Source organism: Megalops cyprinoides, chromosome 11 (genome assembly GCF_013368585.1).
Source record: "Megalops cyprinoides isolate fMegCyp1 chromosome 11, fMegCyp1.pri, whole genome shotgun sequence".
Lineage (NCBI taxonomy): Eukaryota > Metazoa > Chordata > Actinopteri > Elopiformes > Megalopidae > Megalops > Megalops cyprinoides.
The window spans coordinates 33,491,231-33,563,319 of NC_050593.1; the positions used below are offsets into that span (position 1 = coordinate 33,491,231).

Genomic DNA, 72,089 nt, shown 5'->3' on the forward strand with positions numbered 1-72,089 from the left:
ACTGAGGTAACCCAGCTCTCTAGTTATGTACATGGCTTAGGCAATGGGGCAAGCAGCATGGCAGGGCATCCATACAAAGAGAATTTCTACTGTCCTTTTAGCAGAACTGCTTCCTTATATCCAGCATGTACCGTGTGTGCCTTTGTAGTGAGACGCTCTTTTCATCTCTCTGTCGATGTGGTTAACAATTTCACTCCCCCAGTGTGAATAGACAATATACTGAATGGAGTGGCAAGGAAGCAGGCTAATTTCAAAGAAAACCACATCACTGATGTGACCAGGAAAGAAAAAAAAATATTCATTGCATTGACAGTGAGGATAAAAAGTAAATATATAAATAAAACAGACACAAATGAGACTCACTGCCTGCATTCTCAGTTCAAAAAGCATAATTCTATTAGCGCGAATGCGCTGAATGGGAAATGGTCAATGGAGTCCAAAATAGACATTTATTTTATTAGTATTACCTAATAATATTATTAATCCTGTTTCTGTTCATTTGAGCTGAGTCAGCCATGATAAAAAAAAAATGGAAAAAAGTTTGCTGATTGATCATCCTTCACATAAACTTCAGCTCCTCATTCAGTTTCACATTAAACAGCTCTGTTCATATGGAAGCTGCAGAAAGAAAGGTTACTCTCGAGCATTGCACTGTGCCACGGTACCTGATTAGAAGCACAGCTGACTGTGGACAGAGCCTCAATGATCAGCTTCCCAGCATGCCTTATAAAACAGCGTGTCTTCATCAAGCTGGCTTTGCTGCATGGTCACCCAACATTAGCTCTGCTTCCATGAAAAACTCACTGGATTGAAATGGGAAGCAGACGGACAAAAATGTACGCATATCCCAAAGAAACCAAGAACAGAGAACCAAGAACAAAGTCTGCTCTGAAACATTTACAGAATACTGCAATACAATATTTTTTTTTATTTTCTTCATACAGAGTGTTAAAAAATTATTCTACCCAGCTGATTAGAAAGAAATATTGTATGAGCCATTGTGTTCCTGGCTGAACAGCTAAAACACCTCATGCTGCTAGAATAACAATAGACGGAACACTGTGACCAGTTTTATGTAATTTGGCAGTTGTGCTGAAACTCAGTAACGGCCACAACTAAAACCCAGACACACTGGTGAATCAGCTCAACAGGTAGGTTCTATTGAGTATGTATGTCCAGATGCCACGTTACATTGTCCTATCCATTTTACTCACTGAAAAGCCAGGGCTTTTTGTACAGTACATCAGTGGAATCCACAGCTATCTGCCACGGCTCAAGGGTTCTAGGGCTATGAGCCAAAACGACTGTTTGTAGACATGAGTTAAAAGCATGGGCACGCAGACAGGCAAACTGGGTACAAGAGTAAAAGTTGCCCCTTTAATTGAAATAACTATCTGTTAACATGTTAATAAGAATTAAATACTTGTTTTTTTCCCTGTGTGGAGGATTATTCAAACATATCTGTGTCACCTCTGCTCAGTTAATTTGATATGCTAACACCAGTGACTTACCAGTGCCACCCTCCCCTTTTACAAACTCTTTGTACTCATCATCTCTACAGCCCCTAAAAGTTACAGAAAAGAAATAAAGTAAATCAAAAGAACCTCTACCACAGTAAAATGAACACATTTCTCCTTCATAGCATTCTATAATATTTGTTGTCCTGTTCAGACCTTAATTAATAAATAGCCTTGATCAACTGATATTTCATTTCTGTGTACAACTGAAAATAAATCATACATCTACTTGGACTGTTATATACATACATTTTAATTCTGGCCAGGATTCCAGCCAGAAGTCAATTAGCTACCATTAGCTGACAATCCAACTAAATTTTAATTATGCATTCATCCACTATATGGACAGGATTTCAATTTGTTTAACTAACAAATGAGCCCACAGAATGTTGAGCTATGGCAGCCAGAAGGATTGGAAAACAATGCAGGAAATGCACACCTTAATGGACACATGTTAAATGTTATCATGCATCTGCACCTCAAAAGCCAGCTTTAACATTTCCAATCATTTCATGTAGTTTGTCCATAAATATCTAATTTGTGCAAAGACTGTGGAAACTGATGCATTAAGTCACAAGCTGTGAGAGGACAGCAATGAGCATGAGCACCTTCCATAAAAATCATCCTTTTTCCTCAGTTTCTTCTATGATATACACAAGACTTACAGCTGCAGTGTAAAGTCGTGGTTAGGAAATATGACTTCTATCCAAGATTGTAAGTTTCATGCTAGGATGGCCCTCCACAATAGCACACTTGAATACAGTGCTTATCCCAGATTGTTTTACTTAATATCCAGCTGTTTAAATGTGGAATACGTAAAATATAAGAAGTGAAAGTTTTCAGGGTAAGGGTGTCTGCTAACCAAACAGGTAATTCAGTTTAACACACCACACAACATACCGCACAAGAAAGGATCACTGCAGCACGGTGCACTCACAGACTCTCAGAAGCAGCCTGGCTCTCTCTGTCACAATCTCTATGCTCAGAAGAGCGTTTTTAGCTGTAATGTAGAATTAACATGCAATTACGTAGCAAGAACTCACTTTGCAAGTCTATTGCGAAGCATCTGAATGGGCAGACAAAGAGGCAGGCAGAGTCTGTGAAGCGCAGGCTTCTTTGTGAGGACTCGGTAACGCTCAGCACTCGAGGTTTCATTTCGCCCACGTATTGTTGCAGCTAAATGGGCACGCTGATGCCTTCCTTATCAATTCTAAATATAAAGGTCTTATGGTGCATTTCAAAAGCGCATGGGTGTAATTTAAACGACCAAACTGCAACATTAAGGGCTAGCTTTGAAACTATGACTGTAGTTCCCGTGGTTTTCACTCTTGGTTTGTTTTTACTAACATCAAGCTTAAGTTCTAATCCTTTTTGCTTACTTACAGGAATATCTAGGGACCGCTGCAAGGCTACACCTAATTATTATGCTGGTCCGTTTGTATGTTCGATCACGTTAAGCAAACATAGGCAATCTCTCCTCCCTTGAAGGACTGGACTTAATCTGTTGCTGGCATTGGTTTACATCTCTCTCCATGGTGAGGGACATTTATCGCTGTGGCCAGTAGATGGCAGTAGAATTAGAAATGACTAAAAGGTGACGCTTGCCACGGTGTGCAAACTTGGCATTTGCATTTCTTTAAAATAACTGTCAGCTACGGAGCATTCGGTGTTGCACCCCCTTGTTAATGATGAGGTTAAACGATTTTACGGTTACACTTTGATTAACGATAAATGCCACACAACTCAAACAGACTAAAACATTTGATGACAGTTCATTATAATCGACCTTATTAAAAATAACTTTCGCTCCCAATAAATAATATTTGTACTAAACGAGAACAAATCCAGTTTAATTTGTGGCTTTTGGTACCTATCGATTTAGACCTTAAATAATGTGATATTCTAACGCAACGAATATTGACAAAACGGCGAATTGTGTTAGAAAAGTGTGACACATTCACCATACACTGGTCATGAATGTGGAAAACGTGAGCTAACACATGAACCAATAAAAAATGCTACCTTTCGTTTCGTTACTATGTAAAATTTTGCTAATTTTCTTCGAAGCAACTGAATATTTAAATTATGTCTATACGCTTTGTGTACCAGGAAGGTGGCTGGAAATATTGCTATAATCCTTCCAAGTTTTTCCTGAATTTTACTCAGATTACCACACTGCATTCTGTACGCGACAGCAACGCTCCGGCTCCATACCTCGCTCTCTCGCGCGCTCCCCAGCAGATGTTTCAGTGGCGCGTACCTCCCGCGCGGACAGGTGCTCCCGCGCCGTGTCACGCGCAACCTCGCTGTCGCTTTCATTAAACGCTGAGAGCGGAGACTCGCCAGCTTATTAATATGATAGACATGGCTGTTGACAGATAATGTATAATAAACCTATTTATGGACCTTAAAACAGTAATGCCATTTTATTATTCAGGGACAAACCTGCTTTATGCTTTCCAAATCTTGGAGTCCACAAAAGTAAGTTTGTACCTGTAAATACACAGATGTAAACATTATGAGATTCACTTTGTAGAAGCAAAAGTCAACTGCATGCCACCGAATTTGGAACTGTACACTTAATGCAGCGAATTTGCATAAAAACCTACATTTTTTATAATATGCAAGTAGCAACAATGACCATCTTTATATACAGAGGTCCCATTTAAAACTAAATAAATTAAACCTTAAATACTTAAGGGGGCATTGAATGGCAGGTGCCATCTTTAAAAAAACTGATTTATCATTTGCATTTATTTAAAAAAAAAAAAAGTAGTATGTTTTTGACTTCTACAAATCTGGACACTTTCAGGAGTGTGTGCTCTTTTATAGTATCGTATGGTTAAAATGTGCAATCTGTAAACTGTGGTAATGATAATAAAACGCAGTAAATGAGACACATGAGTTGTGTTCCGTTCCATGCAACAAGATGAACAAAATTGTACAGTACCAGTTAAAAGTTTGGACACGCCTGATTAAGATAATGGGAAACATGTATTCAAAGACATTTCAATCTAAAGACGTACTGTATGCTTAACTTGTTCAGATTTGTTTTTAGAGAAATATAAATAGTGAAGTCGATGCCTCTGTATGAATTTCTTTCCAAATACAGAGTAATTTAAAAAAAAAAAATTGCCTACTTTGAAGAATCTAAAATATAAGATAGTTTTGTTTTGTTTATAGCACTTTTTTGGTCACTGCATAATTTCATTTGTGTAATTTCATAGTGTTGACGTTTTTACTATTATTAGGGTTTTACTATAATGTAGAATATAGTGAAAATAAAGAACGAAAGGTTTGTCCAAACATGATTTTACAGAAACTCAATTACTAAAACTTTTCAGAATTTTGATAAATATTATTCACATCCATTATAACTGACTTTTTCTGCATGAAAACTATGACTAAATTTTAATACCAATAAATTAGTAACAGAGAACACACTGTCACAAGATAAGAGAGACTCTTTTAATCCCAGCTCATACATAATCCATATAACCATTGCAAACCAGGAACTGTTTGGACGCAGCAGTCTTATGAAGAAAAAACTTTTTCCAACAGACAAATCCCAATGAATGAAATTTCTTTTGGCTCCTTAATAATAGCTGATTAATGGCTTTCTGTTGTACAGACAGACAGATTGATCAGACACCTACAGTATGACAGCCTAACCAAAACTGAATGGATATCCAATGTCACCCATACATCAAGATAAAAGACACACAGACTATGTACTGCAAATTTTATCTACAAGGGGTATATTTCATGGCACAGCTATCTTCACAGGCAAGGCATAGGTTGAATCATTGTCTTCTATACATAAATAAGATGATGGTTAAAGCTATTACTTTCTTCTCTGTTTCCACTGGGCTTCAGCTACATAGTCCCTGTCTATTCAGCAGTTTCATCTATGTCCACTAGCTTCTGTGATGTCATCACAAGTGTCTGCTTAGTTTCTCCCAGGAGGGTCATGTGCAGTCATGTGACAGGAAGTGGATGTGTATCTCTAATCCACTTGTATTGGCTCCATCTCCAGTGAGCCATTCAGAGACAATGGCAGCAAAGTATCAGGCACCTGTGAGGGAGACATAAGAGCAACAGGAAGTTTCTGAGTATGGGCATCTGGGGCTGAAACTCAGCGACAAAGACCCCAGATCAATCCAATACGTTACATTACATTACATTACTGTCGTTTAGCAGACGCTCTTATCCGGAGCGACTTACATAGGTTACAATTGCATTCATTTATACATATGGATATTTACTGAGGCAATTGTGTGTTAAGTACCATGCCCAAGAATACAACAGCAGTGCCCCAGTAGGGAACCGAACGAGCAAGCTTTTGGAGCCCTGCTCTTTACCACCATGTCATATTGCTTCCCACCTCAAAGTCATTAACTTTAACAAATTTAAGCAGCATATTTTTATTACTTCTTGTAGTTTCTGAGATTAATTAAAACTGTCAGGAACAAGCCCAACAAAAACCAGCGTGACACTTTAATTTCTTACTGTGAGTTAAGGGCAAAGTACATTATGGTTATATTAAGTAGTCCGTTATTTACAACATCCTTGAATGTCCAAATGTATTACTCCCTGAAATGATGCTGGTCCTAACTTTAACAAAAAAACAAATTGCACTTAAAATGAAAGAGATATGTGAGTTTTGACTGTGGGAATTTGGCAGTATGTGAAGAGAGGGCCGTTGCATGCTGTGCAGAGTTTCTGTGTTTGTACTCACTGCTGGTGAATCAGTCCCTCCATCCCAGAACTGTTCAGAGTCTCTGCACGTCATGTGATCCTCTCCTTGTTCACTCAGGCCTGACTTCTGAGCGGGCGTGCCGCTGTCTGGACCGCAGCCGGCATGCTCCGCTCCCTCGAGCTCCAAAGCCTTGTCATCCTTTCTTTCCGGAGTCCCTCTCTCCTTTACAGAAGCAGAGAATGCACAAAGCGCACTGTCATTTGGGATTCAGCACTGTGTGTGCCACAGAGCGCAGAGAGGACAGCAGCCTCTGATTTGCCTGCTTTAGACAGACATGGAGGAATACCAAGAAACAAAGTGATGAAAAGTGATGCTTGTAGTTCAAACTGACAGCCTTATCAATGCCGTGTTGGTGAGCTTCACACAGCAGAGGGAAGGCACATTGTCAAAGGCCAAGGTGTCTCATAGGGGTAAATGAAAAGGGTGCTTTGGTGAGGCAGATGTCAACAAATGCAGTCAATCTCCAGAACAGAACAAGACTTCTGCTGGAGGATGTGGGACTGGGTCTGGCTCTAAAAACTGGCTTTGTCAAAGACTACTGCACAGTCTCACAGGACAAATGCCTGCTCCTTTCCTATGTTACATTTCGAGACGTGAGGGTCAGAGGAATCCAGGGAGTGCAGAATGTGATATGGGTTAAAAGTGTATTAATGTACATTTCATATTTAAAACGTACAGCCACTGCCATCTCATGCCATTTAACTGCTGTATCAGAGCGTCAGCTATTTCGGTTAAAAAGAGGGATCCATTTAACACTTTGCCTGTAAGTACCTCTGCAGCAAACTTGCTTTTTGAGTGATTTTAAGTTGCAGTAAAAGTTTGAATATTTACGGAATCAGAGAACCATGGAAATTTGCTTATCAGTTTTGCCTCGACTCATGCACATCATCCACCCACTCTCGCCGAAGCACGAAAACACCAGGAAACAAAGCTGCACTAAAACGTCGCTGTAAAAACTTCATTAATTTTACAGTTCTGTCCTTTAGGTTATGTTTGTTATGTTTCAAAACTGACTCTTTAATAAATGAGAAATGTTGACATAGTTTATACTTTGAGACAGCAGTCATATGAAGCTCAGTGAGATGAGCAGCACAGCATGTCTCTCAGTTCAGACTTTAATCATGCTTGCCTGACCTTTTTGCATTTGGCTTCACACCAGGTCATCTAGAGAGTGTTCTTCTCTGTCTGCTTTTGTATTCTTGAATAAAACAGACTTTTTTTTTTTGCACACAGCGTATTACTGTAAACATACTGACAAAAGGCCAACTCACCAAATTCGCGGAGCTGGGCTGTGTGCCAAAGTGGTGAGCGTGCAAGCTGGCCGGTCGGGTGAGGTCCTGGGATCTCCTCACGGCCGAGGACACGGCCAGGGAGAAGCGGGATGGGCCAGCAGGCACGTACGGTTTGGGGGCAGCCAAGCCGTTCAGCTTGTTCAGGCTTGGTTCCACCGCAGGTGTCTCCGAGGTAAATCTGGAGGTGGCGTCATCGGGAGAGATTGTTCCGCAGGACTCTGGCTCCACCTGTGGCTGCTCTCCGGCCTCCTGACTTTGCACAGGGGGAAGGGGAGGGGGAAAGGGGGGAGGAGGAGGGGGAGGAGGGAAGATGTTCTCCTCCACTGCTCCCAGAGGCATTCTCACATTCTCTGACCTCCCAGAAACCTCACTTTCGCCACAGTCAGAGACGGCACTCGAGTTCTTTAGAGCGGCAGAGTCTACATAATCCACAGATGGTCTTTTGTGCTGTAGAAAGTACAAAATGTCTGGTTTAGGCTTGATTTTGGGAGGAGTCTTCTTCCCCTTGGCTTCCTCTGCTGGTCCTTCCTGAATGCCTCCATCGGAAAGAGATGAGTGTTCACTGTTTTCTCCCTCTTCATCGGGAGATAGAGCAGGTGCAAGGGCAGGTTGAGGAGAAGCCATATGGCCATGGTCACCGTCGCCAACGGTATCAGCCCCATTAATCAGCCGATCATCCTCCCTGATCATCCCCTCTGGCTGCAGCGAAGAGACCTGGGGTCCATCTGTTTCTGGGTGACAGGTGTCAGGTTCAGCAGAGCCTGTACCTTCCTCTTCCTCCTCTGCAGCAACACCTGGAGTCTCAAGATACACCTCCACCTCAAAGTACCTCACCTTCTCCACAGACCTCTGCGGCACAATAGTAAAAGTAGTCAGACCAGGCTTGGGGATGTACTCCTTCCTGGCCTCGGTGAATACCTTTGTTTTGGCCTCCAATTCTTTGATATAAACAGGGGAGCTTTTTGAGTCAGGTGCACCATGCTGTGCTTCTGGTGCCTCAGGTGGACCCTCCCCAGAGCGACGCTCCTCCTCCAGTGTGGCTGTGTCTCTCCTGGGTCCTGCAGGGTCAGAGGAAGAGCGCTCAGGGGAAGAAAGACATTTCCTGGTGCTGTGGTGCGCACACAGGATGGGCCTGGATGTCATTATGGATCTGATTATCTCCCTCTGGAGAGGTGCTGTCGTCACCCGCAGGTGGTTCTGCTTCCTCTGACTCTCGGTCACAGATAACCCCCCTGCTTTTCAGCTGATCTGAGGTCAGTATTCCTGTGTCGAGGGAGTGTGGGGCTATTTGATGCGCACTACACACATGTACATGTGTTCCAGTGGTGCTGTTTACTGTATCCTCACCTTGTGCTTCTGCCTTCAGTTCGGACAGACATGGCTGCCCATTCCTTTCTTCTGCTGGACTAGAATCACTGTCTGCAGGGACTAAAATAAGCTTTGTTTCAAATTAGATGCCACAGAACCAGAAAAGTCCGTGCTCCGCTATATAATATCTAAACATGCTTTGAACAGACTGTTAATTGTTTACTTTTAGCCGTCCCTAGTGTTTAGATACTGCAGGGCTCGACCTGGTTTGGTCGTACTCATGTCTTATGTCTCTGTTATTCATCAACACGCTGCTATAAAAAATAATGCTTTTACTGTGTACATATGCTATGCAAAGAACATCAATTGCTCTGTTATTCAGTGAACTTGCAGACCTACCTCTGTGTTCCAGCCCAGGAGTACAAGTCTCTTCAGGGTTCACTGATTGTTCAGCATACTCTTTATTGCTTTCAGAGTCCTTTGCTTGGCTGCCAAAACCAGAATATGAAGGCTTGGAAAGTAATTTATACAACAGACAATTGCGAGCTTTTTAAACCTGAAAAATTATTTTCAAATAAAAAAAAAAAGATATGCTGTAAACACAATCCTTTTAGCATTAAAGATTAAACCATAGATCTATTGACTGGAACCGCTTCTCTTTCAAAGCACTTTAAAGTACTCGCTTCGAGAGTTCGTACTTGCCATCTGAGGACAGATCACTCAACTGATCCTCCGCTGTGCCCCGTGCCTGTGAGGGGACCTGCATCTCAACATCCACAGGGGGCGGCATAGATTCCATTTTCCCAGAATCCATTGAGACATCGGCAGACAGGTTGAGGGTTTTGTCATTTTCCTGGATGACACTCACAGCGCTGGAGTCAGGGCCTACTGTGGAGAGCATCTCTTCCTGCTCTCTGATCTCCTCCAGGTTATTCAAGGGCACCACTGTGCGCAATAAAACAAAAACTATAGGTGTGATAAGCCCACTTTCCCAATGCTACAAGTCAGTCAAACATTCATGCTGTGCCCATCTTGGCATGTATCATTGCCTCACTTAAGAAAATGAGACCCTCTGCCCACTGAATTGCAAAGGAAGAATTTCATTGTACAGGGAACTTGTTTCTTTACTGTGCATATGACAATAAAACTTTGATTCTTGATTCTTGATTCTTGACTGAGTACATGAGAACCTTATGCAGTGGAAGTTTCTAGAAGAAAAGTGTCTTCTTAGACCTGTATGTGCCTGTAGGTCTTCATTCAGTGCTTCAAAGAATGGCACAGAGGAATTAAGAAATAAGATTTAGGGGAAATTCAGTGTTGTGTTTACACAGAGCTGCAAACAGTTTAGCCAGTGAACTGTGCCTGAAGTATGAAACGGATCTACGCGTGGGAGGAGACATTAAGATCTGGGGAAGTCAGATTAGTGCAGTCAGTGGGGGTGGGGGTGTATGGGAAATATCTGCAAGCACAGAGTAGGCAAATATTTTTGCGAGAACGGTTTTATTTGTAAAACTGACAAACTGAAATGATGAGGGTGGAGATAAAATTCCTATGACAGGGAACAACTAACACAAGCTCTTTGAAAAAAATTAAATTTAAGACACAGCTTGGACCAAACAAAATGCTTCGGCCAAGCGATACCACACATAAAGGCAAGATGGAATGACAAAACACAACACAACAAGAGACAAAGACAAAACAAAGTTCCAGTAAAACCGTTAGAATATGCACAGAAAAGAACACAAAGGGAACTGCTTTACAATCTCAGGGGATCCGTATCTGTATCTGGGAGTATCTCTCTCAAGACTGAAACACCTGATAAGAACGCATTCCAATTTTAAGTTCTCCTTTATAAAAATCTTAAGCATGTTAATGCTGTAATAGTCTATCACGCATCAGCTGATTGTGTGGGTCTGTGGTTATCACCAGTATATTCCACAGCAAATGCATATCTTATGATAAGGCACAATCTAATTTCAAACTGTGAAAAAAACACAGCTCTAACTGTAAAAAAAGAGTGAAACCGAAGTATGCATGGGGCATTCCTGGAAACACTCCTTGTGCAATTACCTTGTGCAGTTCTGAATTTAAAACTGAAAGGGCACCCAAAGACTTTCTGTACTCTCCGTGTGGTTTGCTCACCAAATATTTGCATTGCTTCCCAGATAAACCACTGACCCAGTAAAAAAACTGTTGATATTGAATCAATTTGTGTATTTGTATATGCCTTACAAGTTAAAAGCCGGAAAGTAGAGCACAAATATAAGGACAAAGCCCTCAGCAGTCAGAGTAATTAGACTCATTGCAAAGCCAATACGCCATGGCAGCAAAGCAGTCTTTCTGGACTTAGAACGAGGGGGCCCCCTGTGGGTGATTTAGGGGAACTATTCCAAGAGTGCTTTAAGACATTAACAATGGGATATTCAGTAAACTAGATTCAGACTTGATAGGCTTGATATTCTGGATGTTATCTCAAGATCCCATTCTCAACCCTCCTCAGTTTCACTAGGGTGAGGTTTGACACAAGCTGTCTACCATGCCCTAGTGAATTTGACCATATCACAGATAACTCCATTAAAGTATTTTATTAATACCAGCATAGAACATTTTGGATTTGTGTGGAATAGCTTGACAGTGAACAGAATATTCATTGTAATTCATCACAAGTAATATCATGAAAATACAGATTTTGATAATGTTATATCTGTTTTCATCCTCGGGAGCAATGAAAGAAATTTTCTTTAAGATGATTTGACCTTGCCTCCTTCATTGTCTGTAAACCGTATAAACCCATCAAAACTGACAGCTTGCAGCTCAGTTTTCACCTATAAAATATTAAAATGATATCACAGGTCTGACGGCCAGGAACAGCACTGCTGACACCCTCTTGTGAGGGACACACCTAAACCCAGATATGGGACATGGTCAATGTGAGTGTTCTATGTTGCCCCGGGTAACAGGGCCTGGCAAGCAAATACATGACCCAAATAAAATCAGTACCCTTAACTGTGCTATTTACCACAGTGGTCTTCATAGGAACCATTAAAGGAATAAATAAATAAACACAATTCATGGTCAGATGACACTGACAGGGATCTGGAATTTCATAAGTACATGCACACAATGAAGATTCATAGGGGACGCAAAAAAATCTATACAATATATTGAACAGAATAAACACAAGAATGATTAACAACATCAATCATGACAGGCGGAGTAAATAGGACAATTACAATAACACAAGATGAACACACAAAACACAGAAACTGACACAAAAAACAGCATAAGAAAGAAGGAGGCCACCGCAAGAAGAGGTGAGATCAGCAGCACAGAGCAGGTGGAAGCAGCCGACACTCATGCACCTTCCTCTCACAGCTCCAGGTCTGCGGGATGGAAAAGAGCCATGGCCTCAGACACACACCAATCAAAGCACAGGAAAGGCAGAAGATGCAAGTCCCACTAAACCTATGCATGCTCTTCAGGGAAAAAAAAATCACTATGTCCTCACAGATAATTATGACCTCATTACTATTTAAAATACCTATCATCATTATTGTGGCAACAATAAACACTGTGAAACTCAGCATTTCCCATTCAAAACCAATCACTGAAATCAAAACTTTTTTTTTTCTTTCAGTTAAGTTACAAACCCTATAAAATTAGCAGTTTGTCCCGATTTGGTAGTCATTCAGTCACTAGCAAGATGCTAGGTTTGTTGCTTATGATCAGTAGCCGTGTTGGTAGAAGTATGTGCTTAATAAGACTCTCATCTAAGTCACTGTGCAACGTGTATGCACATTCTGAAAAATATCTTAGAGAAATACAATATTTTCCATCACAACATGAAGACCCCATTTGTGTCCAATGCAGATGTTCCAGTTTGGCCTGCTCTGTCTGAATGTAGAGGCTTCAGGTATTACAGACCTGCACTACGCATCAGATAAAAATGCAGGTAAGACAGTAGGCTTGTGTATTTGTGAAAGGATGCAGGCTATCAGGCTTCTCTGATTTTGTGCTCAATCCATTTATATGTAGTCACCATCTAAAACTGCACTCTGTCTGATCTCCACAGTTTGTCTGTGGCAATTGACCCACAACAGAGTACAGGTTTAACCCACAGATACAGATACCAATAACTGACATATATTTCAAAAAGCTAATTATATATGTTGGATGCTTATTTGTAAATGTAGTGCTTAGAGGCTAGAAGAGACTTAATAAATGCTTAATAGCATTTAATAACATTAATAAAATAGATGCTGCATTAATAAAATAGATGCTCCTTCATTTTCAGTATTTTTGTGTTCATTAAAAACCAAAGGGACAGCTTTTCTTGGAATAAATTGTATTTTTCCATTTTAGATATTCTACATTCTGCTCAGTGCTTTTATGTAGTGCTGATTTTCTTCCAACACTTTTGTAGAACATTCATAATGAATAGCTTTAAGTAAATACTATCGGCAATTGGCAGGGAGATGCACACAATTTCTCTAAATGGATCTCAATCTGAAGAAAAAAAATGCATAACATATATTTTATGACATTAGCCTATACTGTTTCCCTGAAATTATATATTTATTTTTTTTATAAACATGCACACCTGAAAAATTAATAAAATAAAAATGCTAGGCAGGATCGCAAATACCAGGAGTCTGGACTCTGCAAAACTAGGTGAAGGCTATTATAATTCAACCAGCAGGTGGCGATAATGCGCTACTTTTTTGTAGGATGTTCGACATCACACAGTCTCCTGAACTTTTTCTTCATCCACATTCACCTGTTGACTTTGGGATCAGAGTAGAGAAGGACAAGATCTAGGCTTTGCCAGCGTTGTGGAGAAAAGTCTGGGAGGTCACTGAAATTCAAACCTGCTGCCTAAAATAATCAAATATCAATGCAACTTAAGTGGAACAATTAGAACAGTTTCACTATGATATGCTTCCTACAAGGGCCACTGCTTGTAAACAAAAACTAAGGTGCATATTGCACATGCATTTCATTTGAAAACAACAAAGATTAGACAAACCTTTAATGCTCTTATCCCCTGCAGTTTTATCCGGTGTGATTACGGAGGGGGGCGACGGGGGAGGGGGGGCCTTCCTCTTCGAGCTTTTTAGGGATCCTCGAATGATCCCCGATTCCTCCTGAGCATCAGAGAAAAATACGGCTTTTCCTCAGGGGGTCTTGTAATCTATCAGCACAGTTGTTTGTCAATAAATGTTTGGGAACTCGTTCACAGGATACCTCAATTAATCCAGCAGCTGTGCATCTCTGAATATTAACTTTAATTAATTAACAAGGTAATCACAAAGCACAGCTCAGCACTTAATAGCTCTCTATAATAAGATAACAAACAAGCTGCTCCACAGGGCTTGTTTCTCACTATAAGGAGTATTCAAGTTATGATTTTGTCCTCAAGAATATTTAGCTAGAAAAAAGAAGCCTGCAAGCTTATGCACTGCATTACAGTATATTACATCTATTTAGCAGACACTCTTATCCAGAGCGACTTCCAATAGAACATAAGTGTGTCCATTCAGTTTAAATGAGCAACAGTGTCAGAGCAGGCTAACAACACTCCCAGACCAGTGAGTGTGAGCACAACACTATTCAGGCCCTACCACAAGTTAACTTGTGACAAAAGCCAGTGATACAACACAGTCCCTAGAACACAAATTCATAATTCATCATAATAATACACATAAAATTAGCATCAAATGCAAGAAGTAGCAGGTGTTTGGGGGTGGGGATAGAAGTGGAATCGAGATGCAGTCTGAAGAAGTGGGTCTTCAGTCTGCGTTGGGAGATCGCCTGTGATCCTGCTGTCCTAAACCCCGTGGGGAATTTGTTTACCAGATAGCCTTCTTAAGTGTGATAGCTTGTTTTATTTATTTATTTTTTACTTATTGTCCAATTATGCAGCTGCATACAGTATATTTATCAAAGCCATTCAGGTTAGGTGCCTTGTGCAAAAGTACAACAGCTGCCTCCCACCTGGAATTCAAACCTATTCATAACAATAACTATAACAATAACTACTCCTCAGCCCAGAAGCTACATCCTTTTTCCAGTTTCACACCTCACATGCCCATTTCAGGGGGCATCACATACCCCCATCAGGGGTATTAATTGTGCAGAAATATCTCCTTGGCCTTGTGCAGACGCACGAAGAAAGCTGATCACAGAGAGCTCACTCACCTGGGCAGGTAAGCTGGGTTCCGAGTTACTCTGATGATCGCGGAGGTTGGACGGGCAACTCGGAGACGCCGCCATGGGGGGCGGCGGAGCCCGTCTCTTCTTCGGCATGTCGGAGAGCGTGGCGTTCGACACGGGGCCGTTGGTATTCGGCGAGTTCACACCTCCAGGGGTCTGCTGTTCCCTCAGGACCGGAGAGCCAGGGGTGCTGCCAGTCACCACCTTTAAAGAGCAAGCGTTACAGAGACACGAGTGGCACCACTGTCTCCGCAGCCAAGAAGCGTCCCTTTCTGTCTGCTTCCAGTGGAAATGTTGTGGACAAAAAACTGAACTGGAAAGTAAATGTCACGAGTAAAAAAATAGAGTGGAAAAGTACAGTACAGACCTGGTCGGGCTTCTTCGTACTTCGTTTAAACATGCTGAACAAGCCTTTGTTTTCTTTCTCCTTCAGAGTTTTGTCTTTGCCCACTGGACTTTTCTCATCTAAAATTTAATTCATGAAAAGATCTCAGGAGACATTGCCAAAGAGGGATGATTTCTTTCCACTAAAGAACTTTCTTCCAACAAATTGAACACTGCAGAACAGGAGCTGCCACTATAATCCTACTGTATACCTTTCTGCATTTGCATTTTCTCATTACCTTGATGTGTTGGTGAAGCCAGCAAATCTATTGAATCAACACCTGTAAGAAAACACCACAAATCAAAACATGTCTGCATTTATTTATTAGTATAATTTACAAAAATGACACTTCCAGTCAGGAAAAAGCAGGAAAAATGTTAGAGGGAGGTTAACATCATTTCAAAATTCATTTCATATTGGCACTATGCAGAAAATAAGCACTAAACAGCATGTCAGTTAATTCATTACTGTGACTGCATGGTTTGTTACCATGACAGAAAGCATATTTCACCATGACAGAAAGCATATTTCAAGGGTATTGACAGTCTACCTTTTGTGTCTTTGGCATACACTTCCCTCAAGCCAAAGTCATTGAGGGATTGCGTCAAGTCCAGAGGCTCCTCTGAGCAGAAATCTCTCAATAACACTGTGGTCTTTTGGTCAAAGTCGCACTTTTGACAAACCGCAGGCATGAGTTCCTGAAGGGGTATCCGAGGGTTGACCCTCAGAACAGTCTTCTGTGTCTTTTTAAAGTTTATTACAAGGCGAACAGTGGCCTGGAGAAAATAAGAAATAAGACTCGTTACATGACAGTACCATTTTACATCATCATCAACATGAACTGAAGACACTTCAACATATCCAGCCATTTTTAAGCAAAATCCACATCAGTTCAAAATGACAGAAATGTTGCAGGCAACCTGTCTTAAAAAAAAACAAACAAAAAAAACAAGAGCAACACAACAACAAAAAAGCAACAGAAATCTTTGTTCTCCACCAAACGTGGCCTTGAACAGGATCATCTACTCTTCCATCTTTTCCTGGTTTATAACTGTGGAATATGAACTTCTGCGGTCAAAAACAATACATTAGGTTGTAAAGAGGCCTAGGGCAGGGTCAGTGAGCAGCATAATGGAAGGCATGTCAGAGTTCTGAGGCAGCATGTTCCCTAGTAATGTTCGCCTCACCTCTGGTACCCGAGGTCCAGGTTTCTTGTTCTTGTCATCCATTCCTTTGGGTCTGATGAGGACTTTGTCTGCCTGCAGGGCCCCGATCAAAGCATTGGGAATGAACTTGATGCGATCCCCATTTGCGGAGGTGAGCTCGATGGCGTGGCTGGAGGGGTTCAGGTGATACTTTGCGCACAGCGTAATCAACAGGTCCATCACAGGCTTGCTAAAAAAATACACAGCAATAGGGGAGAAGATCAGATCTATTTATATGCAGTCATTTAGACGTAACATCATGTCACACAACACTGAGACAATTTTAGAGTTAACAGAGAGAATTTTACAGTTTCAGTGTTTCCTAAACTGATAGTGAAAGGACTGCTCTTCAAATATTTTTCAACTATCTCAACTTTAAAAAACACTTAAACCTCAAGTTACAAGAATCTGAATGCATACCACTGAACGCCTACTGAAAAAAAAAAAACTTTGGCCCCAGACTGAAAACACCGGAGGATGACCGTAAAGCGATTTTTGTGTATGTCCTTCAAATGTGAAAAATACATTCATATGAACTAACTACTGTACATTTCAGAGCAAGTTTAGCAAGTATAGCAGAAGATGAGGGCCAATGTTTGTAAGGTCTTTATTTATAGTGCTCTTTGTGCTGTAAATCCTGAGTAACAGGAACAATCATGCATATAAAACAAATGAACCATGCCATAATCATGCCACACCTACTGTGTGCTTACAACCAACAGTATTACAGGAAAAGCTCCTACACACAAGTTACATCACATTATTATCATTTAGCAGCTGCTCTTACCCAGAGTAACATAGCTTACAATTTTCACATGTTGTCTATTTATACAGCTGGATATTTACTGAGGCATTACTTTGCCCAAGAGTACAGCAGCAGTGCTCCAGCAGGAAATCAAACCAGCAACCTCTTGGTTACAAGCCCTGCTGTGCTATAGTGCGCTGTCGCCTTCACTGTTAGCTTAGCATATGCCCTGTGCTTGCAAAGAGACAGGACAACAACTCCAACAAAACCTCAAAAATGTGAAGAATGTGGTTCTGGACCACAGGTATGGTTTATTTTGAATAAACTCCTCATGAAATGTTCACTGAGGTGTTCTCTTCTGAACTCCGTTAACACAAAACCTAGCCAGTGTGGTATGTATTTATTTATTATGTCTGTATTCTCACACTCACCACGTTGTCCCTGGTTTCTCCTCGTTCCAAACACCTTCACTCCTCCTAAACGAACCCGCCCATACCAAACTTTACCTCCACTCAGTATGTCCTACCTGCCGTGGACAGTGGCTGTCTTCTCCAGCCCGTCAGGCAGGACCACACCTAAGGTTAGGTCCTGGTCGAGCAGGTTCTCTTTCTGATCCATGTCCGAATGTCTCAGGGGGTGCTGTGGGTCGTCCAAGCCCTTCACTGTAGGGGGTGGAGGAGGGGCTTTGCCTTTTGTCGATCTGCTGACAGGAGGACAAAGCCAAAGAGGCCTGAGAAAGTGTAACAGTCATGCTCTGCCGTTCCTGCTATTTTCGATATCTATTTTCAAATCAGCAGTGTTGTGGGTTTCCCAAATTGTGCGCAAAGCACCATTGTACTTGTGTGAGATAAAGCCTCTCTGAGCTGTATCTGAGCTGACAGAACCGTATTTACTGCACTGAAAGAACTCAGAGTGATATATCATTACAAACAGAAGTAGGAGATGCTACTGTACTTCACCCAGAAATATCACTGGTAACTGTGATTATTGGTATGGTAGTACAATCCCATCAGTTTGAACCTACAATTCAGAAAGACACTTGAAATTAACATAGGCTTTATACTACATGTGCAACATTGTAGAAGATGAGTCATTCAAAAATGCAGGCTGACCTGCACATGGACTTATTTTCAAATTCAAACACTACTTAACAGAAAAGTTATTCGTCCACTCCCAAAACATTCCTTTCATTCTGACCTTGGCGATCAGAGCTCACACATGTACATATTTTTCCCTCCAGCAAACCATAATCTGTAAATTATTGACTGCCCTTTGTTAAAAAAGCTTTACTTTCAAACTTTTGAATGGTGACATAGCATACAATGTATACATGCAGAGAACAGAGGTTATGACTTGTCTACCTATGAATTTCCAGAGGGAAACAGTGTACCAACTCTGAAAATGGACATTTGGTCACAGCATAAAATGAAAGCCTTCTTTGATTTTTTTTTTCTCCTGCCAAATTAATTTGGGAATACCTGCACCAAAAATCTCCTATACTGTACATATTGTTACTTTAAAGGAATGACCACAAAACCATACATGTATATTCATATGCAGACATATGTTCCTGTGTGAGATCATAACAACATGAAAGAAATTGTTTCTCCTGAGTTTGAAGCAAACAGTGATTCAGAGAGCCAGCCTGGAGCAGCTTCTCCCAGAGTCACAACACGCGGCAGCGGAACTGATTCACTCGCTGACGCTGGGAAAAGAAGACTTCTCCTTACATGCCAGAGGCAGGGGAAAACAGTGCTAGTCTGCATGACTCCTCTGAGGACACGAGGCAGTGCTCATATCAGCTCTGTCGGATTTGAAGGTTCACTGGACAGCACTCCTGACCAGCACGTACGACCTTTACAGAGAGAGCCAGGGGCCATGTGACTCAGTCTGAGCCCGCAAACTCAGCTACTCTAAAAACCCCTATACACATCAATGTCCACAGCAATTAAACTGGCTTTTTTGTCAATAGGATATACTGCATACCTAGTGTCACTGCATCGTGTTACAATGCTAATGATGATTCCAACACCTAGTGTCACAGTAGCGGTGACTACATGGTTCTTTCTATATTACATGTTGTATCATTTGTATCATATACTAATGTACATCATATATTGGGTACCATTTACTATCGCACACATGTACTGTTGTCAGAGCTAAAAAAGGAAGAAGATATGGCTGACAGATTTCAGACCGTGAGTCCCAGCTCTTGCGAGTAGTGTTTGTCCCTAAGGTGCCTGTCCACAGGGTGCATGATTACTGTAAGAACCCTGTGACATACTGTAGACGGAGTAAGCACCAAGAGACCATCTGGCAGCTAAGAAAACAGAATCAAACAGTGATTTCCACTAATTGGGCTTTTTGTGTCTCATTGACTGTATGTCCCGGACAAGGAGCCAATATGTTTAAGAGGAAGGCTATTAGCATGGCTTATTTGTAATGAAATTAAGAACGTGAGCCGTGACGCAGGAAGCAGTGAACAGATAATAGCAAATAATAGTCATCATCCCCGGAAAAAATGTTCCACAAATACTTTTAAAACTCACTTCACATGAGGTCATTCAGACTAATCAAGAAGGCAAAAAAAATCTCAGTCATGTTCAAATTTGTTCTTGCACTTACACTAAGGGGAATATTCAATCCAACTGCAATGGTGTTTTGTCTTCTACTTTGAAACAAATATTAAATTTATAATAGTCATCCTTAATTGGAAACAAAAGTATTGTATAGTTTTATTACTGTAAGGTAAGGAAAAAAACACCATAGCAATAGATCAAATATCAACCCTTAGGGTGGAACTCACTTAGCGAGCTTTTGTTACAAAAAGTAACAAAGTAACACAACAAAAGTGACACAGAAACATGACGTGGATCCCATATACAGTAGAGCCAGGAATGCTTCTGAAAGACTGACTCCCTGCAAAAATGTCAAGAGGCCGCATGCAAGACACATACTGCAACTCACCTAAGGGTGTAAAGTCCAATTTTCACCACTGCACTTTCACCCTCTAAAATACCTTAGTAAGTACACACATCTTGTCAGTGATGGTGAGCACAGCTAAAGCACAATAAATGGGTCAATTTCAAGAACAGCTGAAGTAGGTTCAGTAATTTTCATTGTACAGTAGTAGCGCATTCAGTGAAAGAGCAGGGAATTTACATACTTGAATGAAAATATGATGCACGTGATATTAACTGTCACCAGTCATAACAGAAGCAGATCTAGAAGGTGGCTGCAGAGGGAACAGCCTATGGGAGTCCAGCCTGTACAGTCTGCATTTTGTGGTTTCAACAACCCGTCTCTCTCTTTGACACATAGAGACCATGCATTGGTTTTTTGTTGTCACTTTTGTGTCATATTGGTCTTCATCAGTCTGTGACCTGCTCTGGTGACACCAGGGGTGTGTTGCTGTCCCATCAATTTGCTGTATGCGGCTCCATTAACTTCACAATCACAGACCAGCCAGATTCTGGCATGCTTGCACATCAACTCCTGGGAGAAGTGATAACAGATACTATGCATGAAGCAGTGCTTGTCCCCAGTTTCTACAAGTATTGTAGCACCTGGCAGAGTATATAACCACATGACAATCTGCTTGTCTGAAACCAAATAATCAAAACTGATGATTCAAAATAATGCAAACGCTATAATGTACAGTACACCTATATTTGATGCATGGCCTTGGATATATGAGCAAATCATACTTTGCTTTGGACATACAAGTGAAATTGAAACATAAGGTTTCTAATGAAATACAGGAACTGAAACTAAAATAACTGACATGCATTACCAGCCAGGAAAGAGAAATCCTTTAACCCTCAGAATATACACTGTAGCAAGTGACAGTAATTCTCACGGTACTTCTTAATGTTTTGATGATTTTTTTTTCTCATGTTGAAGTTCTCCTCCGTTCAATTCTCTCTTAAAAGACCATTTGTAGAACATGTCTATAACATAACGTTTAAGGAGATGAACACAACGCAGCTATTACTTTCGTAGCCTCCCGAATATAAAAACTCCCGAAAAAAATCATTAACAGTAGACAGTTTAACCACTTTTTTAGCGTTACAACGGCCACTGCATAATTATTCTTTGTGGTCTGACATTAATATTTCTTTGAACAGATTGCCCCTTTCGAACAATCACTGCACGTTGCACTTGGAAGGCGCAAGGGCAGTAGATTCTCTACAAAATTATGCTTCTGTCAACACAGTTCTAAGACGCTAATAATAATAATAATAATAATAAAAACACTAAAGCACAGAAATCAGTGAACAAGATCTACTTACCTCAATAACTGATCGGCAAACTGAAATGTGTAGTAGTGTAGTGGTTTTAAGTTTTGGATGGAACTTCTCCCTTCTAGTTCTGCATGGAAAGGTGTGCTGGTATACAGTGTATGCAAAGCGAACTTTATGCCTCTGACTTACTCGGACAACACCCAGTGTATTTTAAGATCCGAGTTCAACAATGCATACCACCCTAACAGCTGCACGTTTATCAAGTCACATTAGGCCTTTTCGCAGCAATGTGCGAGTGGTCTCCGAGGTAACACTCCTTTTTAGAAAGACTGCATGTGGAATTTACCACCGACGTTTCATCCGTACGCAAATTTGAGAATAGATTTGACTTTTTGCAGCTGAGCGTTCACGTATGTCTCATATCGGTTGGCACTCAACCTGGAACAATTGCATAGATGTTGAAGTTGATCAAATTAACGACCAGCACAGTTAAAACAGTTTATTGTACTTTGGCAATGATTCAAGATGTCGTTATGCTTTACTCATACTACATACTTTTCTTAAATATTTTTACCACGCTCCAAAAATTAATGATTGATATACTCTGGTTTCTGTTGTGATTTACAACGACCGATGGCGCAAACATATCTAGTAATACTTCCAAATTCTTGACTAAGTGCAGAGCTGTTAATATAATCAAGGGTATTATTCAGTGTTTACCTAGTTTACATTTAGGTGACAATTTGAATTGAAATATTGTATTACAACCTCAGATGATCACATTAAACCCTGCTGATGTCTGTCAGACAAAAACTTTATTCATTTGATTTATAAATAAATCTAAAGAGAAAAAGCTATAGTTACCAATCAAACTGACCCAGCCCAGATGAAGCCCATGTTAGAGTTTTTACTATCATGCAGGCTTGATGTAGCATTGGAGCTGGTGAGAACTCCATCCAGAGAGCTTGGCCATATCCCAACATGTCTTAGAATTAAGAAGTATCTGACAAGAAGTCTGTTTTATATTTTCTGATTACCAGTCATCCCCAACCTTACCTGTCCTCTCGTCTGTGTGCTGTTATTTCTTTTCTTATTATTTTCAGTTCTCCCTAGCTTCAGAGAAAGAGTGTGTTATCCCTATGTTGCAGTGGGCCTGACCACTTGCTTCACCGAGCCCTGTGACTCCAGTAAGTCTGTGTCCCTTCTATATCCCTTTGACGCATCACGGAGGCTGTCTCGGAGAAAAAAAAAAAAAAAGCTCTTTAGCGTTACACTAGTCAAAGACCAGAGATCCTCTCCCTCAGCCAACTATGAGCAGACTGGTAATCCACTTTGTATCCCCACCCATTGTGACACCTGCAGTCTGGCTGTACAGCGTAGTGCTGGGGCATCATTTGCAACGTCTGCATCTGGCATTCCTCATCTGTCTGACTGCACTGCTCATATTATGCTATATTCACTCAATTTTTTTCCCCCCCCTCTGAAATTCAATTTTTCTATAGTTTTCTGCATGCATCTACAGTAAAAACCCTGTCGTCAGTGACCACTCCCACAAATATGACAGCGATTCATCAGAGTGTGTATGGATGTTTTATTTAATGTCAGAGTACAGTATGCCAAGAAACAAGCATGTCACAAAAGACACTTGCACATGAATGTCACACCAACGACTGGTAAAATCACATGCAATTTGTCCTAAACAAGAGTATGCTGTACACGGCCTGTTATTTTGTAATCTTGTAATCTTGCCATCAGAACAATGGTGTAATTTTTCTGTTTGGTTCTGACTGAAACAGGCTATCAGTAGCCATGCAACATTTTGTGTCTCCACGTACATGTGATGCTTATTTTGACATACTTACAATAATTTAAGGCTGTGTTTTCTGCTGATTTAACTGTCTATTTTTGTGACAATGATGCTCTATTGGGGAGAGGTCAGCAGAGGTCATCTTGTGACTGTGTTTCAACATCTGTACGCCTTCTGAAGAGCTCTCAGAGCTGTGACTAATGTGTGCAGAGTTCAGAGTTGCTGTAATCAAATAATTCCAGTCACAAATTTTTCCCAGTCTTCATGCAAACACAGTTCAGAGGAGTGAGATACATTTTTTCCACCAACAATTAAAATTTTGTTCATAATGTGAATTTAATTTGGCAATTTGAAAGCAGAAAAATATTATCTTAACCCATCACACAGAACAGCAGTCTTCTTATACTACTACTACTACTATTATTATTATATGCTAATCATTTATATCAGCATTACCCTATCAGGTGTTTCACATCTGAAGATGTTAAACTGGATTTGTACTTTGTCATTTGGATGTGCTGACTGTGTCTGTTATTATTCTCTAATACAAATCTCACTGTTGGCTGAAATGTGGGTGCATTTGTATTACATCTAATGTATTTGTTCCTTTTTATTATTGCATCTTACAGAAGTCATCTGCAGTTTGCTGGTGTCCTTCTAGGTAAGAGGACACCAAGGATAGCGAACTGGTCTACAGATTCAGTCCCACACAAACAACCATCGTTTGGAATCCACAAGAGAAAAGGCATGTACTGTTAGGGAAAAGGAAAATATGCTACCATGTTTGCTTAGATGTACACACACTGGGAGTGTATTCTGTAGGCTTAGAGAGCAAAATTAGACTGAGATTTTCATTCATTTTCTTTCATTCACTGACATGGAAGCCTTCACAGACGTCTCTTCATGATGCAAAACAGGAAGGGAAACACACACATTTAAACCTCTCCTACCACTGGCCAGTGAAATAGTGAAACAGCTCTTTAATTTGAGACCTCCAGGTTTCTGCTACTACATTAACCATATTTTCTCTCTCTCTCTCTCTCTCTCTCTGGTAGAACAGGGCATCCTTTTTATCCTTGAGAAAATTCTGAGGGCAAACAGCATGAATGCATAAATGGCCCGTTCTGTCAGAGCCCTGTATTCATGTTCTCCACGCTGTCCGTGAGCGTAAAGTCATTCCGAGATGGGAAAAGTGAACCCTGTTGAGATTATGCTTTCCTTTCATGTGCTCCTGTCTTTTGATTCTCGTATAATCACGCACAGAGCCTGCTCTTCCCTGATAATGCACTGTTCTGTGGCTCTCCGTGTTGGAGTTAAACTTTCGCTGCAGCTGCACTACGGGGCTGCTCTCTGTGGGTGCACAGCTGCCAGGACTCGCTGTTACAGTTCCTCAGTGTGATGTCACAGACAGCCACACCCAGGGGGTGGCCTGCCAGCCGACAGCAGAAAGCGGTCAGGCCAGTGTGTGTATGGTGGTGTCCCAGTACACAGAGGGGCGGCACATGAGACTGAAGTCACACACACATGAATACACACACACACGCACACGCACACACACACACATCTGAGAGGAAAGAGCAGCTGCAGATAAGAGAGGACATGTCCAAAGGATATCATGGGTAGAAATGAGAACATACTCTGCACCTCCTAACAAAAGTATTTGAACTGCAAACACAAATGTCTCCTTTTTAAAATAAAACTTTGTACGGACAGGTATGCATTGTCTTTTAATCTAGAAAGTTAACAGAAGTGCTGAAGTGGTAAAACTTTGCTTCTGAATTACACCGTGCTATATCTACACAGATATGAAGTCATGTGCAATTGCATTGCATCAGAAACCTTGCCTGCAGTGGATACTGTATCAAAACAGCTATCAAGTTCACCTTGCAGAGTGCAGCAGTTCTGGAACAGTAAGTGTACAGACATATTGCAGGGAAACAAACTGTAACCAAGCCGTCAAAATCTTCAAATTCACAAAGCCAAAGACATCTGTGTCAAAACAGTGAGTAGCTTCTCCAAGTGATATTACACAAACTGTCTGCTGAGCAATTCCCAAATATCAAGGAAAGGGAAAGTTCAATAACTTCAGATTCTAATTTCTCTAATTTCCTTCAGGATTAATAAAGTATTTCTTATTCTTATTCTTATTCTTATTCTTATTTCATATTACATATGAAGCATACTGAAACAAAGAAGTTGCCACCTCATGGTTTATTGTTGCCCCATGAAGAGCTTGCAATAAGCATGGATCCTGCACAGCTGATTCTATCTCAGTCAAGCAGTACAATTATCTCTGCTGAGACTTAACATGAGAGCCAAATGGCAACAAAATAAAAGGATGCTGTGAGGAAAATCCCTCAACATTTTTGTTAATGTTGACGACAAACCCACTCTATAACCAACTATAGTAACTATAACCTATAACCACCATTTTGTAACATCAGTACATCTTTGAAAGTACGTTGTCAATACATATATATACTGTACACAGACATCACTATGCAGGTGTATGTAGTTCCTGTTCTGTAAAATAACACATTGTTCATGATGGCTTGTATTTTTTCTATAGATATCCCACAATTCTCACAGATGGTCTTGCGGGATATGTGCATTCCTTCAACAGCTATAGAAATGGAAACAATGACTTTAGCAGCGACTTCCTCTGCACACAACGCTGCCAGTGAATAATACATACACTGTATGGAGAAACATATTTGGCCACACCTGTTTCTCAGGGTTTAGGCTAGGCCCCTTATCTCCAGTGAAGGGCAATCTTAATGCTTCAGCGTACCAAGACATTTTGGACAATGCTATGCTTGCAACTTTGTGGCAACAGTTTGGGGAAGGCCCTTTTCTATTCCAACATGACTGTGCCCCAGTGCGCAAAGTAAGGACTATAAAGACATGGTTTGATGTGTTCGGTGTGGAAGAACTTGACTTCATATATATATATATATATATATATAATGGAAATATCACATACAATTCAGTCTTGACCTGCTGCATTGAAAACAGCTATACTAATTACACCGAAAGCAAGAAATGTTATTTCATGGTGCATGTTGCTTTTGAAGAGTACAGTGAAATGTTTTTTTTTTCTTTTTCTGCAGATCCATGGAAATTAAATTAGTTACACCCTTTGACTCAGAATTGCAGCTATGTCATCATGTTGCCATTTCCTTGCAACACAGAATTTGTCAATTCAAATCTCTTTTTTTAATTCTTTGGAAGAGAGCGGCAGGGAAACAAGAAACCATTGCTAAGCAAGCAACAAAGTTAAAAAAAAACTAACACACAACAACCTATGGCACTTCTGACAAACTGTCGAGATATTTATGTAGATTATAGTTCTGCTGTAATTAAAGAAAATGCAATTGATGGTAAGAAACATTGACATTAACAAATGTCTTATTCATTGCATTTCTCATCAGTCATCAACAGGCACAGATTTGCATGCAGGTATTTTCAGGCTGTAATTTGCCTACAGTCTCAACCTTTGCTGGAAAAGGTGTTGCCACAAGGAGCTCCATGTAAAATAAGTCCACCAGCTTCTCGAGGAAAAAGAGCAACATACCTGGCACCAGAAGGCAGATGAAGTGATTTAACCTGAGATCCACTGATGTCCATTCCGATGGACTACGGCATAGACTTAACTGATCTGAGCTGCAAAAATAGCTTGCAAAAAAAGGCACAATTGGTCACATTCTGGAGAGGCCAGAATGCCACAGTCAAAGTTCCCTCACAACTTGTGAACCTTCATCAGAGTGCCTTGTGTCACTGGATGCGTCTGAAACATTTTGACAATTACTTCATAGTTCCATGACCTTCTCCTTCACTTCATAGGCGGGTTTAGCTCAGCAAATCACAGCCCCACACATACTCTGATCCTGTAGCTCATTGCTGTCTGTGTTGCTGTAGGACAATATGCTCATTCATCTGGTGCCATACCAAACATAACATCTGCACTGAAGCCTCCAGTCAACCTGCCTCCAGAGACTAATAAACCTTACATTCATCCAGGTTTGAGTTTGGTTAAACTGAGCACCTTGCCAGCTTCCGTGTCAGTTATATTTTGAAATTAGTTCTTTGTAACGGTTGCTGTTCTATAACCCACCCACCCCCACCCTTGTTATCCTCAGTCCAGTTGTACAAAGTATTTTTGATGTTACAGTTAAATGTTAATTTTCTGCGACATTCTGGGGACACCCTTGCCAAGTTATCAGGGTCCCTCGTTTAGCCTTTGCAGAAAATGCAATCTAAGGTGTCCAGGTAATTACAATTCATAAATCACTTAACACTTAAAGGTAACACTTTAAACAGACCAATAAACACCCGAGATATTATCACCACTAAACAACTGTAGGTGCAGCAACCAATCAACCTCTTGAAAATACTGATTTCAGAGGTTGATTGGGTATGTGTACCTGTGTATTGATCAGGTATTTTGTGTGCATACATGTGCATGGTTTCATATTATTTGTTTATAGTGCCCTCATGTGGCCAAAAGGCTTTGGTGCAACTTATTAAAATCAGACTCATAATGTTGCGTGTATAGTGCAAAGGAATTAAGCAGTTCCAGTACAGCCTATGAATGTCAATAAATCCATACTGCTACATGAATTCAAGAGGATCCTGGAAAAGATTCTGGAACTGATGAGTACTGATGACAGAGGGGTTAAACAGGAACAGGAGAGGACCTCTCTGTCATAACAGCTACCCTGGGAAGCGGATTGTAATGATTATACAGATAATCAAGGCAAATTCAATTCACTTTTTTAATAACACTGGTTCAGATTTCCCTTTTAAATTAGATAGCATTGACATTATTGTCTGAATTTGTATCATCCCATTAAGACTGAAATCTAACCAGGGCTCTATGTGGTTACCGAACACATGTTGAAGTGGATGGTGTCCAGCACATGCATTTGTTCTACTCTTCTATGATGTAATGTATTCAGTTCTGCTCGGTGTAGATGATCAGCTCAGGAGAGGCCATTCACCTGGTGCTTACATAAATATGCCTTCATCTGAATACAGTCTATCAGGGGCTGAGCATTTTGTCTTGTCCTAACAACTACCGAAAGCATAGTTCTCAGCTCAGCACAGGAGCTCACTCAAAGAAGTTTGTCAGTGTGGAAACTCACATACTGGCCAATTGGCTATATCAGCACAAATCAGAATTCTAGTGTGGGACACTCCTGCGAAGAGAAACCCTGTAAATGCCAAGCAGAAAATAATGGCACCTCTATCTTGATAATAATAATAAAAAAACCTTTAAGAGAACAACTACTAAGCACAAACATACTTAGTGCTTATTAAGTGCTTCTCTGTGGGCAGTCACATTTCATTACTGCATTTGTGTCTTGTGATTTATAATAAAAACTTAATGAGACATGAACAGATTAATTTCTGTAAAACTTCCCTAGTTCCATAGTCTATTCAATGGAACAAAATAATACCCTGAAGTTCCTGAAGTGATCCTACTACCCACTTTGGAGTCAAAATCCTCATTAGAGATGCACAGTGAAAGCACGCGTATGCACGCATGGAAGCAAATGAATCTGTGATCCAGCATAATGTTATTAGAGACTCTGTCTTGCTACCGAGCAAACACCATGCGACAAACAAATGGCCTCTGGTAAAGTCTCCTTAGAGATGCCTGTGTTCCCCCCCAGAGCCGGCGCTGTGGGGGTGTCTTACGAGAGTATCGCACGGACCTCAGTGCACCCCCAGTTGTCTTATTATATCCCGATGTAAGTATGCTCCTTTTCCGACTGACCCGTGTTCTCTTGGCTGGATCCTGCACTACTGCCCATAGCCACCAGATGACACCAGTACACTTACACGGAAGGCAGTGTACGCGCTCAAGCCCGAGTGGAGGGTCATGTGCACGAAGCAGCCGAACAGAGCTGTTAGGGTGAACAGCAAAAGGAACGCCTTAAATTTAGCGCAGTATTTATGAGCTGTATTTCAGAATATTACTCATATGTTTCTCGCAGTTTGCAGGTACTCAGTATTCAGCCTATTCTTCCCTATAATGACATGCTGTACTGAGGTTCTGTTAGTTCTCCAATAACTTAGAACTTAATGTTACTCTGTACATGCTGGTAAAGTGCGTCTGTACTTGTGTCTATGGCTTGTATGCTGGCGTCTAACGTGGTAAAGAAGATCGTTATTGTGATATATAAAACGGCAGAATCATTCTCAGAGGTGTGTTGCTCTCGTTTGCAACTAATTTATGTGCATTTATTGACTACACATAATAAAAGGTTTAATAAACACCATAGTTCGACAATTCGACATTGGAACATGGCTAAGTGTGAAAATTAAACAATACTCCATAGTATAATAATACTCCAACATTCTCATCCTTCGAGCTAAACTGTCAGACATAGCAATCCATCTCCAAGATAATGAATGCCAATATCGATCTTGTCAAAGTGGACACCATTTCCCACTTAGACAAGAAGTCAGGCAGTCGAAACCACTCCAGAACAAACGGCGTACGTCCCCTTTTAACATTCATTGCCTTGCGAAATACCTTAGATCACCACTGACATTCACCCTAGCGCAACATCGACTGCAACCAGTTGTCTTTTGCGAAGCTAGGAAAACACCCGGTCTTTTCTTAAACTGTCCAGTACAGTCGAGAAGCCTTCGGAGGAACGGGCGTCCCTCCTATCTAGCAACGGATGACCGGAAGCGCTGATCTGAATTTTTAAAGGCGAGACAGGCAGCGATGGAGTAGCGCTCGCCTCCGGCTGATAATGTATACCGCTACCTGGAAAGTCCGAAAGAGGGGAAGTTCTGTTTGATTCTTATTCACAGGTGTCGACATCATTATCAACAGAAACGACTGGGTCTGTGCGGCGTAAGATCCCTGCCTGCTTCTCATGGTCATGGTGAGTGCAAAGGGTCAGGTGGAGCTGAGGAACTGCTGTAGGTGATGAAAAATATGTAAATATACGATTTTTAGATGCATTATTGTTGGCAATGTAACTGTAAAATCTGTAATAATCTTGAAAGTCTTTGATCAAGCCTGAGAAAATTAAACATGGGGAAACAAGGCTGTTTTTCTTTATTTTCCCTCAAGATCGGCTTCATCACGTTTTAGAGTAACATAAATGCTACTCAAAGCCAAAAAGTATATAAATGTGATGTATGATGATCAGTCACATCACTCGTATTTGGAATATACATTTCTCTCTGGTTCTAATGTTGAAAATGTTCAATTTGATCTGAAAGACTTGCCTGTAATCACATATTAAATGTTGGCTATAATTCAATATTAGCCCCTTAAGTATATTATTACCTATAAATCAGGTTTTAGTACAAGTATTTTAAGAAAAACAAAAACTTATAAAGGCTACGCAATGATTGGCCCATGTTTATGCAAAGTTTATTCTACAAAGGATTTTACAAGTGACTTCCTTCGTTACGGTATATTATAATTATTGTCACTATAAAATATATGTTGCTTATGCAGTTTGACGTCCGAGCAGCATATGTGTTCATGCTTGAAGGCATTCAGGCTCAAATAAACATTTTAGGTTTAGAAAGGATACGCTGTTATTTCAGAGATTTGAAACAGTCATTGCCTCCAATTAACCTTCTGTTATTAACCACATACTGTTCGTACGGATTTTGTAATTTTAGAAACCTTATAATCACTTCGTGAGGATGAAACAAACTTTCTAAATCTATTTGCAACAATCATCTCATATGGCGTATAGCGACGGCTATATACACTGATAAAAAGTTTGAAAGGGGGAACGCGCACATGTAAAATTCAAATTATGATGATGTAAGAAGCTGCACCACAGTGCTCTTGTTATATAAAATATATATATACAAAACACTATTGTATTTTTCTCTTGCATTCTCTTGTGCTTACAATCTCTCAGGACGTAGGCCCAAGACTATCCCATTACTACAACTCTGAGTCCTTTTTGTTATATTGCAACAGGTTCGTGTATGCATTATCGTCTCGTCTACCATCCTAGTGGCTAATAAACACTGCATAATAATGTGTGTTAGGTCACAGCTAATAATTGATAATAATCTTGAAAAATATTTCACAATATCAATTGGCGTCCTTTCCCTCGTGAACTGGTTTTCAGGTCATTACAGGAGTGATCATATAGAACAGGGAAAATCCTTCAGTTTGTTCATTTGAGTAACTTTTGTGTTTTGTTTTCCTTCAACCATTTCTGAAATTGATGAAAAATAATATTGACATAATTTAAATAAGACATGGAGAAGGTATAGCTACCGCTTCCGTAGATATATTTTAACCGTTGCATGGGCGTGACGGTGTGGTATGGATGTAGCCTCCCAGACGCGCGTAAGGCAGGGCGGAGATGTTACTGTAAGGGAGGCGTTAGAGCGTTCTCTTTGGAAATAAATGAATATCTTCCAATATGGCGACAGCTGCTGCGCCCTCTTTCCGCTTTAGATGAACTATGGACAAGGTACCGTGTCTAATTTCACTTGCGCTATCATTTCATCAAATTTAATTTGACTTGTGAAGTAACCGTAAACAGCAGCAGCCTCGATTTTGGTTTACAGGGCTAGCACTAGCCTTTTTTGCACAGTTCATCTGCACGGGTTTCGAGCGCTTTTAATATGTAATGAGGGACAAGTTAAGTGAAATGCATGTGCGCTGTCAACTTTCCATTGTCAATCACATTTGATGTCGGATGTTTGGATGAACATTTATTCATGTTAATATCTTAACTCTGACGAGATAGGTGTGTCTGGAATATGCGTTTATTATTATTATTTTCAGTTCCGTTATCGTGTTTATTACCGTCAGCTAAAGTGTTTCCGTATTTTTAAATTAAGTTTCTGCAAGAAAACTGTTCACTTTGAGCGCTGCTGGTTCGTATTATGCGATTATCAGACATGTAGCTAGTGTTGTTAATAATCCCAAAGTATAACTCCGGCCATTACAACTAACAGATGATAACCAAGCAATTCCAGTATATTCCAATATTGACCAGTATGAGTGTTTTTACAAGATTTATGTTGTAGTTTTTTACGTCCGTGTCTGCTTAACAAACGAAAAATACTACGAGATTACCAGAAGCCAAAAGAATGCATTTTTTCCGGATTGTGATAGCTGCCCACCCCAGTGGTAATCTGATTAGAGTCACTTGCATCACTGTAGACTGCAGTGTGAGTAATAGCTGCTGGTTTTTGCTTTCCTCTCTAGTGGGCGTCTTTTATGAATTATCAGGAAATAACTCTTCTTTATTCTTACAATCGGCACCCATGCTGAGAAGATGTGGACGTTTCTAATACCTGCTCCTTAAACTACGTAACCTTTGCATACAGGAAATATTAAAATAGTTATAGTGAATCTAAATCATCCCGCGTATGTTTATTTTTGGTCCCCATTCCCATGTCAGTCAGAATTGACAATAAGAATTCCGCGGCCAAATCCCTGCTCCATGGAAACGAGAGAGCAGATACCATGGTAATTTAGATTTTGCATGTCTCATTCTCCAGGCATGTTTTAAAAGTTCAGACTGTTATTGACATAAATCGCTGAAACATCCACCATAGACCGTCTGTTTATGTAAACTGATAAAAGTTTTACAGTAGAGTTTTCACTGTAATGCTATGCACGTTACTGCTCTGATGCACGATGACCCCTTACACATGAACCACTGTAACACTGCATACAAAATCAAATCGACAGATAGGCTGCGCATAGACGGTCTGGAAAGTTAGCTCTCAGTCTGTCACAATCACACGCGCTCCTTGGTATCAGTCCGTGCTGGTCCGTTCCTATTCAGTTTTATAAAGAAGAAAGTCTATAACTAGACACAACCGCATCCTTTAGAAAGTTGATCTTGCAGAACCCTGGACAGCAGAAGTCGTCCACGCCCATAGACATCCGTTCAGTGCCTAATGAACAGCAGCCATGTCTCGGCTGTTGAGCTCGAGAGAATATTTAAAGAGAAAACGTGCTAATATTAAATTCAAATTAAATCTGTGGGTTTTAAAGAAGTTTTTGTATGTGTAATGGTTCATCCATCCAGGGGCAGATAGGGAGATATATTTGTGTTTATAAAAGAAGACAAAAGATGAAACTTTAAAACACACAATGCATCAAAGTGATAATAAACAGAAATGTGTTTTCAAAAATGTATAACAGTTTGCATTTAAATGCATGTACCAAAATATATTCACAGAGCAAATCACTTCTTTCTCCAAAATCACAATGATGCAGCTAATTACGTATTTTTGTTAGCCTACTTTTGCTCTTGAAACTAAATTTAAAAAAGTATTTTTCTTTTCCAAAGACATCTTCACAACAAACACCCTGCCTCTGGTGTAATGCTGTGAGTGAAAGATCCCTCAGATCTTACTGCCTGAAGATTGACAAGCTCTTAACGTTCCTCTGAGGGTGGAGGATCCCACAACTCAGAATCTACAGGGATTTATGTAGTTAGCAGCATGTGACGTCTTCAAGCTGCTGTTATCCATTAATATTTCATCAGCTTTTAATGACTTTTAAAGTAAGAAGCTTTCCCATCATTGCCAGATAGTAAGCAACCATTTCCTTTGTGTAACCTTTAGAAGCACTGGCAACATACTCATTTGTGTTATTACTTTATGCATGGGTCCAGCTATATTTTTTGAAATAATTCTATTTTCGTTATGTTTAGACATACAGGATACCGCGCTGATGTAGGTGCTAGGTGTTTTTGAGATTGTGCTGTTGTGACAGATGTGTGTCAGCTACGATGGTGCGTTTTAAATTGCAAATATGTGTAGTATGCAATTTGTGTCTAAAGTATTAAGTTACAGATCTGGGAATAATGGCGTAATGATGCTACAGCATGTTTTCAGAGGGCAGCGGCATTATGTTATCATTGAACTGTCCCCGGAGATGCACTGATAGGTCTAGGATGCAAGTATAGATGACCATGGCTGATGCAACAGCACTCTTGAGTGGTAGAGAAGCATCTAAGTCTAATCTCAGAGCAAACCGAGCATTGGGGAAGTGAGGCGGGGAAGCCCTTCTCTTAAAGAAACACATTTCACTCTCTCCTTATCTAAATGAGGTGTGTGTATATATCGACTGCAAGCGTTGATCTAGCCTACTGTATATTTCATTAGTACCGAGCAGACATGCCAGATTCCCTCTGTGTGATCTTTAAAAATGCTCCCACATGCTGGGCATCTGCCTGTGATCCGAAGATAGTTTGAAGAGTTACATTTCCTACTACAGTGCTGTGTAAGTTGGGGAAAGGTGTCATATATAAATAATGCTGTATGTTTATGGACTTGACTCCGGCATTTTCCACACTATAACGAGGGGTTGGATGTCTATTACACTGTGCATTTTGGAGGCAAATAATAAATAATAATAATAATAATAATAATTGGAATTGTGGCAGATGTTGTCTGTTCAGAAACACTAATGACTGCAAGTCCTACAGGAAGTCCTAAGAATTGGTCATGATTGCCAAGGTTAATGTAGTATAATGTAATACAAAGTTTCAGAAGTGTACGTACAGAGCAGTCCAATTCTGGAATAAGGAGAGTGACAGAAATGTGTTGGTGATTGTTTCTGGAGGGACTATTAAGGTCAGAGGTCATTAAGCTTGGTTTTGAGTACCGGGTGCTGAAGAATTTGTCACTGCATCAAAATGCTTTGCTTGTATTTGTGATTTTATGTTCTTTTATGTCCAGGAAGGCTGTGGCAAACAGAAGTAGAGAGAAAAGAGTTAAACCTTCAGAGACTTCAGATCTTTACAAGTATCTCTTTATTTTTGCTGTTTCAATATTGCCAGTCTGGTCTACTTTTTAACACTGTGTGCCAGGGTCCTTTTGTTTCGCTAAAACCTGCATTTCTGCTCAGTTAGGTCCATGTGTGGTATTCTGTCTAGAGCCTTTCTCGTGCATGCATTGCTTCTTTCTGTTCCACTACCTGTGGAATAGATTTTTTACAACTAGTTTTTGCAATAGTCTGCTCTATAAGTGTTCACCTAAGAGCAGAGGCTTTATCAAAATGGAAGCAGCATTTTTAGTTGAAAAAGAACAGCAGCCAAGAAGGAATTTGATGCCATGGTGGAAAGATCAAAAGATCAGTAATGCCATGGAAAAAGTAATGGCAAGATGGAAATCAGTTCTCAAGATGGACAACTTGCAACAATGAGTGGTGAAGGATTGTGAATGAATTTATGACATCTAGGGAGAGATGTTTTCATTGTAGTTCAGCTCAGAAGTGCTTATCATGCTATAATACTTATAATTTTGGAAATTCATTGTTGTTTGCTGTATAGGTTATTGCTGCTCTCTCACTTCTCTCTTTGTCTCCATCTTTTCTTAACTTTTGCCATGACCTTAACAGTTATGTAAAATGTCCCAGGATGTACACAGGATGTACTTTTGAAGAGTTTGGACTGAATATTTGTTTCCATTTCACTGTTTTGGAATATTGCTTATATATATATATATATGATGACTTACCTATCTAGTTTTTCACATTTCAGTTCCCTGATGGTCTCCTCCCCCCTCCGTTGTCGATTTGTCCCACTCTTATGCAGGAGGGTAACGGTTTGTTTTGAAGATGCAGGATGAAAATATGGCCCAGCTGACTCTTCCCCCCCCAGGACCAGACAGCTTCCGCCCGTTCACCCGTGAGTCTCTCACCGCCATCGAGAACCGGATCGCCAAAGAGAAGAGCGAGAAGCCCAAGGGCAAGAAACGCAGCGACGATGAGAACGGCCCCAAGCCGAACAGAGGCCTTGAGGCCGGCAAGCCGCTGCCCTTTATTTATGGGGACATCCCTGGCGGCATGGTCTCCACCCCCCTGGAGGATCTGGATACATTTTACAGCAATCAGAAAGTGAGTCATCTCAGTCCACTGCAAGGGCCTGAATTTGGATGCCACAAAGTGGGGAAAGTCAGGACTGGCGACATTTGGCGATGAAACTCGTGGTCTCATTCAGCCTCATTCAAGTCTGCTGAAAACATTGGCATTGGTGGCCCATAGTCTGATGGTGTCCTCTGTATTTCAATGGTATAAAACTTGTCTGCCACCATTTAGCCCAAGGCTACATGTGCTGGAGACAGCTGGGCAGCAGTTAGCTATAGTCGTGATCTATTCTGTGGATTTGGTGTTTATCCCACTGGTATTCTGGGATGGCTGTGCACTCAGGACTTCCAATACTTTCCAAAATCTTGATCATCCACAGCTGGTGTCATCACTCCATCTAAGAAGCGTAAGCTAATATCACTCTGGTGGTGTGAAATTGTGTGGATACTGACCGCCCTGGTTGTGCAGGCCTTAAGAGCAAGTAGGCCTGGTACTAGCATCCACGTACCTGCCTGGTGCCATGGTGTAGTTTGAATGTCAGCTCCAGGTCCAAGGGTCCTCCATGAGTGGCATGTTCACTTTGTGCACCTGCTCAGGTACTGGGGCGGACACAGTAGGTGACCCACGGTGGTTAATGGCAGTTAAAAAGTAACAGTTAAATCTGCATGTGTTCTTCTTCCCCTCCCTTCTCTGTCTCTCTCAGACCTTTGTTGTGTTGAACCGAAATAAGACCATCAACCGCTTTAACGCCACATCTGCCTTGTACATCCTAAGCCCCTTCAACCCAATCAGGAGAATAGCAATTAAGATTTTGGTTCATTCATATCCTTTTTCGACATTTGGGGAAAAACAAACAAAAAACAAAAAAAAAACGTGTTGTATTTTCAGATTGTTGTGCATTTCCTATGAGTGATGTTGTGGAATTCCTTAGGATCAGTACGCCAAAGCAATACTGTGCTCAGTTTGCAAGCGTGAGTGCCTTATAAGCAAAGATTCACTCTCTTACACTTTGGGCTGTGTGTGAGAAGCACTCCAGCTCTTTGCTGCTTGGTTTCCTTGACCGTTTCCTCCACGCTGTTCAACAGGTTAATAATGTTCACTATCCTCACAAACTGTGGGTTTATGGCCCAACATAAGCCACCAGATTGGGCAAAGAATGTGGAGTAAGTAATCCTCTTTAGTTGTACAGTGACATGCATATTTACTTCTGGTAATGCCAGTATGATGATTTTATAATTTTGCTGTTTGCTTCCAGTTTGCTGGTTGTGTTTACTCTGAAGTAATCTTTGTATTAAATGGCTCTTGTTCTGAACAGGTATACATTCACTGGAATTTACACCTTTGAATCGGTAGTAAAAATACTCGCTAGGGGCTTTTGTATAGGGAAGTTTACCTTCCTGCGAGATCCCTGGAACTGGCTGGATTTCAGTGTTATTGTCATGGCGTAAGTATTGCTGGATTTTCACCAGCTTCCATATTTTCAATAGCGTGATCAATAACAGCATTGAACAACATCACAATGGCACTGATACAAACAGCATTTTACTAACATCAATTCTACTGCCACATGTGCTATTACATTAAATTACATTACATGTATTTAGCAGATGCTCTTAACCAGAGTGACTTTCAGCACAATAGAACATAAGTGTATCCATTCAAGTTAAATGAGAAACAATGTCCGACCAGGCTAACAACACTCCAGCGATTGTGATCGTAATACCATTCAAGCCCTACCACAAGCTAAACTGTGCGATCTGACTAGGAATATTACAACTAAATGCTGCTTTTGCTGCTACTGCACTCATAATAATCATAATAATTAATAATAGCTACTATAATAATATGATTATACAGACTCAGACACAGGCCTGTAATAACTGCGATTTTTTTTCCCACAGGTATGTAACAGAGTTTGTAAAGCTGGGCAATGTTTCAGCTCTTCGCACTTTCAGAGTACTGAGAGTTCTGAAAACTATTTCGGTAATTCCAGGTAAGGAGTGACTGTTTTTAGCTGTCAGCCGGCCCATCTGTGATGTTTCCTCTGACTGCACGTTGGTATCCTGTCATTGCATCTGTGTGACCTTCCCTATTACAGATATGTGCTAATGTTTAAAGTGCTGTGCAGTGTCTGTCTCAGCACTGAGAGCATTAAGGGTCCTCTGAGTCGAGAAAACTATACCTGCTATTCCAGGTGAGAGCCAAAGGCCAACGGTGGAAGGCTAGTCTTAACTCCATCCATGCCGAGGGTCACTTCCCCTCACACTTTTCCTAAGAGATCTCATATTGCAAGCAAACAACTTTCCCTTCCATCTGACCTTAATGGCTCAGGCTTAATGAAGATGGATCATTGTGTTTGTCTGGTGAGGGCGTATCGCATTGGGAGACCAAACCTGGATACACACTCACAGGCACTGCGTGTTTTCATTCCAAAAACATGAATCCGTTTTTTAATTTAGAATGCCCTGTCCTTGTTTCCTCAGTTTTCTCCCAAATTTAGAACGCCCAGTTGTACTGTATACATGTCCTGCAGCTACAACATCAGTCGGGTGTCCTCTGAGAAATGTATCTTGCACCACTACCTGAACCAACCACCAGGAGTCACTATTTAGTTATGAGATTAGCCCCAGGCTGACCTACCCTACCCTGCATCCCCAGTGGAACAAACCAACATGTTCCACCACTATGGGCTCCCAGTCATTGTCGGCTGATGACATGGCTAGTATTGAACCCAGGCTGTAGTGCCCAACTATGCGATTGCAACAACAACCACTTTTACTGATTGAGCCACTCAGGACTCCACTAATATGAATCTTTTCTGCTCCAAGCATTTATGAATATTTATAACACATTGCAATTTCAGATGCACCCCAAAAAATTAAATATACTCATAGAACCCATATTGAATGTCTGAACCTAGACTGGGGAAAATTTACAGTCTGAAGCCATTACAAGTGTGTTATAAAGAAATGAGAGTGAAATCAGCTAGGAGACATTTGAAAAGATGTTTTTCTTATTATGGCTCATGCACTGCAAATTGTCAATAAAAGGTGTAAATTTCCATATATTTATTCATTATCTCTTTTATCCTGTAAAACAAGACCATCTCATTGAAAACTTGCGTGGGAAGAGCATTCCTTTCAAGAGTGAAGGAGCACTTGCTTGTTCCGAAAACAATATTTTCTACAGTCTTTCCAATAAGCACATGAATCAAGTCCATTGGCTTCCAGTTTTCAGTCAGTTTTTTTGTTAGGCATTCCTTGAAGCATAGTATTTATTTTCTGCTGATTGTACATATACAGTGGGATTTTTTTTGAAATTCTAATGCTGGTGTTTCTGGCAGGCCTGAAAACCATCGTTGGTGCCCTGATCCAGTCAGTGAAGAAACTCTCAGATGTCATGATCCTCACCTTATTTTGTCTAAGTGTCTTCGCACTAATAGGACTGCAGCTGTTTATGGGTAATTTAAAGCATAAATGTGTAAGGGAGCCAAATGACACAAGTAACGTCAACTGGACAGAGTACCTAAATGACCCACGTAAGTGCTTGTGTTGTCATTGTCATTTGGGGGGTTAATGAGGGCTGTGTTATTTGCCTTAGACTCTCTGGGTCATGCACACACTTTACAGTGGGAAAACAGAAACCCATCAGGACAGACTGTAATGTGAAATGACACTAAAGGCCACCAAGTCAAGGCTTTAGAATTGGGAAAACTGGACCTAGGTCAGCTGGGGTCGCCCATACAGAGGGAGGGGCCTTAATCTTTTATTAAAATAAAAGTGGACACAGACTTGGCCAGAGTATTCAGAGAGGCCTGAGACACAGGGAGCACAGGGCAGCTAGAAATGAGGGGTATGACCATCTCCTGACCATCACATGACCCTCTCAGGACCATGCTCCTGGCTTCTCAGTCATGACCACAGCAGGAGAGAGTCCCAGATGTTTGAATATTGTGCTGTAAATGAGGAATTTGCTTTTAGTTTCTCAAATCTGTGCCTATGTCTGGTGTATTTTGAAGAATTAATAGATTCCTCTTTTTTGATCTTTTCCAATAACTTTGGTAGCCTTGGGCCTTGCTTTCTCAGTGCTGTGTTATATTGATGCTTCTCTAAATCATTTCTGAATGAAACAAAATAAGTGGGGTTTTCTCTTTTAATTTTTGACTCTTTTTTTGTCTAGGTAATTATTACACAATATCAAATCAAAAAGATCCTCTCCTCTGTGGGCATGGCAGTGGTGCTGGGTAAGAAAAAAACGAAAGCAATAGTATTCTCTGGGTGATAAATCACCATTTATGTAATTTATTGAAATGTTTTAACTTTCAGAACTCTGTTTTAGGAGCTGTTTGTCTTGATGTGTCGTAGGCAGTGCCCAGAGGGCTTTGAGTGCAGGAAAGCGGGTAATAACCCAAACTATGGATACACCAGTTTCGATACCTTCGGCTGGGCCTTCCTCTCTCTGTTCCGACTGATGACTCAGGACTATTGGGAGAGGCTGTACCAGCAGGTCTGTCTTTTGCTGGTTTGGTTTCATGTTTGTGTTGCCACTTCAGTTGGCGATTCTTTTCATTCCATCTGCTCTGCTTTGAGTGGGCTTGGTGTCTTGCAGAGGAGTGAGTGAGTGAGTGAGTGAGTGAGTGAATGAGTAAGTGAGTGAGTGAGTGAATGAGTGAATGAGTGAATGAGTGAGTGAGTGAGTGAGCGAGTGAGTGAGTGAGTGAATGAGTGAATGAATGAGTGAGTGAGTGAGTGAGTGAATGAGTGAATGAATGAGTGAGTGAGCGAGTGAATGAGTGAGTGAGTGAGGGAGTGAATGAGTGAGTGAGCGAGCGAGCGTGTGAGTGAGTGAGTGAGTGAGCGAGTGAGCGAATGAGCGAGTGAGTGAGTGAGTGAGTGAGTGAGTGAGTGAGCGAGTGAGCGAATGAGTGAGTGAGTGAGTGAATGAGTGAGTGAGTGAGTGAGTGAGCGAGTGAGCGAGTGAATGAGTGAGTGAGTGAGTGAGTGAGTGAGTGAGTGAGTGAATGAGTTAATGAATGAGTGAGTGAGTGAGTGAGCGAGCGAGTGAGCGAGCGAGTGAGCGAGTGAGTGAACGAGTGAGTGAGTGAGGGAGTGAGTGAGTGAGTGAATGAGTTAATGAATGAGTGAGTGAGTGAGCGAGCAAGTGAGCGAGCGAGTGAGCGAGTGAGTGAACGAGTGAGTGAGTGAGGGAGTGAGTGAGTGAGTGAGTGAGTGAATGAATGAGTGAGTGAGTGAGTGAGTGAGTGAGTGAGGGAGTGAATGAGTGAGTGAGCGAGCGAGCGTGTGAGTGAGTGAGTGAGTGAGCGAGTGAGCGAGTGAATGAGTGAGTGAGTGAGTGAATGAGTGAGTGAGTGAGTGAGTGAGTGAGTGAGTGAGCGAGTGAATGAGTGAGTGAGTGAATGAATGAGTGAGTGAGTGAGTGAGGGAGTGAATGAGTGAGTGAGCGAGCGAGCGTGTGAGTGAGTGAGTGAGTGAGCGAGTGAGCGAGTGAATGAGTGAGTGAGTGAATGAATGAGTGAGTGAGGGAGTGAATGAGTGAGTGAGCGAGCGAGCGTGTGAGTGAGTGAGTGAGTGAGCGAGTGAATGAATGAGTGAGTGAGTGAGTGAGTGAGTGAGTGAATGTTGTTCTTACTGTGTGGAGTGGATGTCATTGTTGTGCTTCATCTGTTGCGATTAGAACACTGTGAAATTGAAATGAAGCACTTCCTATACACTTACATCACTGTGAAACACCAAGGTGTCGCAATCACTGTCCCTCATACCCTCTTACTTGAACAATACAGAATGTACTATCTTATTAAAAATCATATTTTGTCTCTTTCTGTAACTGCTATTGACTATCAGTTATTCAAACTGCTTTTGGATGAAGGCTATATTTGTTTCAGAAAACAATTACTACCCATGAACTGACCTGGGTAAACTGTGTAAATGACATACCCAGGAGGCACATTGCCTTCTCTTGAACAGAGAGCACTACTTCTCTTCATTTGGACTGAATAACAAATGAACTAGTGGTCTCTTAATCCATTTGATACCAGTTTGGGTCTGGAACACAGCATGTTTTTACCAACACCGTGTTATGCAGATGCATGAATGTCCCTTTTAGAGTTTTTTATAGTCCTTCTCATCTGTGACTGTGCTGCACAGCAACAGTTTATTTTAACAAAAAGCTTTGCTGATCCAGACTTACAGTTCTTAAAAAATATTACAGACGTGTTGCTGGTTTTCCTTCACAGAGACAATAAGCCTATGTGTGTGTACCAGAGTATTATTCATCTTTATCTCTATGCTGACCCTGTAAATGTGAAGTTCTCTTGGTTTGTGCTGTATAAAATAAACTTTGATCGACTGATGGGTATTTGCCCCCTAACTGGAACAAGCTGAATATGGCCATAACCCATAACTCCATTCTGTCCGGTCATCCAGACTCTGCGAGCCGCCGGGAAGCCCTACATGATATTTTTCATTGTGGTGATCTTCCTGGGGTCTTTCTACCTGATAAACCTGATCCTGGCCGTGGTGGCCATGGCCTACGATGAACAGAACCAGGCCACCATAGAGGAGGCCCGGCAGAAAGAGCAGGAGTTCAAGGCCATCGAGGAGCAGATCAGAATACAGCAAGAGGTACTCGGGAGAGTTCCCAAAAATACACATATCGCTCTTTCCCCATATCCATATCTCATACATCCTTTCAGCCCTTCCTCAACCCCTTTTCCACCCCATCACATCAGTAGAGCCTGTTAAATGTATTTTCTATGTATTGCTGAATTTAATGCCAACTGTTCACATGCTGTGCGTGCAGTTAATAACACTGACATCATCAAGTTTAAAAAAGTGTTTCTGCAATCATGTCTCACTGAAGGAGAACTAGCTCTGTCCTACAAAAGCAAAGAATTACCACCCTATGGCTGAACTTACAATGGTTTGATTTTAATTCAAACTTAAGAACCGATCCTCTTCATTATCCCGATAGTATAATGAAGAAATGACTGGAAAATGAGCACTTCAGCACAAATGACTGACTGAACGACCATCTCTGTGAAGGATAAACTGTGGTACATATTGATGATGTTGGGTCATTGTATGTCACAGAAGGCGTTCACATATTTAAGGTTCACTCAGCCATTTAAATAGTTGGCCTTTACATCATACATGTCTGTAAGGATAATATAAAACAGACTAAATTTTTTTAATGGATTGTTGCTTTTAGCAATGAAAAGATATTTCACTACAGCATGTATTGTATTGTATGTACAAAACAGTTATCCACCTTTAAAGGATATTTCTAATTTAATGTTTGATTTCCTTTTCTACTAGGAGTAAGTTTGTTCTATTTTCAATATTTGGATGCTGTGTTTTTAAAGATTAGGTGTTGAGTTGTCATGACAGCTGTGACTGTGTGCTGATTGGCTTGCAGGCGGCGGCGGCAGCGGCTGAGAGCGGGGAGGACAGCGGGAGAGGCGGGGTCAGTGGGTCGTCCTCGGAGGCATCCAAGTTCAGCTCCAAGAGTGCCAAAGAGAGGCGCAACAGGCGCAAGAAGAGGAGGCAGAAGGAGGAGGAGGGGGAGGGGGAGGAGGAGAAGGAGGAGGAGAAAGGAGACAACGAGAAGCTGCACACCTCTGAGTCGGAGGACAGCATCAAAAGGAGGGAGTTTCGCTTTTCCATCGATGGCAACAGACTTTTGTACGAGAAGGGAAATTCATCCCCGAATCAGGTGAGAGTTCACCTGTAATAGAGATAATCCTTTTTCATTCACTGGATTGCTCTGAGTGCTCTTAAACATACTTTTAACAGTGTGAATCCACATGCATGACACCTCCTGCTGTTTCCTTCATAAAATTCCTCACCTTTGTGAGTTTATACTTAATCGTTTTAAAGTCAGCCATATAGTAACCAACCCCCTCTAATGCTGTTTGAAAAGGGTTGCTTCCCTGGGGCTCCCAAGTGCTTCAGATCATTAAAGCGCTTGTTCCAAGTGCTGGCTGGGGCCCAATAGGCTGGGTTTGAGCCCAGCGGTGTCATCTGCTGACAGTGACCTTCCAAAGAGGTAGGGGTGGGTATGTCAGCCAGGTTTCCCTTTCAAAACACTTTCAAACAGGTTGCTCAAATGTCATCAGGCACATGTGCATATTCTCTGAATGCCAGCTGCATCCTGATGTATTGTGGGATGCAGGACTTCATTTGCCTTGCCTAGACCTTGAGCAAGCGCAGATTTCGAATCACAGTAGGTCGTCTCCTGTAATGTTTACTGACTAATGCGAAGTCCACACGTTAACAGTGTCCCATCTTTCATTAGTGGTTTATTTTTTTAAACGGGACCCCTCCAGTTCAAGACTTAAGTTCACCTCTTCAGTTCAGCCCTTCATTTCAACACCCTTATTTCAACACCTTCAGTTCAACACCCTTATTTCAACACCTTCAATTCAACCCACCCCGGTTCAGCACCTTCAGTTCAACCTTATATCATGCCTTTTCTCCATGTCTCCCATGCCTCCCCTGATGCTTTTGCCTTTCAGAGAAGGCAAAAGGTGTGGCAAAACCAGTAACTGCATTCATCTTTAAAATCATGCACAAGACAGAGGATGATATTTGTCATCATTTTCACCTTTCTCACCTTCAGTGGAATTCTGCATATTGTCATCTTCCTCATCATCATAATACTTTTCATCACGCTCATCGGCTTCGACTTAATTATCTCCAGCTTCGTCATCTTCTTGCTCGCCTCCCTCATCAGCATCATATCATCCTCATCACCCATATCATCATCATCATCATTATCGTCATTATAATAATCATCCTCTTATATCGTTGTTGCTGTAGTAATTTTTCAGGTGTGCTCACCAGGCCAGGTGAAATTTGAAACACCTCATCTCTTCCTGGCGATGGTGACGAACTCTGAAAAGGTCAAAGGTCAAGGGCAAAGCACCTGCATTTTTTTGTTTTGTTTTTTTGTTTTTTTTTGCCAAGCTGTGTGGCGGTGAAGATTGAGAGGTGTGTTTCTCTCCCAGTCACTCCTCAGTTTCCGGGGGTCCCTGTTCTTGCCCAGGTGGAACAGCCAGGCCAGCCTGTTCAGCTTCCAGCCCCGCGCACGTGACGCGGGCTCCGACAACGGCTTCGCCGATGATGAGCGCAGCGTGTTCGGGGACGGCGACAGCCCGCGGGACTCGGTGTTCACGCCGAGCGGGTCCGAGCCGCGCGGCGGCCTCAGCGTCGGCCGGGGCGGCACGGCAACACGTGCGCCGCCTCCCGCCAACGGCAACGTGCGCCATGCCCTCACCTGCAACGGAACGCTGTCCCCGGTAGGCGGAGCCTCTGTGCCCACGTCACCTGTCGGACTCCTCCTGCCAGAGGTGGCAGCAGATAAAGCCTGGTGACACTGTTGAGGGAGGCGTAGTTTAGTGCCCTGCGGCACGCGCGCGCTTGCTGACTGCCTCTTCCTGCTGTGCCTACCTCTGCCACATGCTTTCAGTCTTCTTCTTTTTCCATCCTTTCCCTCCTCTCTCTGGTGTCTTATTCAAGGTCTCTTATACGCTTTCTCAGTAAAGGTAAATATTTCGTCTTCATGTGAAGTTAGTTACAGCATTCAGTTATGTAGTAATGAAAACTGTGATTGTAGATTTAATAGCACAAACCTCACTGAGAAGTTTCTGTCAATATACGCTGTCTGTACAACAAAAAATGGGCAGCAGTGTAGCATAGAGGTTACAGAGCAGGACGCGTGACTGAAATGTTGCCGGTTCGATTCCCTGCTGGAACACTGCTGTTGTACCCTTGGGCAAGGTACTTAACCCACAATTGCCTACTGTATAAATGAATAACACTGTAAAAAAAACTGTACCCTATGTAAGCCGCTCTGGTTTAGAGCATCTGCTAACTCGTAATGTAACAGAAAACTGTTTGTTAACAACTATCACGTGTCATAGTACGTTAGTACTGTATGATGCACTGAAATTGAAGGAAGGTTGCATAAAGAGTTCTGAAAACCGTATTGTGCTGGTCGATTGTTTCTCTGTACCGTACTTACAGGTGTGTTCAATGTACCAGTGTGTGCAGGTTGTTGACCTTTGAAACTGCACTTGCTTTCCAGGGCACCAGCAGCGAAACAGAGCTCAGAAAGAACTCTAATCAGCTGTCCGTGGACTTTTTAGAGGACTCAGCTGCAAGACAAAGGGCGCTGAGTGTTGGCAGTATTATAACAATGGAAGGTAAAGGCCCTTTCTCTGTTGTGTGACAAAATAGTGGAATGCACCCTTATTGTCAAAGGCTTGACTAAACCTGTATGCCAAAACTGCTGCAGTCATTTCCATTTATTTATGAAATGGTGTTTTAGCATCGCTAAGTCTATGTACAGCACAATTCAGAGGGTGGGGGGGGTTACTTTAATTGTTTCTCTTGTTGCTTTTTAAACTGCCACAGAACTTGAGGAGTCAAGACAAAAATGCCCACCTTGCTGGTACAAGTTTGCCCAGAGGTTCCTTATTTGGGACTGTTGTCCGGTGTGGTTGAAGATCAAGAAGGCAGTCAGCACAGTCGTGATGGACCCATTTGTAGACCTAGCCATCACCATCTGCATTGTTTTGAACACATTGTTCATGGCTATGGAACATTACCCAATGACAAAAGGGTTCAGCAGTGCGCTTACTGTGGGAAACTTGGTAAGTGACACCTTTCTTTTGACTGCTCAGTAGCCAATTGTCACTTGCTTAACAGTTCGGTTACAAGAGCACAGTTCTTATTTTTAACATGGTGTCTCTGTCTGCAGGTGTTCACGGGCATCTTCACAGCTGAGATGTGTTTCAAACTTATTGCCCTGGATCCTTACCGGTATTTTCAGGAAGGATGGAATATTTTTGATGCAATCATTGTCAGTCTGAGTTTAATGGAACTTAGCCTGACGAATGTGGAGGGGCTGTCTGTGCTTAGATCCTTCAGATTGGTAAGAGAGTGCACAGCAGGTCTTTTTACATTACATTTTACGTTACATTACATGCATTACATGCATTTAGCAGACACTCCTATCCAGAGCGAATTCCAGCACAGTAGAACGTAAGTGTATCCATTCAAGTTAAATGAGCAACAGTGTCAGACCAGGCACTCCAAGATATTTCTAGACCAGAGAGTGTGAGCATAACACAATTCAAGCCCTACCTAAAGATAACTTGTGTAACCTGAACAGGTAACGGAAGCCAGGTACACTACGATACATCAGTCACTAGAACACAGAGCCCAAAATACATCACAATACTACCAGTAAAATAAACGTCCTTGAGGTAACAGGTGTTAGGGGGTGGGGATTGAGGTGGAACCGAGATGCAGTCTGATGAGGTAGGTCTTCAGCCTGCAACAGATGATGACTAGTGATTTCGCTACCCTAACCTCGTGGGGAGTTCATTCCACCACTAAGGGACCAGTACAGACAGGGATCGTGGCTAGGAGGAACGACCCTCAGCCAGATTAATGGCATGATACCAACACAGATATTCACATGAGAGGTACAGAGCTGTGAAACATGTGTCACAAATACTAGCAGTTGTAGCAGTGTGGGCAGCAGTGTGGTGTAGTGTTAAGGAGCAAGGCTAGTAACCAAAAGGTTGCTTGTTCAGTTCTTCACTGGGGCACTGCTGTTTTACCCTTGGGCAAGGTACTTGAGCCAAAATTGCCTCAGTAAATATCCAGCTGTATAATTAGATAACATGTAAAATTGCAACCTGTGTAAGTTGCTCTGGATAAGAACATCTGCTAATATGTATGATATAATGTATTTGCAGCTGAGGGTGTTCAAATTAGCCAAGTCCTGGCCGACGCTCAACATGCTGATCAAGATCATCGGCAACTCCGTGGGCGCCCTGGGCAACCTGACCCTGGTGCTGGCCATCATCGTCTTCATCTTTGCCGTGGTGGGCATGCAGCTGTTTGGGAAGGACTACCGCGAGAACGTGGGGAAGATCTCCGAGGACAAAAGGCCGCGGTGGCACATGCAGGACTTCCTGCACTCCTTCCTTATCGTGTTCCGGGTTCTGTGCGGGGAGTGGATCGAGACCATGTGGGACTGCATGGAGGTGGCGGGACAGGAGAAGTGCCTCGTTGTCTTCATGATGGTCATGGTCGTGGGGAACCTGGTGGTACGCTTTCGGCTCCTTCCCTTGTGCCCCCGGTCCTCACTGTTAAAGGATCTGCTGTTTGTCACCCACCACAGCGCGATCGAAAGGTTGACTGCAAAAGTGCCTTTTCGCTCGAGAGATTTCCCAAGGCTTTATATGTCCCAAATGCGATATTCACTGATAATTACTAATTAATTATTGTGTTTTTGGTTGCATGAAACATCCTCCAAAGTTGTGCTGCAAACAGTAGTCTTCAGCATATATTTTATAATTTAGTTTTTTAATGAAATTAATAATAAATAACAGAAACAATTTCATAGTTTTGATGTCTTTACTATTATTCTAAAATGTGGAAAATAGTAAAATTAAATAATAAATAATAAAAGTGCCCAAACTTTTGACTGGTACTGGATTTAGTCTGACAGACATAAAAGGCAGCCGGTGGGTTGTAGAGTTACACTGACGGCGGGGTTTGGTAAGGAGCTGGCGTATTGCTAGTGCCACACATTGATCCCTTCCCGTGTGTTGCAGGTTCTGAACCTGTTCCTGGCCCTGCTGCTCAGCTCGTTCAGTGCAGACAACCTCTCGGCGATGGACGACGACCGGGAGATGAACAACCTGCAGATCGCCGTGGGCCGCATCCACCGCGGGGTGGACTTTGTCAAGGCCGCAGTGAGGCGGTCCTTCCAGAGGCTGTGCGTCAGGCGGAAGAAGGTTCTGGAGCAGCTCCGCAACCCCGAGGGGAACTGCAAGCACGCCACCGTGGAGTTCAGCAAGGACCCCAACAAGGAGGGCAACGGCTACCTGATGGGCATCAGCTGCAGCATGGGGAAGTACGTGGTGGAAGAAGGGGAGTACACGTCCTTCATCCACAACCCCAGCCTGACCGTCACCGTCCCCATCGCCTTGGCCGAGTCCGACTTCGAGAACCTCAACACGGAGGACTTCTACAGCGAGTCGTCGGACACCGAGGCCAACAAAGAGGTAAGGCAATCTTCACAGTGTGATACTCTGCAGGAAAGCGGGTTGGGCATGTGTAATCTTTCCCTTCCCAGTCTAGTATTAACGTGTACAATGCATATGTGTTATATCAGACAAGAGTATAGCACATGTTGAGTGTTTGTTTAGGTTGCAGTTAATAACAGGTTAGTAGAATCTCAGATGATGTAAATGATTTTTACTTTTTACTTTTTTGAATGTTACCGTCATGCATCTCAATTGTGTAATAATAGTACTTATTGTTAAATGGGACTGTGCCATTGCCATTAATATCTAAGTGTATATGTTTTGTTTGTTTTCCACCAACAAATGTCATTTTCAGAACACTATGAAGGGGTGCAGTCATAAAGGTCTATTTCTATAACCCACACAAATGACTTTAATTCAGCTTTTTGAAACATGTCTCATGCTATATTTTCTAATATTGATAACGCTTTGCTTGCAGCATGTGTGTCCTGTTGTTTAGGGAAAGCAAACAAGGTTGTATATAATTCCACTGGGTGTGAATGTTGCTTTGCTTAACCCCATTTGATTGTTATTTCAGCTTTTTCCCAGATGCTCCCCAGGTTTTCAGTGAGAGGAAACTTGTAAGACCAATTTACTGTACATAACACTAACCATGAGGATTGGCCTACGTCATTTAAGGAAAAGCAACACTTTTTACTGGAATGCTTCTTTTTATGTTCCACTTGTTCATTTTATCCTGCCAGTCTTTGATTTTCCTTCTGTCAGTTCATCGGCAGTTTTCATGCTATAAGCCCTGAATTTTAATTTGCCTTTCATTTCTTTTTGATCATCAGGCTTTTTTTTTTTGCTGTTTAGACATATTTCATGAATGAACAGATCCATCTTTTCCATCCATACACTAGCAAATTATTTATGACATACTTTTTTTTCCAATGAGTTTTTTTGGATTTGATTGCCTTCATTCACAGCAAGTATGTAAAGCTTGACCAATCTGATTGACGCGGAGAAATGGATTTTACATTAGTTTGTCAAAATTCATTTCAGGACCGGCTCATATCCGGTTTTATTTCACCATTTTCATTTACAAATGTTTCCCATGATGGAATGATGAAAGCAGCCGAAGCTTGCAATTTTCTACTTTCATTTTCTAAATTGGAGGACAAGCCTGCTACTTGCATATGATATGATACAGGATTAAATCTTCATCACAATGAAACAGTATTTCACCCTCTTGTCCGTTGAAAAAAGGGACTTTGATTAGTCAAATTAATTAATTAAAATACTACATTATTGTATATCTCTATAATCATAATTTCCAACAATTAATTATAATTCCAAATTATGCATCATTAAGATACTGCATTGTGTGTTTGATAAGTTCAAGAAAGAGCAAAACAGCAATAAGTGAATGGGAATTCTTTCTGGAATGGCAAGACAAAACAAAATGTAATCAACAAAAGGCCTAATAATATGTTCTTTGGATATCAAATTATATTCATTATATATGGACATACTGTAGATGTATAAACTCTCAGACCAGTTTGCTTACATCATTCCCCATTCCCACATTAGCTGGGCTCGACAGCAAATAGTACTGCTACTCTTTCCAGGATGGTATCTCAGGTTGTCTGTTAAGAAAATTTTTGGCAATATTGGGGGAGTTAATGGCGATTATGTGATTACATTTATGGCGTGACAAGTGCATGAAAGTGTCACCTGCCGAGAACTTGGTAAGTGATAACAGTGACCACTTGATTTTGTATCCAGAGGTTTTTGAAGCATTCAGAGACATCAGAGTCACTCACAGTGGCACTAAGGCCATATGTAATATACGAATATGGATATAAACTGTCTATCGAGAAATGACAGTTCGAATCTCACGTCATTTCTCAGCTGTATCATGCTAACAACCAAGATCAGATCTTATCAATTTATTGATTAATTCATATATGAATGTCCATATTTCCTGGCCATTTATGAATAATCTTCCAAGATGAAGAATGCATTATGCATAGACACAGCCTGCATGTTGCCATCCATGACTGAGGGCACAGACCTGGTTTTTGCTGTTATGCTAATGTGTGTAGTGTCCTATTTAGAAAATTACTGAAGCTTAAATACTACTCAAATGAATGGAAGTGTGTGTTTTCATGTCAACAAGGAAAACGGATTCAGGAAAAACAGTTGAAAGTATGATGGGTAAACATATTTGCCGCAGTGCTGGGGGTTACATTGGCACTGGACATGAAAATACAGGAACACATTGTTTCTATGGATTAGATCACAGGCTTGGACGATAATTACTGCTTCATGCTGTATTAGAGAAGTGAAATTAATTTTGCCTAAATTTAAAGTTTCGTTTGAACACATTTAGATTCGAGCTGACAAAAAATGTGCGCGCATGTTTTCACTGTTTAAAGTCTCACGTTCTATCGATTTGCGCTGCATGAAACAGTACAGTAACAGTAAACAGTAACTCTTGGCCAACCGATCAAGACTCCAACCCTGTGAGCTTACGTAGAATCGGCTTGCATCACGAAATGACCCAAGGTGATGAAGGCGAGGTCCTGAGAGGATGCAAGCGAACCAGGCCCTGCCAGAAATGGATGCACTAACAGCGGTGTGACGGGGATCTCCTTGCAGAAACTGGCCGACGCTGACGACACTCTCAGCTCCTCAGAGGGGAGCACTGTGGACATGAGACCCCCAGGAGAGGGAGGGGAGTGCATGGAGGTGGAGCTGGAGGAGTCCTTGGATCCAGACCCCTGCTTCACTGAAGGTAAAAAAATGTCCGCGCAACTAAAACGAGAAAACTTCCGATACACACATGAAGCAGTGACAATAAAGGTTATTCCCAGGAAACTGTATAGTTATAATAGTTTATAATGAAGATTTGAACCATGAAGTCACAATACAGTGTGAATACAGTGTGAAATAGCGTCTAATTCACTGTAATTTTGGATCATGCATCATACAGCATCTTACAGCAATCACCTCTTGTCTGCCACAGTGTATTTTATAGAAGTGTGTGTAGGTTAAGACAGATCTCTGACATTATGCATTTAGGTTGCAGCAATGTTGGAAAAATCCCAGCCAAGCTGTTACAGTAGCTTGTTTTACACAATCACATACTCGGTTTGAAATAAATTGGTGTGAACCAAGGGGTCCTGTAACAGTAGGGGTTTAGTTTAATTTGTAATCTGGAATTTGGACAGTATATTTGGGTGCTTTTGTGCTTTCTTGTGAGGGCGGGAGGATAATAAACCCAGAACAACATCAGCTGATAAACTGTTTCTTATACCAGTCAAAAACATGCCAAAGATGCTCAAAACAGAGTATGTCACAAACAGTGCTGAAACATCTGTACAAAATGCATCTCTAGTTATTGATCAAACCATACATGCCACAACTCAAAAAACTGGATCATGTCCATTTCGAAATATTAACTTAGGTGTTATTAGTGAAATTTAAAATAAAGTATATTTGTGATTGCAGGCTGTGTGCACAAGTTCAAGTTCTGCGACGTGAATATCAACGATGGCATTGGGAAGCAGTGGTGGAAATTGAGGAGGACGTGTTTCAGGATTGTGGAACACACCTGGTTCGAGAGCTTCATCATCTTCATGATCCTTCTGAGCAGTGGGGCACTGGTGAGTGGAAGGACCATAAAAGACGTACTGTGGTGTGTGGTTAGCAAAACAGACTTTTACCCAAAAGGTTCAAGGTGTAAATTTCAGATGAAGTGTTGCTTTGTATTGTATGTACCTTCTGAGTAAGGTGCCTATGCTGTGTTATTTTCGTTAATGGTGAACTGTATGAATGGATACAAAAAAATGAAGCTACAATACTACCAGTATCTCTGTTTGCCTATCTGCATCTATCTATGACAACAACTGAAGATTGTGGTTGAAGGAAAGTAAGCAATGCTATCATTAGACCTCCAAATTGAGGCTTGGTTGAGCTTCTTCAAGGGGGTCAGTCTACAGCCATGTATTGCATCTGAAGAGTAAACATTAATTAGTACAATTTCCAAACAAATATGAGGCTTGTGTATAATATCGGCTTTAGTTATACACACAGATTTCAGTAGCTAATGGCTTTTTGTGAGTCCTGAATAATTTCAGTAATCTAGAAATTACTTAATGAAAAGGTACACATAGTTTTCACAAAGTTCAGTTTCTCAATGACTTCATATAAAAATCTGCACGTGCTCCTATACAGGCGTTTGAAGACATCTACATTGAGCAGAAGAGAACCATTAAGGGCGTGCTAGAGTATGCAGACAAAGTCTTCACCTTCATTTTCATCCTGGAAATGCTGCTGAAATGGGTGGCCTATGGATTTGCAAAATACTTCACCAACGCCTGGTGTTGGCTGGATTTCCTAATTGTTGATGTATGTATCAATATTTGTTCTTTTTGAATGTATGATGTGTGAATCTTATTAATAATATTAACAGGACTAATAAATTTAAAGAATTAGAAATTCACAATTATTGTAATAATTAGAATATTAGAATCAACTTTGCACACCTAAAGTTTCAAGCACATGATATAATTCCTGGAATGACACTGTCATATAATCTGCTGGAATAAATGATATTTGGATTTTGCACATTTCGTATCTGAAGTCTGTGGTATTTCATTGACAGAGTTTGTGGCAGATGCAGTTCAGATGGTATTGCAGTACCCCTTGTGTATTCTCTCAGGTCTCCCTGGTCAGCTTGATAGCAAATGCGATGGGCCTTTCCGAGCTGAGCGCCATGAAGTCTCTGAGGACCCTGCGCGCTCTGAGGCCGCTGAGAGCACTATCACGGTTCGAGGGGATGAGGGTGAGAGCTATACAGGGCGTGTCCAGCCCTGACGCGTATTCCCAGTCACCTCCCCGCATACCCATAGGCTTGCGCTAATTCGCTTCGACAAAGCGTTCTCACGAAAACTGACAGCAAGGGAGCAGCTTTTAAATAATGTATTAGGTAATGAAGAATGTAATCTTGCTGCATGTTGAATGTTGCGTATCTTCAGACATAAAGTCTCTCTGTTGGCACATGGTTACTCCTCCACCCCCCCCCCCCCCCCTACACCGGCTCCTCTGATTGGCTGTGGAGATGACAGAGCAGCCAATCACACACAGAATATTCGTGTGCCTCCCTGGCCCCTCGGTTGGCGTGCATTGGCTAATTTAGTGGGACTGACCTTCAGTCTTTGTGAGTCAGCAGCGAGTCCTCTCTCTGCCCTGGGCCTGCACTGCAGCCATTTTGACATTATCCACTTTCTTATAGCATAGTCTCTTCCTCATCTTCTGTTTCCTAACAGGACCAATGAAACAGCTGATGTCTAGACACACAAGGCAAAAATAAAGTGGATGTATCCAGAGTTCTCCTTTTTGTGTATTTGCGCAGTGTATTTTGTTGACAGTTATATAGTATACATTCAGTACAATAAAAATCTGGTCTTTATACAACACAGTCTCTTCTCAGGTCACACCACAAACCAAAAGGAGCAGGAGCACTTAAACAACAAGCTAGGCCAGGCTGCTGGATGTTACAATCAATGTTGTTTTATTGATGAAATGCTTGCGTACATTTGATGAGTTAGACTGCCAGAGATGTGATGATGGTCCTTCCTCACGTAGCACTCAGTGAACTTTATTTTTGTTCATCTGCTTTAGTTGTTTGTTTTTTTTTAAGTGTCTGTAATTTTATTAATAGTTGTATTGTGTTGAAACCGATGCATAGACTGGCAGTTTAATACCTTTTTATTTTTCACCAGAACTTATGAAAATGTTTAATATAAATTTATATTTAAGTATCTCTGAGTTTGCTATCACCACGTGTTTCTGGCACAGGTGGTTGTCAACGCCCTCCTGGGAGCCATCCCCTCCATCATGAACGTGCTCCTCGTTTGCCTTATCTTCTGGCTCATCTTCAGCATCATGGGTGTCAACCTCCTCGCTGGGAAGTACTACCACTGTGTGAACACCAGCACTGGAGACAGGATCCCCATAGACATCGTCAACAACGACACCCAGTGCAAGTCCCACCCCAACGGCGCCACCCGCTGGGTGAACGACAAGATCAATTTTGACAACGTGTTAGCTGGTTACCTGGCTTTGCTGCAGGTGGTGAGTCCTGGTCTCTGACTGTTCACACCATGGGGTGTCGATTGTCGTGCAGCCTGTGTTTAACCCTTTAACCCACCGATCCTGCTCAAAGAAGACCGGCTTCTTGTTTGCTGTTTTCTTTGAAGCCTGCATTCTTTTTGACATTGACGTGGTGTTTAAATGTCCCCACACAGATCCAGGAGTTGAGTCAGGCTCTGTGTGGGTTCAGCTCACATGTTCTGTCTATGCCGGTGTTGACTCTGGGTAGCCTGACTGTGGATTACACACATGTAGGCAGAGTCTAAATGTAAAGACTGAATGCAGCATTGCAACATGGTGTGGTGTAGTGGTAAGGATCTGAGCACGTTACCAAAAGGATGCTGGTTCAATTCCCTGCTGGGGCATTGCTGGTGTACTCTTGAGCAACGAACCTACTATTCCCTCAGTAAATATCCAGCTGTATAAATGAGAAAAATCGCAACCTATATAAATTTCTTTGGATGCGAGCGTCTACTAAATGACAAGAATGTAAATAGATAAAACTGTAACATGCATATATGTAAATCACTCTGGATAAGAGTGTCTACTAAAGGGAAATAATGTAATGTAATGTAATGTAATGATCTATCTAACCAAACGCAAGTGTGCAATTTGGATTTTGGTACTTGGGATCATCAGAAGAAAAGGCTTTCTAGCATAGATGCGGTCATTCTCAGCTATTTGTCCGTCAGTTTGGTCAGTGGTGTCCGGGAACTGACATGCACTTAAATAATTTCATAATTGATTCCATTACTGTTCTTGCATGGATACTGGAGGAGAGGGATAGTTTTCCTTCTGCACTGCTGTGGAAACTAGGCAAGCTGTGAACGAGCCAGTGATTTTGAAACTTGATATCGGGGCCAAACTGAGAAGGAATCAGAAAGGAAATGTCTCGACCTCAATACGGGCAAACTGTATCCCGGTTTTGTAAATTATAGGTCCATCACATGCAAATCATTTGATGAGTATGTTTGCTTCCACCAGTATGGCTGCCTTTTGGGTGAGAAATGAAAGTGAGATCCTGAAAGCTTGTGATGTGCAGTATATACAGCTGGAGGGTCCCTGAGAATAACACATTCCCCTCTCCTGACCTCTCTTTTGCTCCTAGGCAACCTTTAAAGGATGGATGGACATCATGTACGGAGCGGTGGACTCTCGCAATGTATGTCCTGTCGCTGTTTCAGGGGAAAATACTGGGTTTTAAATTCCATTTTTCTGTAACTTTTTTTTTCTCTCCCTGTTTATAGGCTCTGTAACTGCACATGTTTCTCTATGTTTTAGGTGGAATTGCAGCCTGATTTTGAATTTAACCCGTACATGTACCTCTACTTTGTTGTATTCATCATCTTTGGATCCTTCTTCACACTAAACCTCTTCATCGGTGTCATTATTGATAACTTCAATCAACAAAAGAAAAAGATAAGTACCTTGGTTTGCTGGCGCCAAGCTCTGTGCAGCAGCATTTAAGAGTGACTCTGATCCAATAAAAGGTACTAATAAACTGTCACAACTGTCACACACACACACACACACACACACACACACACACACATATATATATTTATAGGCCATAGGTTTTTTATGGGAAGGGTGACTGTCCTCATCCACAAAGCAGGGATTGTGAGATCAGTACACATCTATTTAGTATGTTGATATGGAACTGCAGTAGATAGATGCAGCAGTCTACAATTGCCATGACAGTTTGAAAACAGGAGTCCCAGGTTTGTTCCTCTGAATTTGACAGCAGTAGCTGTTCCTGCTGCACTACAGCACCTCCATCCAAGCAGTGTCAGTAGACCCTGAACGGAAATGCACGTGGTTGTGACCAGATTTGTCTCCTGTCTTTACTTTGGAGGTCAGGACATCTTCATGACAGAGGAGCAAAAGAAATACTACAATGCAATGAAAAAGCTCGGATCGAAGAAACCTCAAAAACCCATCCCTAGGCCAGCAGTATGATATCCGTTTCAAATTTCATGCTAATTTGTGGGATAATCTATTGGATTAAGCAATTGATGTTATTAACTTTGACGCTGTTTAATATTTAAACAGCTGGTTATAAAACTTTATCACGGTATATTCTCTTGTGTGTTTGTGTTTTGTTTTTCCCTCCAGAACAAGCTCCAAGGATGTGTCTTTGACTTAGTTATGAATCAATTCTTCGACATCGCCATTATGGTTCTTATCTGCCTCAACATGATTACAATGATGGTGGAAAGAGACGACCAGTCTAAAGCAACAGACAACATCCTTTACTGGATTAATCTGGTTTTTGTCGTTATCTTTACTGGAGAGTGTCTGCTGAAGATGTTTGCGCTTCGCCATTATTTCTTCACCAGTGGTTGGAATGTGTTTGATTTGATTGTTGTCATCCTGTCAATAGTTGGTAAGAGTCAATGGTATCCTGGGTATTTCCTGCTATTCAGAATCCATTTTGTAATTTTAAAATTGAAAAAAAAATTCTTAATATTAATTTTTCCTTGGTTAAATTACTTGTGACGTGTGAAATATGAAACAATTGCCAAGTTTTTAACTTTTAACTTATTTCTTTTCAGGTATGTTTCTTTCAGATTTGATTGAGAAATACTTTCTCTCACCGACATTGTTCCGTGTCATTCGACTCGCCAGGATAGGTCGCATTCTACGCCTCATAAAGAGCGCCAAGGGGATCCGTACACTTCTGTTCGCCTTGATGATGTCACTTCCTGCCTTGTTCAACATCGGGCTCCTTCTTTTCCTAGTTATGTTCATTTACGCCATTTTCGGCATGTCAAACTTTGCCTATGTCAAGAAGGAGGCTGGTATCGATGACATGTTCAACTTTGAGACTTTTGGCAACAGCATGATCTGCCTGTTTCAGATCACGACATCTGCGGGCTGGGACGGACTGCTGTCCCCCATCCTCAACAACGACCCCACGTATAACTGCAACAGCACTGTGGAGCATCCAGGCAGCTCCTATAAGGGGAACTGTGGAAACCCCACTGTGGGGATCATCTTCTTCGTCAGCTACATCATCATCTGCTTCCTCATCGTGGTCAACATGTACATCGCCGTCATCCTGGAGAACTTCAGCGTGGCCACCGAGGAGAGCGCCGAGCCGCTGAGCGAGGACGACTTCGAGATGTTCTACGAGGTGTGGGAGAAGTTCGACCCCGACGCCACGCAGTTCGTGGAGTACAACAAGCTGTCCGAGTTCGCCAACGCCCTGGACCCGCCGCTGCGCATACCGAAGCCCAACGCCATCCAGCTGATGGCCATGGACCTGCCCATGGTGAGCGGGGAGCGCATCCACTGTCTGGACATTCTGTTCGCCTTCACCAAGCGCGTCCTGGGGGAGGGGGGCGAGATGGACGCCCTCCGCGGGCAGATGGAGGAACGCTTCATGGCCTCCAACCCCTCCAAGGTGTCCTACGAGCCCATCACCACCACCGTTCGCCGGAAGCAGGAGGACATGTCCGCAGCCATCATACAGATGGCCTTCAGGCGATACGCCATCAGGCGAGCTGTCAAAAAAGCCGCTGATATGTACAAGCAGAAGGTCAGAGGTGGGGGAAAGCTACCGGATACGGAAGGCTCGGTAACGGACAAGCTCAGCGAGAGCGCTGCCTCAGATAAAACTGACGCGACTCCTTCGACAGCTTCTCCATGTCTGTCCAACGGTGTTGCAAAACCAGGCAAAGAGAAATATGAGAAAGACAAGACAGAAAAAGAGGACAAAGATAAAGATGTGCCAGAGAATAAAAAGTAAAAAGGGAATGGAGTTTAATTTTTTACAGCTTTTGAGGGTAACCTGTTTTGGTCAAATGTACTTATTTTTTGGTGTTGCTGTCAATAACAAAGTGACATTGCTCATTTAAGGCCTAAACAAAATTCTATGGCTAATTTGTGGTGGCGACCCATGTCAGGAAACTATGACTCGCATTAGTAGAAAAGGGGTTACTGTTTTCTCAACCAACTGACAGTGCTTGGAGTTACAATGGAAACTCTGTATGGAACCAGGCTTATTTTTTTATTTATTTATTTTCAAATTGCTGTTACAATCAAAAACACGTAAGTGTGTGGTAACTTGTTTCTTGCATCACAACTGCAGTATTATTTTATTATACATTTTTGTTACAGAATCTTGTTTTTAGTCATATTGTTATTCAAATTCATAATTTAACTGTAAGAATATTTTGTCACTTTTCTGTAAAAGAAAATGGGCTTGGGAGGTGGTATTTCCAGTAGCAGTATGTTGGTTCTGCAGTGGTTGGGTGGTAGCCACCTAGAACCATCACCACCTAACTCCCCGCTGCATAACATTTTGACTCTGTTGGAAAACAACAGGGCTTTGTAAGTAATATTGCTGCTATACAAAAAAGTAATGCTGTTGGTTGAATAATGACTTACCAAGGAGATAACGCAAACTGAACAAGTTACTGTTAATGCACTATCAAAAGCTTTTTCTGCCTTGAATGGGCCATTGTGCACTAATGTATTAGAAACTTGTTTCCATACTGCCTGTGCGTCTAGATAGCTTGCTATTTAGCTACCGGCCTAACAGAAGTAGTGGTGTGTTGCTGATTAGAGGACCAGACACATTGGTCCAACAGCAACATAGATCAGTTGTGTTTTGCTGATGATTTCTTGAAAGCATCACCTTTTTGCATGGAAGTATGCACACCTATATTCTTGCATGCAGGATGAAGCTGTCACCAAAAGCAGATTGCTCAGCCTCTTCAGTATTTCAAGGGAGTTCTCAACATTTGAGGTGCTTATGATGATTATTGCGTTTTGGAGAATACAGATATTAGTATGTGCCTATTTGTATCGCTTTTCAGACTTTGAATAGAAGAAATGGCCCACGAGCACACATACAAGATTTTCCCATATGCTCCCCAATAAGATACACACACATTCTTGCTGTTGTGTTCAATATATAGAGTAAATATAGTGTACAATATAAAATAAGTGCAATTTTATTCTGTATTGATTTTTTTTAAATCAAATTATTCATAAAGGTTAAACCCACAATATTCATCACCATCTCTGAGCAAGGTACATTAATGATTCTGCAAGACAGAGATGTTCTGTAATATAATGTAATTCTTTCCTCTCCACGGTTTTGTATGTCTGAGGAAGCAACGGACACAGTATATTTCTGATGGCTATATACCATCTCTTCAAGAGTCACCAGCTGACGATGACTGGGAGCTAACAGCGGTGAAAAAAATCGAGATCTTCCCACTTAGGGTCAGGGGAGGGTGTGTCAGCTTGGGCTGCTTATCTCACCACTCTCCGGCAATCTGTCAGGTGTCTGCAAGTTGCTTCATTTACGTAACTCCAGTGTGTGCCCACTGTTCTGCATTGTACGAGTTGTAGTACGGAAATATTTTGCTGCATGTAAGTGTATCACATTGGCATATGTACTTTTCCTGTGCGATTACAGAGGTTGTTGCAGTGAGACAAACCTAATATATAGCTGGTGATTACAAAATTGGGTTACATAAAAGGGAAAAAGCTTTGGGTGAATGGGTTATGGGTGAATGGTTGTATTGTGTGTCTCGGGCCCTTGGAGGCGTTCTCTGGTGCATACTTTTCTCACCTCAGCCACCCTTCTTTCCCTGGGCAGCAAAGTTGCCTTCAGGTTCAGGAAGCTTTACTGAATGTATGTGCTACAAACAAAAAAAAGCACTTTGACAAAAACGTATTTATAACAACTTATTTTCTTCATCTCAAATGGATTAGTCCATTTATTTTCCTCCTCTCAGCAACTAAAAAAAAGCTTTTGCTGGATTTATTTATTTTTCAAAAATTTAAAACATTGTCTTTTATGTGGGCAGGTAACTGAAAGTATCCTGCTCAAACTGCAAGAAGCAGTAGGCGATCTGAGGGGGGATGCTATCCCCCTTGTTAGCAAAATGACCAAAATGCATCCCTCTTGTTAACCTGCCATCTCCCCTCTCCATCCCCTAGTTAGTAGCACAGAGAGTGCTACGTGTGCATCTGCTATCCCCCCTGTTAAAAATGAACAAATCACCTACTGGCTGTAAGTCCCCCAAAGTGTGCATAAATAGTGTAAAATATTAATTTTATTTTTACACCTTTTTGTAAATAATGTGCGGTACCTATGGCCAGGCCCGGTGGCATGGAGGCCAGATGGACCTCAGTAGTATTTATTAGGTTTTTTAAAGTATGACTTTTTGTGCCCTCCGTGTGGATTGCAGTTGCACCCATATATGTTTTTTCCTGGCACCGAGCCTGCCTATGAGCCTGTGCTTCGCATCACCTTCACTTTAATTACATAGGATCCACTGTACTTTCTTCCATTCCGTAACTCCCGTTAAAGAAATGAGCGGGAGGCAGGATTCACGTCTGACTGCTCCGTATTGCTTCTGCCATGTTTCTGTCTTACTGTAAGCTGTTTACTTGCAGTACTCTATCGCGAAAGATATCTAAAGATGCAAAGTGAGTGAATGAGCGAACAGGTGGTCATTCAGACACTCTGCCTGAAGGTGTTTGTATCAAGGACAGTGCCTTACACAAAGTCCTTGATACCCTCCTGTAATTGTTTACATTTTTCTAGTTAGTTAGGACATTTTTTTCAAGTGGTTCATTCGGCAAAAAAGTGAGGATCTGCAGTTTCTATTATGAAGAACATATATACTGTACTTTGTGTGTACTGTGTGTATACACATACCCATACACACACATATTGCCATACACAAGATAAAATTAATTATATACAATTTTTATTATGCTTGTATAGTACACTATATTAGTAACCCGCATGCAGGATATTTAAAATAGTGTATCTAATGGTATAAATTAATTAAAAAGCCAAAAGACAACGTGTTTATTGTACCTCAGGTATGTTTGATAATTAATTTACATTTCTTTGCTCTGGTTGTTCAAACACCATTTATCACATTTCAAACTGTTTATTTACACAGTCTGGTCCATGTCACTTTTTCTGTATTCATCTATGCTATTTAAGGTATGTTTGCTTAAAAATGCATAATGGGTTATATTCAGGAAAGACAAATAAATAAAAAATCAAAAAAATAAAAAACAAAATGGATTTCTGTTTATTCAGTACATTATGTTGAAATGTGTGAATGTTACAAATGGCTGGTTAACGTTACCAATTTCAACGGAACATTTCAATGTACTAAAATCAATTCAATCAATGTAGTTTGAGGTATTCATTACAGAGAGAAAGAGTATCTTAAAATAAATATTTCATTTGCTTTATGAATGGGCGGGGCATATGCCATACTATTTGTATTTTGCACCACTCCATGCTTTTGGAGTTTCCGACAGAAGGAAATAACAACCCTGAGGTATCACTCATTACAAGCCTTAATTAATGTGCCACCTAACATTGTTTGAACACACAGAATTTGGATACAATCTCATGACAATCTCATGACAATCTCATGACAATCTCATGACAATCTCGCACAGTAAATTCACAATAGACTTGGGCCTTTTTCACCTACTTCCATATTGTCTTCATCTTCTCCATATTATATTTCACCATGCAACAGTTAGATATCAGAAATATGCAAAATTCTTCAATAAAACATATAACATCACTCACAATATGAGTGTCTAAAACCACAGCCAACTACCTAGCAATGCCTTCTTAGCCAACTGATATTATGTGATCATCAATGTCAGAGGAAATATCTGAGCATAAATCATTGATGTTAATTTTAAAAACGTGTACAGCCCTATTGCAAAATATATCAAAATACCTCAGGAGGAAAAATGAATAACGTATGTCAACATATAAATGAACAAAACAAACGCTTATTAAAATGTCTTTTTCGTCACTACAACTGAGGGAGAAAACAGCGTAATTGTTTCTCCTTTTGAGTGTATTATTGCTGTGTGTGTTTGTTTCATCACTAATTACCATCAGCACTACATTTTTGGACATGGCTGTGTGGTTTGTACAATAACTTGTTTCGAGCCAGCCCTTAAAATGGCGTAGATAATACCTGCAGCTGAGGCATGAAAAATGAAGCCATCCACAATCAGTATTCATTGGGTAGCTACATCATACCTGTGTCTGCCCCCCACTATATCATTGCAAAGATAGATGTGATCGTTTGATCCCATCACAGCCAATCACCTGATAAAATAGTTTCGGAATGGAATCTTCAATCTTTCAATTCATGGCAGCATTCTGACCCACTACCATACTGCTCTGAATACTGCACTGGTTCTGCCCCTGTACTTGACCTCCCTTGGCCTAGAAAAGTTTGTCTAGTTTCAGATCAGCACAAGCTAACTTGTGGTAGGGCTTGAATGGTGTTGTGCTCACACTCACTGGTCTGGGAGTGTTGTTAGCCTGGTCTGACACTGTTGCTCATTTATCTTGGATGGACACACCTCTTCTCTTGTGCTGGAAGACGATCTAGATAAGAGCATCTGCTAAATGAATAATGTAATGTAATGGATCTGTGCACAACACTAAGCTCACAAACAAAAAAAAAAAGGTGCCAGTGAGCTATTAATGAAAGCTGTCTAGCTATTAATGATGACTACAGGGTTCCTAGCTGGGCTTTGACAGGCTTAGTGAGGAATCCAAATATTTTTGGACTAGTGACGCTGTTTAAACATGCTATCTGTTGCTAGCTATATCAATCGCACAATGAATACACACATAACTAAATCATCTGTTCATTTAGCAAGTTAGCAAGCTCTGTCATATATTAATATGTTGGCTAGTTCTGTAACACTAATAATGGAAATAACATGACTAGCAACACCACTGAACAGTTAATATGCAGCGATCTGTGTGACTTGTGTTACTTTATCTTCATGTTTTGCTGGGTTTTCTGCATTGTCTGAGATTAAATTAGAAAAAATAGTGCATATATAACATCATAACAGCAGGGTATTGACAATAGCAAAACAAAGCCTGCTTTTTTTTTTTTACAGTCGTTAAAGGTGGCCAGTGGCCTTTATTAGTGTGTATGAGTGTTTCTGCATTTTTACTGCTTTGACTCCCTGAAACCTGATTTGATGTGTTGTATTTTGTGCATAACGGATCAGTGTCCTAATAAATAAGAACCTAAAAATTCCTGTTTTCTATACGACTGCTTGAGCCAAACCTTTAAGTGTTCAGACATTATGAACCCATTATGAGCTGTTTCTTCCTTGGTGGGTGGAGGCTGCTAATTGGTACAAGCTCATGTCCCAAGTGACTAACACCACATAATTGCAAATGCATTAGGTGTAGAGCGAGCCTCTTTCCAATCATTCCTTTTTATGATTCTTCCGTTCTCGTTTCAAGTGAACCACAATAAGCATTATCACGGCCACAGATCCAGCGCAGCACATCAGACACTTACAGTGTCCATTTCTTACGGCAAATCTAATGTGCACTCAACAGTTAATGCTCCATCTTCTGAGGGCAGAATTGATGTTTGTTAGAGCGTATTCTCTCTCTCTCTCTCTCTATAAAAACTTTGGTGTAGAGCTAAGCAAAACACGATAACAAATAAATGTGTTTGGAGTGGGCTACTTAGATTGTTATTACTCACTGCCTATGGCCTGATTCAAGTTCTGATTCTAATAGTAGATGGTGCCAAAATGGAATAGTACAGTTTAGTGTATATATAGGATAGTGAAAATTGTTTTGAGTAAACGTGAAATCTTAGAATACATTGTCAGATTGTGGCAGTAATTTGTAGGAATCACCAAGTGAGAAAGTGCTAAGCTGGAGAATAGACCCACAGCCCTGATGATGTCAGAGCTGGCTGACACAAAGGGCTCCTCTGCTTGAAAGCTTTTCCAACATGGACTGAAGCTGCAGATTCTCCCTTTCCTGTTGCCTGGCAACCTTACATCACAGCACTTTTTTCTGTGGCTTTTTTTTTATTATTTATTTTCCAAAAACTCTACTCAGAATGCTCAAAAAGTCCACACCCACTGTCCACCACCAGCCTCCATCGGTACCTGAGCATATACCATAAATTTCCAACCAGAGTCATTAGTGGAGCTCTCAGCTGCCTGCTGTAATGCTGTGGCTGTCTGCAGTCGGATTCCGCCTCATTAAAATGTTTTACCCGGAATACCCTTTGCATGTACAGTGCATGGTGTAATATTGTCTGTATGTTCACGTGACCCAGTGGGGCACAACGCTACCCTGCATGAACGGATACATGCTTGAGGAGGGTTAGCAGGCTTATCAAGCCTGGGTGGCTCCCCCTAGGGGCAGGGTATAGGCAGGGTATTACTGCCACTATTCCACACTTTCCACACTCTGGTGCTGTTTTCAAACACAAATCTGACGCTGATGGTGAAGCACATGGTATGCATGTACGGTAAATAATAAAGAATTCTAAGACTTATTACCATAACTCTTATAAAAAAAGGTGATGTTGGTGATGGTGCATCAACAACGTACAGAAACATCCTGGACCAGATATGACAGACTATATTATTCTATGCAATATCCCCAGTATTTTTCCTTTTCATCTAACAATGAACCAGTTATCATTGAGCCATGTTTGGCTTGGATTGGCTGGAGAGAGTTTGTGTTAGAGTACCCTTTTAAGTTGAATATGTGTATAGTTTATTAACAAATAATTTGTATTCATCACACATTTCCTGCCGCTGCCCAACCTTACCCATGGACACAGACACACTAAGTGGATGACTGATACGGCTCATTCTGGCTAGGAAATGTTACATAATCAAAGCAAAAGCACTTATTTGTAATCACGTCTTCCCGCGAAGGCCAGGCAAGCTGCTGAATTATTTACTGCCATTGTGCATGTCATTGCACATCAGATACAGTAATTTATCCGTAAATGGCGCATTAAGTGTGAGTCAGGACCAACATGCTGCAATGCCCATATGTGCTACAGAGCATTAATGCACAGCGGGACCTGCCTGTACTTGCTCATGCACTTTGGAATGTATTAACAGAAGAAACACATAAACAGTGGTCCTTATATCACATTATTTATACATTATTTATACATTTACACATATACATACATTCCATTATGGTGGAATTTCCAAAACACATAACAGCTAATGCTACTGACAAAGGCCTAATGTACAGATTTATAGATTTTTTAAATCAATATTGCAAAACAAAATGCTTAAACCAAAAACCACATTTCATTGCTGAAATATAATCAAAAGGTTTAATTATTGAAACAAAATTCCTTACTAGTATCATCTTATGGTTGTTAGAGCAAGTAATTCTAGAACAAAAACATCATGATGCATTTTCCTCTTTTTTGCTTATTTTAAAAATAAATAACAAACATAAATAAATAATGAAATAAAGTATTAAAAATGAACAAAAAAACAGAACACACAGAACGTGTGGTTACATATGCAGAGATCATTCGGGTGCCTGAAGCCAGTTTTGTCCATTGGGCAATACGTTTTCATTGACAGATCTATGCTTGTCGTTGTGCTTAAGAGATGTAGTTGCGTGAACTACTCAATGGTACGCATTCTGATGCTCCCTCCATGACATCCCGGGACAGAAATGGTGGCACACTAATGGTTAATGATTACATTAATTTTTGCAAAAATTACTTTTTGCAGTTGGACTGTTCCATCTAGCTCCATCATTTGCTGTGGTTGGATCTTGATCAGTGATGACTGCAAGTAAATGCCGGGCATCAGAAGTGTTTCCTGCCTTATATTTGGCACTTTGATCCATAAGCATAATTGTTCTTAAAAAAACAACACAAGACCATAATATGATGGTGAAAGATATCCATTATGGAGGTGTAGTACACTGAATGATAGAACATTTTCCAATAGTGTTTTAAGTGTTTGTTCACAAGCTATTATCTATGTCTTTCCGTGTAACCTAAATGCCATCTTAGGACTATTGTTTGGTAAATGCATTAACACTGTATGTGTATAAAGACCACAAAAATTCAGTTTCACTAACACTTACAAAGAGTACAGTTCATGCCATGCTGAGATCAATATGTACTGGAGCACAATTAGTTTCAAAGGATGTTGAGATTGCCTCAAGGCAGTTTCCTGTGTGTTTAATTAAATGTGTGTGTGTGTGTGTGTGTGTGTGTGTGTGTGTGTGTGTGTGTTTGTGTGTGTGTGTGTGTGTGTGTATATACATTTGTGCATCTGTATGCATTACGTTACATTACATACATTTAGCAGACAATCTTACCCAGAGGGATTTCCAGCACAAGAGAACAGAAGTGTATCCATTAAGACTGAATGAGCAACAGTGTCAGACCAGGATAACAGCACTCCAAGACCAGTGAGCACATGCACAATCAAGCCCTATCACAAGTTAACTTGTGCTGACCTGACCAGACAGCCTAGAAAAGGGAAGCCAAGTACACACACTAGACACTACCATACAATGCAGTCACTAGATCACAGAATCCATAACACGTTGTGATACAACACATAAAATATACAAGTAATGCAAGCAGCATGTGTGTGCATGATTGTGGCTGTGCTTTTTGCCTGTGAACACATGTACTACAAATTTGTGACATACTATTTGGTCCAAATTACACATCAGGCTTTGGCATCTGTCAGTGATGGGCATGTGTAATGGTACATTCTGTGACCTTTCTGTGAAGGTCACAGCCGTAAAGCATGAACAGCAGCTCAGATTATTTACATATAAAGACATTTCTATTAAACAGAACTGTGGACTGTCCTTTGAGCTGATTGTAATCTACACCCCTTTACCACAGAAGTCTGTATTCAGAGTGCTTTTATGAAATTGATTAAATTAATAACCATAACCATTTAAGGTCTCCCCTGGGGCGGTTGTTCTGCGCCAGGGCTGGGCAGTCAATGCTCCTGTCCAGACTATTAGTGCCGTCCTGCAATCCAGGCATCCTGAGCTCTTCTGTCATAATCATTTATTACATCTCGATTGCGCAATGTTGCATCTTTGATTAATGCCAAAAGGATGTACATGCAGTTCCTGTAAAACGCCTGAGAAGCCTTGTTGTATAACAGCATGAAAATGCATGGGGAAATTAATTGACAATTTTATACCATGCATTACTGTACTTTTTTTATAAGCTGATACACTGTAACTGTAACTTGTTAACTAACTACCCAGGTATATGTAATGATGCAGGCAGATACATTAATTATTTGCTAAGAAGCTGGCTAGCTACCTAACTATTTACACCAGTGGGAAAACAAGTTTAACATTCAACGCATTCTTTCTCCTAATAAATCGGCTCATAGACTTTGTTTTCAAGCTAGCCAGGTCAACACCCTTCAGATGTGCCTATATTTATGATGTACCACAGCCTCTCTTTGGTATATAGCATCTGCATTTCTCCCTCTAGTCACACAGTAGAGTATAAGATGTTTATGTCTGAGGTCCAGATGTTGCTCACTGCAACAGTGTCCAGGGTGATTCGAGTTCAATGATTACAGCCTTTTAGCAAATTAAAGCAAAGGAAATTAAACATTCCCACACATTCAAAACAAAAGTACAGGCAAGGGAAGCTGGTGATGAGTGCATTTACTGCATGGTCATTTATGTAACATTTATAATTTATCAGGCAGTAGCACAGCGTGCTATTTGACCTCGCTATTTAATGGTAGTGACTGATCTTTAATGTGTATTTTCTCTCTCTATTCTTTCAAAAAATAAAAGGTAAGAACTAATTGTTAATTAATAATATACTAAATAATTTATTTTCAGCTAAGATAAGACTTATGAGTTAGAAATGAGCTTCATCTGAGTGACAGAACCATGTAATTAACATGGGAAAGGGTGCTGGTGCCTGCATATTGGTACTTGATTCGGTTTTATGTATACATGGTTTTCATAAGACCTCTGCTTCAGTTTCCGAGACCAAAAGCAAAACAATCCAGAACCGGCAAGCCTGACGTACATAAAACCATCTTTGAGCCAACATTGAGGTGCGTGCTGTCTTGTCTCCTAATTCGATCTGGAAAGCTTTGCCTGCCTAATGCACTCTGTGTGCATGGAACGTACAGCAAAGAAAAGGAGATGTAACATGAGACAGATATTTACACTTTATGTTATGCGCTGCTCGGCCGTATTGTGTGGACCACCACAGGAGAGGTTTGGTGAGGGCGTTCAGCCGACTGGAGCCCAGAGCACTCAGCAAAGATACAGAGCAGCACTTAAATGATCATCATTTTCTCTTTTACTAGATGAGATTTGGACTAATTGATTCATCACAAACAGCAGGGAACAAACGCACCATTGAAACTCTTACGAGAAATAAACACAGAGCACCATTTTATACAATACAGATATTGATAAGATAGAAAGGACTACCAGTAGCAAACATGTTTTTTTTACTAATATGCATTTTGTAAGTCATAAAAAAGGGAGGTGTGAGTGATGAGAATTTGAATTCATCAGGATCTAAATTGACTTGATAGCTTCACGGAGAGATGTCGGAGCTTTAACACGATCAAACAGACTTGACGGTTCTGTATAAATTTGTTGATGTGTGTAGAAGGGGAAACTCAGTCAGACCTGAGGGGTATGGGTATGTATCAAGGCACTCAGTTCCTTTATTAGGGCTAGGGGTTAGGGTTAGGGTTAGGAAAAAAAAAGAAAAAAACTAAAGATCTGTTTCTTTTCTTGGCCTTGATGCCTCTAAACAAAAATAAATAAATAAATAAATAAAAGGAAGGAACTCAGACAGGGAAGACCTCTGGAGTAGGGCTCACAATTGAGACTCGGATTTGTGACTCAGGACTTGGGAGTCAGGAGTCAGGAGTTCGGAGTCAGGAAGACAGGTCACTTACCACCACGCCCAGGCCTCCCTCTGTCTCCAGCCAGTAGCTGTCTCTTTTGCAGACCCCCTGCAGCCACGCTGATTGTCCATTTGACATTTTGTCACTGTCCCCTGCAGTGTGCGATACAGCCACAAGAGGCCAACAGCCCAAACGGGTCTAAACTGGGTGTCAGCCCGTGGATACGTCACAACGCATTTGTGCTTATAAATATTTGATTGCCTATCAAACACAATCAACATGACTGAGATTGTAAAGATGACAGGCGGCCATTATTTATTTGCAAGAATAATTGATCATAAACTGTAGGAAGTTTGTGTGCACAGTATATAAACAGACATGATTGGGAATATACAGTGTGGAATTCCTTTCAAACTTGAACCTCCTCTGACATCTTTCATTTAGTTTCATGTAATGATAAGAAAAATGTATCACACAAAAAAGTATGTGGTTGATTGGACACAGAAAAGTATCAAAAGCGTAAGGGCATTTTGCCGTTATCAGTACATCTTCACCTTTTCTATAGCTGTGGAACGGTAAAAATGACAGAAAGCTGCTCGTATGTCTGTGGCTGTCTGAAAATGTCATCTTCATCCTCCACCCTTCTGCAGAATGACTCCTGCCTGTCACATTATTCATCATCCTGTCCCCAGAAACTCCTGCTGACAACAACCAAATGTCTAATACCAATGGTACACTGTAAACATTGGGTAAGTCAAGGGTGGGGCATGCTCCATTTCTTTCGATAGGCCTTATTGAGATTAGAATTACTTATATGATCTTGTGGGATTAATACATAAGGAAAAACACTAATATTATCTAATTATTATTTTGCATGGAATTTTTTTTATTGTGGTTGTAAAGAATAAGTTGCAACTGAGAGCAAAAATCAGGATACCATTCTTTGTTTTACAGTGAACTGTTTAACAGGTTTACGACAAACATTTCAAGTCTATACCTTTTAACAGTAAGATTATATTCTTCATTACATTCAGATTACAACTTTCATAGCAGTTCACCGAATGGTGGTGATGTGGCGCCACCTTGCGACAGGGAATTTTCCTTACAATTACCATCTCATTAACGAAAATGGCGGGGGTTATTGGTAAACAGAGACGCCGGGAAGTATTGAGATAGCAAGAATGAACTGTGGAGTTTTAAGTAACGCAGATAAACCCTTTGTGTCAGGACAGCAGGGGATAATGGTCTTTGCTTTGATTTTTCTCAAAAGTTTTGAGAAGCTTTTGTGACAGGCATTAGGATGGCAAGCAGGCGTTGGAAGTCACTGACTTCTCCAGCGGCTCTTACGTATTCTTGTTGTAAGTGTTTGGAAGTCAAGTAACATTTGCTCAGCAAGGATCAGTGCGTCGAAATCTATACATTGTTTCAAACAGCCAGTCGTGTTTTCCGTCCGACAGTAATTATCCATTGATATGCATGCATTGCTTTCTTTTACAAAGATGCGCATGATGCAAACTGCTCTTTTTAATGCACAATCATCAGTTCAGGGCAGGCGCTGTACAGACCCGCTAGGCGCTGCCTGATCGCTATGACGTGAGAGTGCGTGCCAGTGATTAAGACTGACGTGTCGTTATCATGAAAAGGTCAGTGGATCTGGGTTGCGTCTACTGCCGAGTTCATGAGGTTAACGTGAGAGCAGGCGCTACTCAGATCAGCTCTGGTTCTTATCGATAGGGTGGGCTCCTAGTGGACACAGTTAATTGGATTGGTGCATCCAGACGACGTAAAGATTAGTAGATCTGCTTAAGGCGTCCCGTTCCCTGCGGACAAACGGTACAGGAA

At 41.2% G+C, this 72,089-nt stretch overlaps 2 protein-coding genes across 2 annotated transcripts; one reads left to right on the forward strand and one right to left on the reverse strand.

The window, feature by feature from the left end:
* Positions 1 to 5,523: 5,523 nt before the first annotated feature.
* On the reverse strand, positions 5,524 to 22,565 carry LOC118785396 (cordon-bleu protein-like 1). The gene is made up of 12 exons (XM_036540010.1): positions 22,546 to 22,565; positions 17,951 to 18,124; positions 16,662 to 16,869; positions 16,025 to 16,250; positions 15,457 to 15,554; positions 15,075 to 15,293; positions 13,903 to 14,020; positions 9,579 to 9,821; positions 7,924 to 8,626; positions 7,548 to 7,821; positions 6,256 to 6,438; positions 5,524 to 5,592 (listed from the first exon to the last, which is right to left on the reverse strand). The coding sequence occupies exons 1-12, from the start codon at positions 22,563 to 22,565 to the stop codon at positions 5,524 to 5,526; spliced, it is 2,535 nt and encodes an 844-aa protein (XP_036395903.1).
* A 9,349-nt stretch (positions 22,566 to 31,914) lies between these two features.
* On the forward strand, positions 31,915 to 59,286 carry LOC118785482 (sodium channel protein type 2 subunit alpha-like). The gene is made up of 27 exons (XM_036540161.1): positions 31,915 to 31,946; positions 36,039 to 36,340; positions 37,014 to 37,132; positions 37,396 to 37,473; positions 37,626 to 37,754; positions 38,212 to 38,303; positions 39,654 to 39,848; positions 40,490 to 40,553; positions 40,675 to 40,816; positions 42,754 to 42,963; positions 43,745 to 44,041; positions 45,336 to 45,677; positions 46,415 to 46,532; positions 46,744 to 46,982; positions 47,090 to 47,263; positions 48,096 to 48,449; positions 48,960 to 49,412; positions 52,038 to 52,173; positions 52,890 to 53,044; positions 53,616 to 53,789; positions 54,103 to 54,225; positions 55,242 to 55,517; positions 56,644 to 56,697; positions 56,817 to 56,954; positions 57,384 to 57,488; positions 57,651 to 57,921; positions 58,091 to 59,286. Exons 2-27 carry the CDS (start codon positions 36,062 to 36,064, stop codon positions 59,284 to 59,286), a joined length of 5,913 nt encoding a protein of 1,970 aa, XP_036396054.1. The 5' UTR covers positions 31,915 to 31,946; positions 36,039 to 36,061.
* The last annotated feature ends 12,803 nt before the right edge of the window (positions 59,287 to 72,089 follow it).

Coding starts and splice junctions, on each gene's coding strand:
- LOC118785396 (XM_036540010.1), bottom strand. CDS start 22,565: ATGGGCTTCATCTGGGCTGG. Junction 16,870..17,950: donor ACAGCCACTGTCCACGGCAG/GTAGGACATACT, acceptor GTATTTTTTTAG/CAAGCCTGTGATGGACCTGT. Junction 9,822..13,902: donor AGGGGATAAGAGCATTAAAG/GTTTGTCTAATC, acceptor TATTGCGCACAG/TGGTGCCCTTGAATAACCTG.
- LOC118785482 (XM_036540161.1), top strand. CDS start 36,062: ATGCAGGATGAAAATATGGCCCAGCTGACTCTTCCCCCCCCAGGACCA. Junction 37,133..37,395: donor ATTAAGATTTTGGTTCATTC/ATATCCTTTTTC, acceptor GCTGTTCAACAG/GTTAATAATGTTCACTATCC. Junction 37,474..37,625: donor GATTGGGCAAAGAATGTGGA/GTAAGTAATCCT, acceptor TGTTCTGAACAG/GTATACATTCACTGGAATTT.